Source organism: Molothrus aeneus, chromosome 1 (assembly GCF_037042795.1).
Source record: "Molothrus aeneus isolate 106 chromosome 1, BPBGC_Maene_1.0, whole genome shotgun sequence".
Lineage (NCBI taxonomy): Eukaryota > Metazoa > Chordata > Aves > Passeriformes > Icteridae > Molothrus > Molothrus aeneus.
Genome location: NC_089646.1, coordinates 129,513,011 through 129,584,830, shown reverse-complemented (window position 1 = coordinate 129,584,830; position 71,820 = coordinate 129,513,011). Strand labels below are relative to the sequence as shown.

At 44.7% G+C, this 71,820-nt stretch overlaps 2 protein-coding genes across 2 annotated transcripts in view; both read right to left on the bottom strand.

Moving 5' to 3' along the window:
* The window catches only part of PABPC1 (poly(A) binding protein cytoplasmic 1), a 15,873-nt gene extending 14,244 nt beyond the window's left edge, over positions 1 to 1,629 (bottom strand). Inside the window, exon 1 of the mRNA XM_066564933.1 lies at positions 948 to 1,629. Within this exon, the coding sequence (XP_066421030.1) occupies positions 948 to 1,140 (193 nt within the window). The 5' untranslated portion in view covers positions 1,141 to 1,629. The remainder of the gene's footprint in view (positions 1 to 947) is intronic.
* A 34,366-nt stretch (positions 1,630 to 35,995) lies between these two features.
* YWHAZ (tyrosine 3-monooxygenase/tryptophan 5-monooxygenase activation protein zeta) lies at positions 35,996 to 61,797 on the bottom strand. Its single transcript, XM_066564919.1, has 6 exons — positions 61,695 to 61,797; positions 59,172 to 59,475; positions 44,139 to 44,262; positions 40,622 to 40,785; positions 40,437 to 40,532; positions 35,996 to 37,045 (listed from the first exon to the last, which is right to left on the bottom strand). The coding sequence occupies exons 2-6, from the start codon at positions 59,463 to 59,465 to the stop codon at positions 36,986 to 36,988; spliced, it is 738 nt and encodes a 245-aa protein (XP_066421016.1). The 5' UTR covers positions 59,466 to 59,475; positions 61,695 to 61,797; the 3' UTR covers positions 35,996 to 36,985.
* Between the last annotated feature and the right edge of the window lie 10,023 nt (positions 61,798 to 71,820).

Sequence of the window (71,820 nt, the reverse complement as noted above, 5' to 3'; positions counted from 1 at the left end):
AATGTTTGCGATTTAAGTATCTCTCTTTCATATGCTTGAAAATAAAGCCATTATAGTGGAAAACTGTTTGCTTAACTGTGCTTGAAATCACGTATCTTCTAGTTGGCCAATTGCTTTTTATTTTTAATTGGGCTCCACAAAACCTAGAACCAGTTACAAGTGAAACACCTTCCAAATGGATCACACTGTGTTTCCCAACATGCCCAGAACCGCAGAGGAAGTTTCTTTACCGATATAACTTTGGAGAAGCAGCGTGAAAACACTTCATGAAAAAAACAAGTTTCATAAAAACGCGGCTTAGGAGAAACAATGTCAGAGAATTTACTGCGAAGAGACACGAATGAGAGCAGAGCTCGGGCTCCTGCTACACGAGGAAGAAGCGCAAGGAGGCCCGAGTAGTTCCATGTCCTGCCCGCACGTGACAGACCTGCCATGGTGTTTGAACAAACGCTTCGGCCTGGCCGCCTGTGAAACTGCCCAGCCACGCCGGTGCGCCCTACTTCCTTCTGCCGGCCTCCTGCCCGCGCACTCACACACACCCAGCGCTGCGCGGTCATTAAAAGGTGCCAATGACCGCGATGCTTTCCTCAAGCTACCCTTCATCTCGGACGGACGTGAAGAGCTGCCCGCACACTCATCCACAATCCCCGCCCCGCCAGCGGGGGCAGCCCCGCCGGGCCACCGGGGCTGCCCGGGCGCTCCCCCGCCCATCGCCGGGGCCCCGCGGCCGCTCTCGATGCGCGGAAGCGCCTCCCCCCCCGCTTCACCGGCCGCCACGAGGCGCGGGCGGCCCGGGCCGCGTGTAAGCGGCGGCCCCGCCGCCAACTTCCCCCCGCGCCCCGCCGGGTCCGCCCCGTCCCGGGCGGCAAAATGGATGCGGGGCGGCGGCCGGGGAGGGGGGCAGGGGACAAACATGGCTCCGCCGGCGCCCGCGGCCCGGCACTCACCGTCGGCGGGCTGCTGGAAGTTGACATAGGCGTATCCGAGCGAGCGGCGGGTGATCATGTCCCTGCAGACGCGGATGGAGAGGATGGGCCCGGCCGGGCTGAACTTCTCGTAGAGCATGGCCTCGGTCACGTCGGGGTGCAGGTCCCCCACGTAGAGCGAGGCCATGGGGTAGCTGGGGGCGCTGGGGTTCATCCTGCCGCCGTCTCCCGGCGCGGGGGGGGCGCTGACGAGGCGGAGGCCGCGGCGGTCGGTGCGAGCGGGGCCGGCGAAGGCGGCGCGGGGCCGCTCGGACTCAACGGCTGCGGCGGGTGCGGCGGATGGGCAGGCAGGGGTCGGGTCGCGCCGTGCGGGCCGGGTGGAGCTGGCGGCGGCGGGTGCTGCGCTCGGCAGGGTCGGGCTCGCTGTGTGTCTCCTCTCGGCTGCGCCGGGTCCGGGGACTTCGCTTCACCGGGTTATTTTATATCAAACCGGCCGTTTGCAGGAAGGTTGTCGGGAAGGTTGGATGAGGAAAGAGGGTTATTTTTTTAAAAGGTTTTTTAAGATTTTTGGATTTTTTTTGGCTTTTTTAAATATTTTTTTAGTAATAAATGGTGCTGCGGGGCCGGGCCGGCGTGTCCGGTTGGTCCGGAGCACACGCACTGCGCACACAGCTCCGACGGCGGCCGGGGGACAAGGGGGCGGCCGCCGCCCCGGCCGCGCTCTATATATACCCGCCCCGCCCCCGCCGCGCGGCGCGCCACGCACCGCGCCGCGCGCACCGCGCACGCGCACCTGCGAGCGGGGGTGGGGACACGCGCGGCAGCCGGCGCGGAGCGGCGGCTTCGGCGCATGCGCGAGGGCGGGGCGGGCCGGAGGGTTGGCCGCGCGGGGAGTGCGCCTGCGCCCGCCCGGCGTCACGGGGGGCGGTGCGAGTGTGGGGGCAGCTCGGCGGCAGGGCGCACGCGCGGGAGGGAGCGCACATGTGCGCGGTTGGGGGAGGGCGGGTGGATGGAAAGGCGCGTGCGCGCCGAGCGGACCAACGGCCGGCACGGGGCGGGGCGTTACCGGCTCGCTCGCTCGCTCCGCGCGCCCCACCCGCCGCTGGCCGGGCCGCGCGGGGGAGCGCGCGGGTGGGGGGGAGGTCGCGCGCTCGGGGCCGGAAGGGGGCGGGGCTCGCGGTGCTGCTCGGCGCGTGCGCGGTGACGGAGTGCGGGGGAGGGGAGTTGGGAGGTGCTGTGGCTGCAGGAGGAATGAATGTTGGAATGTTGTCACTAGGCCGGGAATAAAGCGGGATTAGCGTTTAAACTCTGCTCTGGTCGTTCCTTAAGTTAGGCGTGTTTTATCGCTGTGTTCTGTGCTAAAGAAGTTTGGGCTCTAGGTTGGAGGGCCTGGGGAGTTGGCTGGGCCTCTCTGCCGCTCTGTGGGTGCGTGAGGTGACCGCCGCCATCCCGGGCGGCCTGCGGAGGTGGTGCCAGCCCGCATTCCAGACGTGCCTTTCGAAACTTGCCATGCGAACGTCGTGACTTGTGCCATACACTGAACTTCTCAGGGAGTATCGCATGCAGAATCACAGAACGAATTAGGTTGGAGAAGGCCTGTGGGATCATCGAGTCCGACCTTTCACTGAGTATTACCATGTCAATTACACCATGGCACAAAGCGCTGCCACTCGTACTTCCTTAAATACCAAAGCAATCCTGTGGGGTTTGGAAAACCTTGCGCTATTTTTAGTTGGCTTCTCTAATCTGAAGAAAACATTAATCCTTTTGTGAGAAAGGAAAATATTTTCCTATCAATTAGAATTCTAGGGGGCTTTTTAATTAATTGTGTTTCAGATTTTTGCAAAATAATAGAATCAAATAAAATGTGCTTCATTCCTGCTAAACAATCATAAAAGTACTTGCACTAAACACTAAACAATGCCATTGTAAGGCAGGAAGCCAGATCATGGATTTGCAGAAGTCCTGGATGTAACTGCTCTTTTACCTTTAATGTAGTTTTTCTTAGTGTTTTCTTACTGTTCTTTACACAGTTTCAACATAAAGAAAAAAAATGGTCTGCGGTTTTGCATCCTGTTTTCTTGTTTTATATTTCGTATGATGATTTATTTTTCTTTGACTAGCATTTGCCATTATGGGTTTAAGTAGAGCCGTAGGGGGGAGTACTTGTGGAATTTTGCTGTCAAGTGTGAAGATTCCACTTGCACTCAGCAGCTGCTGCAGTTTCACTGCCTCTTGTTGGCGGTGACCAAAGCCACGGCAGAGCTGGCATCTCCCTGTGTGCTCCATGGCAAAGTGTGACTGCTTTGTTCAGCCCCCACCCTGCCCTGGCCTTAAACTGAGGTACCCTCTGGAATCTGAAGCAGCTGACAAATGAACACATCCTGAGGTGGCAGTGGTGGCTTCTGTCAGCTGGGTACAGCAGATGGCCAGCACCAGCAGTGTCTTAGTGAGGTTTGATGTGTTTGTTAAAATTTAGACAATGATCTTTAGAGAAAAATAGAATTTCTCTCGTTTAAATACTGGTTTATAATGCCCTCCCTAGGATGTACTATGTACTGTTTCTGTCTCCTTTCCTTACATGGTCCTGTTCTTCACCTTGTCTCCTTTCCCCAAACTGTCCTTTTTCATACTTGCTTCTTCTATCACACTTTTCTGTCATTGGCATTTGGTCATATTATTACATGTTTTTTCTTCCCTTGGGAAGGCATGTTCCTACTCTTTCTTGTGAGTTAGGTTGCTCTGTTTCCACCCTTGGCACTCTGGGACAATGTCAAGATAGAGCCCAGAGCATGGCAAGGCATTTTTCTTTTACCCAATTTAAGGAATCATATTTGAAAGTTTTGTTCAGCACAGAGAGGGACTTTTTGGAGATCTTGTCTCTTAACATGGTATGATTTCAGAGTTTTCTAACACTAAATGTGATTAAGGCAGTAAAAATGCATTCTCAGCCTTATATGGATATCCAAAAGAGTTCAAATTATTGTTTAAAAGCACTGTAGCTTTCTAAGTAAACTTGTCTAGTGTTTGTTTTCAGCAAAATAATATATTATTGGGTCTTGTCCTCACAGATTGCACTCCTTTGGCTTTGACCTGAAGTAAGGATCTGACTTAGAAGTTTTACTGTCTATTCCCTCCCCACTGGCCTCCTCAAAGCAGCAAATGGGACTTTAGATAAAAGCCTGGTCACAGTAGGAGGTAGGTCTAGCCCCTCTGATGGTGCCCAAAACAAGTGTCTTGTCCTCCTCCTGTAACAAACTGACTTTTCAAGATGTGGCCTAAGTGTTTTAAGGCAACAGAAAAGAATGCTTTCATGCTTGAGGCACAGAATTTGCATTAAACTTTAGATTCTGGTGCTGCAAAACACTCTTAGTGATTTAGGATTGAACCTTGCAAAGGACCAGGACATTTGTGTGCTTGCTTCTGCTGATTGCCCACCAGAACTGCAGTCCAGAGCCCTGAGTGAGATGTGGGGTCTGGGAGGGCTCCTGGCAGGAGAGCCCTTGTTGAGTATTACCTGATATTCTCACCTGGGTCTCTCCCAGATCCATTTTAGCTCTGCTGCTCTCAAGTTCTACATGGTGTCTGATAAAAGTTTCCACAGAGGGCCTGTGTTGTCAGCTGGGCTTATTGTCCAGAGCTGGTGTGTGTCCTGTCCTCACAGGTGTTACGTGTGGGTGGCTGGGCCTGGAAGTTGGCCTTCTTAGCAGAAACCACTTCTTTGAAACCCCAGGTTTGAGATTTAGCTAGAATAAATAACTCAGTGTTTCCTTGTCAGCTTCAGGGAATTGCAGTCAAACAGGAATTGAATGAGGGGCAATAATTCTTTAATTATAAATCTTTTAAGTATTTTTGCAATCTAGATAAGTTACCTGGATGTGTTGCCTCCTTTCAGCTCAATGTTCATAGAACTAACAAATAGGAAAAAATGTAAAGTGTTCACAATGTTTTTCACTGACAGCAACTAGGAAATATTTCAGACTTCCCTGATACATTATTTCTAAGCATAAGCTCTACCAAAGTTAAATAAAGATCCTTTGCAACTTAAAGCTCTAAGCAGATACAAGATTTTTCTTTTGTTCCAGTGGTATTATGATTTGTGAATGCAATTGGTTTTATTCTAGGCTATCATGGAAATAGGGAAGTTATTGAATTTCATTCAGACTTCAATAAATTTCCTCTCTTGCCTAGGAATTATGACTTTTTGATACATGATGGATTGCACAAAACTGTTGGACATTATGCAAAACCAGCAGTATATTTAGCCACAGGAAGCATTTTTAAATAGTATCTGTAAAGTGCCAGTATTGAAGATTTTCTTTTAATTAACACAGGCTGAATGTAAAAAAGGTTTTATTGTTTACCCAAGTTTATAGTTAGCCACAGGAAGCATTTTTAAATAGTATCTGTAAAGTGCTAATATTGAAGATTTTTTTTTTTTAATTAACACAGCTGATACTTAAGGTCTTATTATTTAGAATACACACACTGTTTCTGAGTTCAGGAACTGCTTGATCATTTTCACATCTCAGCATTTTCCTTTTCTGTTCAGCTACAGGGCACTGCCATGTGCTAAAATGGCACTGTGAAAGCTAAAGTATTGATGGTCTGTGTTAAAGAGATAGGGAAGAACACGTACCTTTTGAAGGGGAGTGCCAGTTTCTTTAAACTAAGTGCCTGACTGATAACACTGTTTGCTTTTGGTAGCCTGCTTAGTCCAGATAGTCTTTTCAGTACTAGATAATCTTTTGAGCTCAGCCAAACCCAAGTTCTGAGTAATTTGTTTAATAAAAAATGGGGGAAAAAAGATATGTCAAGACCTCTGAGCTCTGTATTTTGAGCCTTCTTGAATGGGGGCAGAAGCAATTTTGCTCTCTTGTTTTTGGGACTGTTCTTCATTTGTACAAAGAACTGTGCATTTGTTTACTGAACTGGTGAAGGAGAAATAATTTTGGCAACAGAACAGGGAAAAAAATGTCATTCTCAGGCAGTCATGACATGGGAAAGGTAATAGTTAATTACTTTGTAATGTGCCTGAAGCAACCAAAGCAACAGGTTTGTGCAGTGGGATTGTTTTCCCCAATGCCAAGTGCAGCTGAGGAAATAGGAATGTACTGAACCAAGTTTGGTCAGGAATATTGCCTCGAGTATACTTTGTCTCCCCCTCCTCACTCTACTGGTTAATTATTGAGCCTTGGGAGGTACTGTCAGGGTTGGAAAGATGGATGGGCAGAGGAAGAGGTGCTAGAGCTGGGGCTGGGCAAGGAGCTGCTCTGGGAAGGCTCTGTCTGGAGCAGAGGGACAGTGCAGGAGCAGGGCAAGTCCATGCTCAGCTGTCACTGGCTGCACTGAGGGCAGGCTCAGCTGCTCTGGGTCTTCTGACAGTTCTCTCTCAGCCCTTCTTCCTTCCCAAGGGTGAGCTTTGTGCTGCTCCATCCCTGTCCCTAACACAGCCACCTCCTCTCAGCCACATCCTCTGCTCCCTTTCACTCTGCCTGATGCAATCACTCCCTCACTAAGAAACCACCAAGGTACTGTGAAAAACAGATTGGTGTTTCCCTCTGCCCTTTATTAGCTACAATCAGAGTTTGTTATCTCTGAGGCTCGCTCCCTTCACCAGTAGCTGCAGTATTTCTTCCTGAAAAGCTAAGTACTCTAATCAAAAATATTTGAGTATCATGCTGCTGTTCCTGAGTGTCCTCAAAGTCGTCTGTTAGACAGTCACTTAACAGTGACTGTTAAATGTTGTGTACTGGGGGAAACAAAGTCATTGCCATATTTCTGTGCAAGCACCAGACTGTAGACTGTTAAATCTGCAGAATTTTGATGGGGGTGGGGAATGGTGTAGAGAAGAGACAGGAAGAAAGCATGGTAAGTATCCAACTCCATTCTCTCCCCAAGTGAGAACACAGTATCATCCGAATTGAGATCTTTCAATATTTTTTTTCATATAAATCCTCTGAGGGTGGCAGTTCAGTCTCTCTAAGGCAGCCTATTCTGGGGTATTACTCTCCTTAACTTGTAAATTATTTTTCTAATGTCTGACCCAAGTTTCCATTTTTGCAGTTCCTTCTCATTCTATCCCCAGTGGAAGTACAAAATATTTTTTCTTTTCTTTGGTTGGTTTTTCTTTTTTTTCTTTTATTTTTAAAGTACTTTTTTTCTAGCAGAGCCATGCTGCTCTTCCAGGGTATGGACTAGAAAGTGTTCTGGTGTGTGTGCTGGCTCAGGGAGTGGGTTAGACTGGAGTGACCTCTGGCATGAACAGATAATCTGCTTCAGATGGGCATTGCTGAATTAATGTGTATGGGACAGTGATTCCTGTGCCAATCTGTGATTCTCTATTCCAAAGGAAGCTGCTATTGCTGTGCTATGTGTACACCTTGTGCATGATGAAATGCCAGACCTTTCGTGTTGTGGATATTCCCTTTGCAAGAGGCTGATGGTAGAACCATAAGAGTGTGTTGCTTGAGAAAAAAAAAAGGATTTTCACTGGACCAGCTGCAGTCATTCAATTTCCAGGAGAACCAGAAGGACCAAGTAGCAAAGGATGCTTTGGTCAGTTTCAAGAGAAAAGTCCTTTAGCTGTTCACTGTGACTTGAGGTTACCCATACACAGGACAAATTTCTGTGATCCATAGATAAAGCTTTGCCCTGGAATTTTCTCACAGGTCTAAGTCCAGGCTCTTTGACCATTTTATTATGGTCCTGCCACCTTTGAATCAGTAGCCTGTAATCTCCTAAGCCAGTGCTGCAATCTTGCTGGTCTGAGATGCCAACCTGCAGCTCCTCTAGTGCAGCCCTGCAAGCCCTGCCAGCCTGTGATTAATTATCTCAGTTCACACAGTGAGCCAAAGAAAACTGCAGGGACCATCTGAAAACTAAGCACAGAGAGGAAAAGTCAAAATGCAACTGAAGTAGAAGGTGACCCACAGGCCTGTGTGAAACTGAGGGAGGGCAGAGAGGCAGAGTGGGTGGCAGGGCTGGCCTGTGTGTCTCCTGCAGCCTGATGCTGAGCCCTGGGGTGCCATGGGAGGGATGACAGCTGAGGAAGGAGGGTGCAGGGCATGGAGACACATACTTGAATGAGATTTTATTGGCACTCTGCTGGCTTGATTGAGCTCTCACACCTCCTGTTGGTCAGTATGTATCAGCTCCACAATGCTGCACCCACCCAAGGACTTTGTTGATCTCTTTGCCAGGCTCCCTTCTCCCACTGCCAGTGCAATATCTATGCACAGTATCTCCCATTTCCAGTGTGACTTTGCATCAGTGGCAGGAGGGTCTGGGCAAGCCTATTATGGACCTGCACACAAGACCTGAGATCTGAGGCAGAAAGAGACCTGCAAATAGCAGAGAGAAGGTGTAAACAGGATTGAAAGGATCTGTGATTGGAGGGAGCTGGTGACGTGGAGGATAAAGAGTCAGATGGAGAACAAAATGGAACAGGCAATAAAACCCTCAAGGTCCTGCGCAGGGCCAGGGGTTGTACTCGTTGATTCTTGTGGGTCCCTTCCAATTCAGGATATTCTGAGATTCTGTATAGGAAGTGCCATGAAACTCTGACCCAGACACAGATGACAGAACCTGCATAAATCCCCTGCTCATGCAAGTTAAACACAATTGTTTGGACAAATGTGTTCCACCATGAGGAGTTTTTTTCAGTAAATGCTTCTGCCTTTATCCCAATTTTAGGATATTGCAGCTCAATTTATGGTGTTGCCAAACTGTGGGCCTTGCTTGTGAAAGGAGCCGGACTGCTTGCCCATAGCCTGACATGGGCTTTGTGGCTAAAGCTGACTCTGTTCCCCTCTCCACTTCTGACACCACAGCAAAGTTGTTCTCTCAGCTCAAAGGGATGGGACTGGCCATCAGGCACTGCCCTGCAGCACGGCTCTTACCTGTGTGAGGTGGGAGCAGGGTGCTGCCATTGTCACAGACTGTGACATCTCTTCTATTGAGGTGTGTTTTGTGCTGTCTCTGGCTTCTGAAGCACTTTGGGTACAGTTGGAACCCATTGTGGCCAAACCTGGTGTTCTCTCAGAAGAGGAGTGTGGCCCTGCCTGGCCATCCTTTAGAGGGCACTGACTGACTGTGGTTCCATCATCTGCTGAATGTACCCAGGGACTTGCTGCCACTGAGGGAAGGACTGTTCCCCTTTCCTGCTCCTTTCTTCTGTTGTACTCTGGGCTTTCTCCCATTCTCCAGCCCATGCTGTCCTGACCACTTCCCTTTTAAGGGCTGGTTTGTTGTAGGGTTGTTTTTTTATTTTTTGCACTGAGTTAATTTGGGATGTTTTAGTGATTTAGATCTGCTCCCAGAGTCAGAATTGACACAAGATAGCAGCAGGGTGTGTAGCCCAGAGACAAAGGGAAACTGTTCCAGTGCTGATAAAATGCTAAATGGCCTTATGGCCTCCTGTGGAATTGTGTAATTTGCAGCAAAGTTCTAGAGAAATAATTAGCACTAATTCTGGTCACTCTGTTTTGCCTAAAAAAGGAGGAGAGCAGAAGGGAAGGAGACAGATTTAAGGGATGAGGATTGGTGAAAGGACTGAAGAGAGAGATGATACATCATGAGGGGCTTCAGGTCCTGGGCTGGGCATGGGAAGAGGATTTCACTGACTGTCCAGAGGAAGGGGGATTTCACTAAGAGCTGTAAGAGGTGCCTAGGGCAGGATTAAATGTCCAACATGTTTGGCTCATGTCCCCTTTGTCCTCATAGAAGGGCAGGGCCCAACTGGTGTGGAAAATAGATGATGTGTCTCTAGCTAAGCACCTGGCTCTCTCTGAGGACCTGAATTCCTCTCCCACTGCTGCCACGTTATTGGTGTTAGATAAAACACATTTCGGGGTTTTTTTTGTCATGTAAAGTCATCAATTCAGACTCCTAGAACTGCTTCCATTCCCTCTTGCCAGGTTTGCACCAATGCCCTTGGGTTTTATATAAGTCTGCAAAAAAAAGAAAGTCAGTGAGCAGAGGAAGAGGAGCACTGGGCTGGAAATGGAGCAGGAGCTCTCCTGCCAACCAAGACAACCACAAAGCCAAATGACCCATCTGGAGATGGTCCTTGGCCCCTCAGCAGCTGGGGCTGTTCTCCCAGCTGAGAGTGATTCTGCTTCCCCTGCTGCAAGGGAGTCAAACCTGTCCAGTTACCTGCAGACCCAAGGGGCAGGTAACAAAATACCAGGTAAAGCAAAAATTAGCAAAAGATGTAACAGTATACAAATTCCCCACCCTTCCTAGAAAGATGACAGTTCACTGCCTTTGACTGGGGAGCTGGAGCAATTGGAAGCAATTGTTATTTTGAGGCATGTGTTGAACTGGGACTGCTTGAGTCTCAGCCATCCCTGCAGAGGAGCAGAGCAAAAGCACTGGCTGCTGGAGCCTGTGGCACATGCTGCCTGCTTGTGAGAGGCATCTGAACATTTTGGTGCTTTTCTGCTTCTAGAAATGTTCAACATGCTCTAAGCATCAGTGTCCATCCATAGGTTGCATGCACCTGCCCAGCTTGTGGGTGTTCTAGTGAGAAATCCCAAATCCTTAGTTATGATGGTGTGTTGTTCCCATGGAAGCTCACTGGAGAGCATCAGGATGAATGCCTGGTGAGGGCTTCCTCCCCCAGGTGCTGCATTTGGTGGATGCAGTAGGAGAGCCAGGCACTGGTCACTGGGCCCAGAGAAGGGAATTCCCAGTGGTTCATGGCAACATCAGCCTTGCTCCACCTTGGCCAGGACTGGGTGCCAAGGGTGCTGTACAGTGCAGCACAGGCTCTGCTCCACAGTGAGATGATGACTGGGAGGAGAAGGGGAGGGCAAGGCACAGCACCAGGGTGTGTATAACCCATCCAAAAAGGGGCTGGAAGAAAAGGAGCATGGAGGGAATTACATCTAGCCCAGCATTACAGACTTCACTCAAAACAAGAGCTTCAGAAACATCTCTGATACTCTCTTTGCTTGGCCTGCATAGTCTGGGGGCATCCTGAGTTGTTCTGAGGGAAACCCTTCCATCCTGGTTCCTACTACACTCACAGGCAGCCTTCCCCCAGATCTGCACTTGCTCTGTCTGTACAAGTGACAGCAGCCTCTGAATAAGCAGAGGATGTTAGCTGTCATCCACTGAGGATGTGGCAAAGGCCTATGGACAAGCAATACTTGAAACATTGCTGAATGTTTCATCTTAATACTGCTTAAGATGAAAGATGAACGATTAAAAGGCCAGGAATTTTTAACTACAGTAGAATGAGCACAGTGAAACCCAAAAGGAAAATGAAATAGAAACAGCTATTAAAAATGCCATTGCAAAGGCAATCCAAAGAAATATATAAATGTAGGAAAAAGAATGGTCTTTTCATATACTGCAAGCTGCCACTTTTTGAAAGCATCACGAAACAAGCTGTTGAGCAGTGGAATGGATAAAACCAGACTCCCAAAACACAGCTCTGCTGAGCTGCCTGGCCCATAAAATCTCACTGCCAGTGATGCTGCTGCTGGGCCAGAGGCAGGCTGGGGCATGGGCACGCCAGCTGTGCCCCCGTGCTGAGGGGTGGCTGTGCTGAGTGGCACAGCACATCATCTGCCACCTGCCAGACCAAGCTCCTGCCAGGTGAGCTCAGCCTCCCTTCCCTGGGCAGGGCTGCTGCTATCTCTTGCTGCTATCTCTTTCTTCTATGCCCAGCTACAATATGCAGTAAATTTATCAGAACACCTCTGTATTTGAGGCACCTTGGCCAAATTTCATCAAGGTTACCTAGGGATACTGAGGAAGAAAACAGGCAGTCAGGCATTGGGATTATACAAGTCTCTTGCCTTTATGAAATGCAGACTGAAAATAAATGCAGAGCTCAGAGGAGTAGCAAATGCCTCTGGCTGTTAGAGAGTGCCAGGGACTGAGACAAGTGCTGTGCTTTGTGCACAGAGGCACCCAGAGTACTTTTGCCAAACATGGCACTGAACTGGGCATGCAGCACCAGAGGGGTTGTCCAGCCAGCACAGGGATGGACATCCCAGTGCAGATCTTCTGATGAGAATCTGCTGCTGCCCTCTTGTGCTGCTCTCAGCCTGGACTGTGCCTATTGCATGTGAGGTGTGAGGGCCTCCCACAGGTCAGATGCCCCAGTGCTGAGAGCAGGGATGTTCAGGTACTTCAGTGATCTTGAGTGTGAAAGTCGTGATGAACGTGGACTTGGATTTGGAGAGGCAAAAATGCAAAGCCAAATAACAGATCTTTGATCACCACGAGGACCTGACTTACTCATGGATATAGACTGCTTTCTTCTAACTGACTAGGGGTTTTTTCCAGGTGTTTTTCTCTGTAAGAACAAGTCTGTTTCATCCAGCTGCTCCTTTCAGCTCTGCTGCTGATGTTTTTGTGCTCTCTGCCTGTGCTACATGCTGCATGGGCATGAATAAGCAGGTACAGCACATTGGCAGACTCTCAAGGGATCTGCAGCAAGCAGGGAGCGTGGTGATCCAAAATCATCTTCCATCTCATGCTGGCAAAGAACAAAGCCCAAGGGCACTGATGCCAGCTAGCATAGCTGGGCAGGGAGGGATGGGGAGTTCCAACTCCTCCATGTCTTTTCTGACATCACTGCCCCGTGGGGTTCATGCTGGGTGTTGTTCAGCAGTTCCTGTGCTCCCTAGTGTTGCAGCCAGCTTCACCTGGCAGCAGCACAGCTTCCATGGAGTGAAAAGAAGGTTAACAACAGCCTCTGCTTCCTGCAATAGTGCCACTGCAGCCAGGTTACTGGTCTTCAAAAACAAGTTGTCACTTGTTCAGCTGATTTGCATAAAAGCAATTCCCTGTCCATCTTCATAAGAGCTGGCTGGGCAGCTCAGACTTAACAGCTTCAATTTCTTTCCTGGGGCACAGACAAGATGTTGCCAGATTATTATCCAAAAATTTCCCAAATCCAGAAGGAAGTCTTTGCACTAGGAGTCCTGGTGGACAGCAAGCTGTCCCTGAGCCAGCAGTGCCCTTGAAGCCAAGAAGACCAAACTTATCCTGGAGTGCATTAGGCTAGGGCACCAGGATGTCAAGGGAGGTGATCCTGTCCCTCTGCTCAGCACTGGTGAGTCCTCACCTGGAGTTCTGGGTCCAGCTCTGAGATTTCCAGTTCAAGAAAGACAAGGAAATACTGGAGAGGGTCCAGCAGAGGGTAATGGAGGTGATTCACAGAATCACAGGGTTGGTTAGGGTTGGAAGTTGCCTCTGGAGATCATCTAGTCCAATTGATTAGGGGTTTGGAGCACCTCAGTTCTGAGGAAGGGCTGAAGGAGCTGGGCCTGTTTAGCTTGGAAAAGGAAAGGCTGAGGGGGACCTCACCAATGTCTGTAAGTATCTGAAGGGAGGGTGTCAAGAGGATGGAGCCAGGCTCTTCCTGGTGGTGCCAAGCAATAGGACAAGAGGCAGCAGGAAGAAACTGGTGCACAGCAAGCTCTGTCTGAACATGAGGAGGAATTCCTTGCTGTGAGAGTGACAAAGCACCGGAACAGGCTGCCCAGAGGGGCTGTGGAATCTCCTTCTGGAATGATTCAAAAGCTTCCTGCACACAATCCTGAGTCATGTGCTCTGGAGACCCAGCTCATGCACAAGGTGGAACTAGATGATCTCCAGTGGTCCCTTCCAACCTTGCCCATTCTGTGATTCTGGGAAGAATCCACAGCTACCCTTGGGCTACAGGAATGTGGAACAGAAAAACAGGGCTGGCTTCCCATGGCTCTTCAATCTCACTTTCTGAGTAATTCTGTCATTTTGAGAGTGGAAACAATCCTGTATTCTGCTCCAGAAGGATCAACCCCAGGAAGGCAGGAGTGTCCCAAAACAGACCACTCCACAGGAAATTCTGCTGCTAATTAGCTTTGGCTTTCCTGATTTTCTGTTTAATTTTACATTTGCCTCACTTTTATAGATGAAGCCTTCTACCACTGTAGCCAAATGGTGGCTGGAGCACCAAAATGAAAGGCTTTCTTTTCTGCATTTTGTTCCACTGGAAAGGGATTTGCATCCATGCTTTACTCAACGTCCAGTTACTTGTACCTGGTACTCATCTCTGCTCTTCAGTTTTCCTGCCTATCCCTTTTCCATCTTTGTTCTTATTGCTGGGTCCATGTGAAAGCCAGTATTTTTTATAGCCAGAATGTACCACTAATTCCCATTGCCAGGGAGCAAACAGGACATGTACTGCTTGGCTTATCAGAAAGCAGGGCTCTATGGTGAGAAGCTGTAGCAGGCAGGAACACACAACTGGTTGTGCAATTCCCTTCCCTGAAGGGGAGAGTTTGCTGTTACCCAAACAGAGCAAGTCCCAGCAGCCAGCAGCACCCTGTGCTCCTTCCACACTGCTGTGCCCTGGCCGTGCCCTGGGGGAAGAAAACAGGGGCAAGGAGATGGCCTGGAAATGCTGAGTCCTGGCCAAGACAGGAGGCTGCCAGCCCACTGTGCAGGCAGGGCACAGACCTGGGCCATGTCCAAGCCCCTCTGAGCAACCTGCAGGAAGTACTTGGTGCCAGCTGAAGAGCCATGGGGAGGAGTGAGCCCAGCTGAGCCCAGCTGCCTGTGGGGGTGAGCCCCCCACTGCCAGGCTGCTGCTGGGGTGTGCACTCTGCAGCTCCCCTCTCCCCTGCTGCACCTGCTCGCTTCTCTTCATCCCCCTTTTCCCCCTTTGCAAGATGGTCAGAACTAGAGTCCCATCCAGGAGTTTTATGTTCTCTAAGTCACTTTTTAAAAATAAATTATTGTATCATTTCTCACTCAGCCTCCTGACAGATCCCTAGCTGTTTGCTTGGACCATTTGGAGCCCCTTGGTTGCTGCCCCAGTCTCTGCTGCCACAGACGTTTGTGGCCAGGTTGTGGTTGCTGAACATGAATCACCAGCTCTCAAGAGCCTGGCACAGTTTTCCTGTCCCAATCCTTCTCCTGCAAGCAGCTACCATACAGGTTGTTTGAAGCCACAGAATGGTTTTTAAGCCTTTCCTATTGTTATTGTGGAGATTCTGAAGATTTTTTTCTCAGTCACTGAGGAAATCAGCCTGAAAGACAAACTGGGAGCAGAGGGGTCCCAGCCTGGTATTATTTGGTGCAGAATGCCCCATGCCTCATCAAGGTGCTGAAGCACATGCTGCCTCCATGAGCCGCTCATGAACTGGATTGTGCTTTGAATCTCCATCTGGGGATGATTCCCAGACTGAAAACCAGTAGGTGTCACACCTACCTCCTTATGACCTTCACATAGGGGGTGGGAGTGAAGTTTGGCTTGGTTGTGGAGCCAGGAGGGAGTATCTTGACTAAATACAGATCTTAGGCTAGGGACACAGGGTTTGAAGCAGTCAAGTTAGCAAGTCAGAGTCGTAGAATAGAATCAGAGAATAGGTTGTGTTAGAAGGAACCTCTTATAATCATCTTGTCCAGCCCTGCTGCCACAGACAGGGACATCTTCAAGTATATGAGGTTTCTCAGAACTCCAAGCTGACCTTGAATCTTTCCAAGGATGGGGCATCCATTACTTCTCTGCACAACTGTTCTAGTGTTTTGCCACCCTCGTGATAAAAAAAAAAAAAATCTTCATTATATCCTAAGTCCCATCCCATATGTTGAGCAGGGCTTGACCCTACACAAGGTAACACATTTCAGATTACCAAAGCTCCCAAACTGCTGTCCATCAGCTGAGCCATCAATTGTGAGTATTGTGCTCTTCATGCTGCCACTGAAGTGTGCTAGTCTGAAACCCAAGATAAAGTGGGACTCACTCAAGAGCACTGGGCTAGGTCTGGATCTGTGTTTGTCCCTTATTATGAGGGTCTTGCAATCAAGTGCTCAAGTACATCCATGTCTCCCAACATCTCTGAAAAAATGTGCAAGCAATAGAATGGTGCTCAGGCTGTTTCCTTCACTATTCTTCATGAACACAGTTGCACCCTTAATAAAGCTGTTCCAAAATAAATGAATAGTTGGTGCCCTCTGTTCCCAGCTTTGGTGTGAGAGCCAGCCCACAGAGGCTGCCCTGGCTCTGCTGGCTCCCTTCCTACCATTCTTTAGCCCACTATCATAGTAGTGGCACAAAGGCTTTCTCTCTGCTGTGGACAGGGATGATCACACCCAAGGCTACATTTATACACCATTATTTCAAGTGTCAGTTAAAACCAGTTACCTTCTCCATCTCTTCCTCTGTGCTTTCCAGCTATTGCACCAGGAAGATCTGTGTTTCTCAGAAGAGCCTTGTTCTCCACTGCTGTTTTGACTGGGAACAGGTTGGTGGTGGCCTGCCTGCTGCATCCCCATGAGTGCCCAGCCTGGCCTGCCCTGCCTGAGCTGGGGGCAGCAGAGGGCTGACAGGGATTTTCTTGCTGTGCCCTGCCCTCTATGTCACTGTCACCCACTGGGAGCCTGAAGGAGGTGGCCGGAGACACTGGTGCCAAGATGCAACTCCCAGGCACTACTGCACTACTGCTGCTGCTATTTATAATTTCCCTGGCTGTGCCATGTGCATGAGATAATAGGATAGCTGTTCTGCTAGGCAAGCTGTATTTGTTTGTACCACTAATATATCTTGCTTTGTCATGGTTTCCTTACTTTAATAAGGAGCTTTTTTGTTTTGTTTTGTTTTTAATTAAATGCCTCACGAATTTCTGTAAACAAGGAGGGTGAGGCCCATGTTGGAGCAACTTAAAATGTTTTCAGTGAAATCCAGTGTCACAGAGCAGAGATGTAGAGACTGGAACGTGACCATGACTCACCACTCCATCCCTCTGAAGAACCCCATCCAGAGATGCAGTATTTGCCACTTGATGGCTCCTCCTTCACGCATTGTTGGTGGCCTGATCCAGAGGTTGCTGGCTCCTTACAGTGAATTCTGTGGGAGTGTTTTTGTGCTTTTTTGTCCCTTTGCTGGACCAAGGTTGGAGTGCTTCATGTGCCACATGACAGAGCCTGCCAGGTAGACCTGTCTAGTCATTAGTTTCTCTGACAGCAACAAGGTTTGAAACATTTCTCTGAAATCCAGTAACAATCCAGAAGGGAATGAGATCCTATCTGCAAGAGCTTGCCTGGAGAGCTGAATGGAAAATTATAGCCCTATAACACCATTTACAAAAGACTGGTGCAAGACCTTTTTGGCTAATTAACACTCCCTACCTTGTCTTTTGAAAAGCAGAACTATAATTTACAGGGAAGCTTGATCCGGAAGCTGGGATCTCAAAAATTGCATGTGTTTCTGTAAACACTTGATTCATGTCCAAAACTTGCTGCTTCTCTGTATCTCAGGACTGAATGTGGGAGGATGGGCTCTGCTTCCCCTGAGGTCCAAGCTGTGTGGGTCTGGACACCTCTCTTATTTCACCTGTACAACCATTAGTCCAGCTTGAGTCCAGCCTATGTTTATAAGACAGGCTGAATTCAAGCTGATGGTTACAAGTCTGTATCCTGAGAGGATCTTTCTCCCAGTGGTGGCAGAATTCTTCCTGCAGACCTGGGCAGCTTGTCACCCCAAAACAACATGGGGTGGAAAGCCACATTTAGGGTGTGTAACAAAAAAGGGAATTTAAGAAAGCTGTCTCTCCTAACTGGTTGCCCTGTGATGTCTTGCATGCAGGTGACCATAGCAATCCAGAGGAGCTTTTTTTTTTTTTAAAAAAAAAAGCTGATTACTGCTTTCTTGAGCTCTCCTTCAGCCTCCACTTTTTTCACAGCTGATTGTTGTCTCTGTTCTGTGAGTAATGAATCAATTACTTACAGATCTCACTGCCCTTGCTGCTCCTCTGGCTTCCTTCCTGTTGCTTCACACCCTTTAGAGGTTTTAGAAAGAAGGTAAAAGCAGTAAAAGCAGAACAGAAAAGGTTGCCCTTAAATGCTGATCTCCTTTTACTGATGTCTAAGTAGCCATGTTCTGCAACCTTCAGGGAGAAAGGAAGATGACACCAGGCTTTTAAACTCACTTCATTTTCCTGGCAGCACTGTCCCTCTGCCCAGGGGAAGCTTACATCTCTTGGGTCTCCTGCCATCCACTTTCTTGTGGCACAGGGTGAGGGGCTGCTCTTCTTTCTGTGTTAAAATGTGCAAAGTGATGACTCTTGAGGACAGCTTCTCCTCTAAACCGTGTGGTGCCCTGAAGGAATGTCCAAGATTGCTCCCAGTTGCATAGGAATAACTGAACCAAAAAGCCTCAGCCTGCTCCCACCAGGCCATGGTCCATCCCCTCAGACATGTTTCCCAGGCATGTCCCCAGGGCATGTCCCCAGAGCACTGCCCCTCTCTCTGCAGGCTGCCAGGCTTGCAGGGCTCCCCTGGGCCAGAGGTGAGCTGGGTGCAGGTGAAGGGGAGGCTGACATTACCCCTCCTGTGGTGAGAGAAGCTCAGCACAGGGCTCCTGCCTGGCTGGAGCTGCCCTTCAGAGGCCACCAACTGCATGTCCCCTGCACCACCACACTGCTGGGGATGAGAAGGAATGAGGTGTGTGGGAGCAAAGACAGCCCTGAGTGCTGGGAAATCACTGTGGTCATGCTCATAACTCCGCCACCAGCTTGTGGCCAGTGAATGTATAACCCCAGAGCCAATATTTTACTATGCCAGCATGTGAGCTCCTTTTTCAGCAAGATGATGTGGCCCCTGGGAAGCTCCAGCACTGGTGAAGCAGCTGTCTTGCTGGATTTCCCCTCCTGCTGCTGATGAAAACCACAGCTGATGAAAACCACAGCTTCCTTCCACACCCCTCCAGCCCCGCCCTGTCCTGCTCCCTGGGGTGGCTGGATGCCTGCTCATCTGCCCAGGGCTACCTCCAGCCCCTGGCAGAAATACCAAGTCCCCACACCATTTCTGTGCTCCCAATCTCTTGCATCCCCAGGTGAAGGACAATGGAAAAAGCTGGTGCAGATGGTAAGTGCTAAATGCACTGGGAGAAATCTCGGTGTGGCACGAGGGGAAGAGGGTTCAGGGCTCCTGACAGCACCTGGGCACCTTGCTGCTGGTCCTGCTCCAAGCAGAGGTGCTGGAGTGATGGGCAGGCACGTGGCAGCTCTCCATCTCTTACATGATGATTTCTTTATGCTGGGTAACCTGGTACCTGGCTATGTTCAAAAGGATGCTGGTGGCTTTCTGAAAGCAAACATGTGCGCTCCACCAAGAGTGATGCTGCCTCTCTTCTTCCCAGTGAGGGGGAGTGAGGCCAAATCAGTCAATTAGCTGATTAACGAGGAAGGAAAGGAAAGCTGGCTCAGGAAACATATCCATGCACTCTGAGTATCAGAGCAGAGTGTGCAGGTCAGGGTGCCCCTCAGACACATGGAGTAAGCTGTTCCTGGCTGCTTCTAAGCAAGCACAAAATCATCAGGGTTGGGCAGGGTTGGCCTTGGGCAGGAAGGGATAGGGCCCAGGTGCAGAGGGCTGGGGTCAGTGAAGCACAGTCACCCCACAGGGTGCTGGCTTACAGGGCTGCCTTGGGAACATGCCTTAGTTCTCCCTGCTTCTCAGACATTGACACTTCATCACTTTGATTCCTCTTTTTCAGCATTCCAGCCAGCACAGTGGCAAAGGCAGTGCTGCAGCAGCTTCAGATGTGCTTGGCTGTTTTCAGTGCCATGTGGCTGCTTGGTTGCAGTGCCAAACCATGGGGCTGCTCTAACCTCAGGTGCTCAGCCCAGATCCCAGAGAGCAGAGCTGCCTCAGCAGGCCTGGCCCTGTCTGTTGAGTGGTGTCAGATTCACTTTGTTATAGACCCAGGGCTGGCACACTTCTCTTCAGCAGGGAGCTCTGGTGTGCTTTGTCCAGTTGAAATTGGAGGCATTGCTGCTGGGAAATGCTGCCTGCTTGGGTGAATGGGACCTGTATGCACACCTGAGGAGGCTCATTAAGGAATATGGGAAAATCCACTGTCTGCCCAGACTGAGAGGCCTCTGAGAGCTGAATGTTTGTCCTTCACACCCCAAGCTCTGAGTGCAGCAGCTCACAGCTCCCTCAGCTCACAGCTTACATCTGAAGCCTTCAAGTCTTTGGCTAAAGTCATATCTTGCAAGGGAAGAGCAGAGACAGACCTTGTGAAAGTGTCTATCCTGGAATGGGGGCATCTTAATGTGAGCTCAGCATTGCTGAATGGGAACAACCTGGTATCTCTTCTGTGCTGCCTTACAAACAGTGCCAAAGTGCTAACTTCTTCATAACACAATATTTTGTCACTTCATTATTAGGGAGCAAGACTTACAACTGCTAGCCTTGCAAGCCCTCCTGCCTCCAGAGAAGCTGCCTGTACCTGGCACTTAGGCAGAGGCAGCCTGAGACAGCCCCACACAGCTCTTCCTTTCCCAGCACGCCGGGGGTAAGGCTTGGAAAAGCTGGAAAGAACAAGCCAGTGGATTTGCTGCAGTATTTTAAGCACAAAGACACACCATGCTGTGATTATTTTCCACGTGGCTGTGAAGACATGAAACATGGTGTAATTTATGGTTATGTTAAAACTGCAATGCATGAGCTGCTAAGGTAGCCCACGAGCAGCACTGAAGTTTGAGGAATGCTCGAGGGCAGATTCCTCTTGATCCTCCAATCTATGTGGCATTTGGTGAGGTCTGCATGGAGATGCATTACTCACCCTCTGCTTTCAGTGGGAGAAATTGCTCTGGGCTTCCCCAGGAGTGTCATGGGCAGGGGTGGGTGGGGACTGAGCAGGTCACAAGAACAGTCCTTGCAGTGCCATATATCCCTCTGTCAGCCTAATGAAAGCCTAATAATTAGGATTGCCATTCTCTTTATTTTTAATTATGAGGTAGCACTTTATTGTAGTGGGCAAAAGTAACTCTGTAATTAGCTTGTATGATTACTCAGTTATTAGCCAGTCTCTGACGCTGCAGACACCCAGGAGAACCCTTGGCAGGCTGTCACAGGGCTGTGTGGGTTGGATGGGACCCCTGGCAAAACTTCCCCATCCTGCTACTGAGACCATGCACAGACCTGGCAGGGATGAGGACAGCATGAGGCTTCAAGCACGAGGGGGTGACCTCCAGCATTGAGGAATTGCCATCCAAAAGACTTTAGCTCAGCTTCTCTGGGCTGCTGAGACTTCACCATCCTGCATCCCCAGTGCCCCCAGGGTGGTTTCTTTCACCTGCACAGGTACAGGCTGGATTTCCCAGCTCCCAGGCCCCACCACACTGACACCCCATGCTCACTGGGAGAGGCTCCTGCCAGAGGGCATTGCTTAGCACTGCAGTGCACAGCAATATCAAACTGTTGAGGGCATGGGCTGAGAAGCTAATGCGTTTATAAAACAAATTACTTAAGACAGAAGACTGCTGTGAGCAGCCCTGTGCTTCTCAGCCATCTGAATCCTAGTCTGTGCAGCTTGCACTGGTGCCTGGGTTGCTCCTCCCCAGGGGCAGGAGGTGGCATCACCTCTGCCCAGGTAGGTTGCAGCCTGCCTGCCTTGCTTGGATCTGAAGGACCGAGCTGTTTATGTACTCACTGCAGTGAGAACCTGAGAATCTTTCCTGGGCATGGGGGAGGAGAGTGCAGGGAGCAGCTGGGCGTGGGCCCGGCTGCCCGCTGCATGCAGGCTCACAGCTGTGCTGGAAACACCCTGGCTGGGCCAAGTGTTCCTTCTGCTGGGCAGATGCAAACCCTGCTCTCAGCTTAGCTGCCACTGCTGCCTGCATCCCACGCTCTGCTGGGCTTGTGGGGCGTTTCTTGTCCTCTCCTCTCACCCCCGCCAGGTTTGCTTCTTTAGCTGAGCCACTCGGGGGCCGGCTGGTATTTCAGTCACTGAAGAAATTAGTAACTGATTTATGTAACATCTCGTGGGACTGACTGCAGGGTCTTCGCAGAGAGACAACTGAGAACAAGCATGCTATCAGCAGAATGAGAAAGAGGGGCCCAGAACGCACCCCACAGTGAACTGTGGAATCCCACTGCAAAGCCAGATGCCACCCTGCTGTTGTGGCACCTGTACTTGTGTGCCATGGCCATGTCCTGTTTCACTGCAGCTCAGCTCTGCAGGCCGGGCCCAGCAGCCACATTGCCATGTCCTTCCTTGGGCTCACCTGAGCCGGTTCTCACCTTGAAAAGGAGTTCCTGGTCTCCTCTGTTTCTCCAGCTGTCAGGCCAGGCCCTGTGCCAGCAGTACAGCACTCAGCACCGGGTGCTGTGTCTCCCAGGGCCTGCTCAGGCTGGCATCACCTGCAGCAGCACCTCCCCTGCTGCCCCTGCCCAGCTGCCTCTGTGCCCAGCAGACACAGGAACTGTGGTTCAGCAGGACCTGGGTGCTGTAGGCTCTTGCTCCTCCTCCTGGCTCCCTGCTGAGACTTTGTTGTCTGTCTCTCACCTCTGGTCATCAATGCTCATGGTGGGCAGGAGGGATGGTCACCCCACACGTGCATGGGAAAGCCTGGGCAGAGCAATTCTGGGACGTCGGACCCTGCAGCTCTCCTTGACTCTCCTGGGGCTGAAGCCTTCAGCTTGGACGGTGCAGGGGTTATTCTGAGCATGCACATGTCCCTGGGCCACTGTCCCTGGTGGCAGACCTGACATCCCTATGCAGGAATGGAAACCCCACTGGTTCGGCAGCGGTGGGCGGGAAGGCTGAGCAACATGCCAGCATCCCTCTCAGCAGCTGTGATTCAGTAGCAAAGGAAATAACAAAGAAAGGCTTGCAAAATAAAAATGCTTTTGATGTGAATAGAAATGTTTATAATAATCTGGATTTTTTTTCATGTAAATAAGGCTCAGAAAGTGTGTTTTGTCAAAGTGACACACAGCGAGCTCTAGTAGGTGTACCCATCTCAGCATAAAAGGAACAGAAGCCACTCACTTGATGAACCTGAAAGCTTTCTTAGAATTACAAAAGGAATAAATGATCTTAATCATATTAACTCCTGGGTGGTCGCCTGAGTCTTTGTGAGCAGTATTCATCACATCCCAGACAGTGTAGTTTTAAACTCTCACAAAAGGCAACTTCAGATGATCTCATGGTCTCCTTTTCAGCAGTGTAAATTATTGCTAACACCCCAAAGGCTGGGCTTGAACTCCAACATAAGCGTGTCCATTTCAGCAAACCTCAGCATGGGAAGACAGCTGCTGCTCTCTCCTGGCAGCCTCCCAGGGCCACTGCCACAGCCTCAGCATCCACTGGGGTCTCACAGGGGCTCTGGTGCTTGACAGCTGGGGAGGGGAGCAGAGGGGCTGCAGGAGCTGGGACATTCACTTGTGCCATGCAAACAGCTGGACAGGAGAGAGGCCCCTCCCCGTGCCCCCCACAGGTACCACCCTTCAGGACAGCAGTCCTGGCCCAAGGTCACAGCACAGCATCGGCCAAGCAGCTGCAATCCTAACATCAACTGCTGAAGCTGCTATATCATCATGTTTATAAAGCATGAAAAACAATGTCTGGATTGTACCTTTCCCTTCAGCTGTGTGCTTTCAAAGGCAGTTTCCCAGACTGTCTTGGTCTCAGGTGAGAGGTGCCACTAAATTCTTGCCATACTGACATTGATTCAGCAGCTGTTGCCAGTCTTCTTGATCGTGAAATGAAAGTTCTTCACCAAAAGACTAATTCAAATGCAAAATTAATTAGGCTTTTTTTATCTTACTGCTCATGTACTTCAGGAATTTAGGAATATTAAGAACCCCTAGAGACTACCTTCTTTTCAGTTACCATGGCTCATCTTGACAAGCAGCAACCCCCTCACTTGCAGGCAATGCCAGAGTTTTGGTTTTTGATGAAGGCAGGTGGGAACAATCCTGTGTTGTTTCTGGAAGAGGTGCTGGAGTCTGGGCACCTCAGTGTGGTGGGTGAAGTGTTGTGAAGGGCAATGGAAATCAAATTAATCCCCCACTCTCCCTTTCCCATCCCCTTTCCTGCAACTGAGCTGGTAGGAGATGGCAAACACTGTAAAATTCAGTTTATTCACCCAGGATCCTGGCTATGTGTTGTGGAGAGATTATCAAGTGAAAATGCACCAAGAGATGCTGTACCCAGTGTTAATGATCTAAACTTGGTCTGATACAGTGTATGGATTGTTTCCCTACAAACCTTTCATGGCTTCTGTCTCCAGCTCATGCTGGTTACTGCAGCATGCCCCCAAAATCATAATCCTGCAGCAAATGTTAAGAGATCTCACCAGCATGTTGTTTTCATTAAGTAACAACACAACATGAGGATGAGATAAACTCTTACGAAAACCCTTTAATATGTATTGTTTATAAACAAAAAGTTCACCTTCCTCTTTCCTTTTGGGAAAAAAATGGTGAAACAAAGTGCTTTTTTATTGCCTAACCTAGTTTCTTTTCAGGAATAGAAAAAAACTGTAAACATTTTTAGCCTTGATTTATATCTTACACAGGAGTAGAGTGTGTGCAGGACAGGATCCAGCAGTGAGTGACCTCTGCTTCACACAGGAGTGGCTCATGGATGAATCAGTCAGGCTTAGATCATAAATGCTCCCACAAAATACAGCTTTGCTCCACGGGATGGAGCAGCCGAGTCCTGCATGTGGCTGATGCAAGTTGGTAGGATCAGGCTCTGCATGCAGGGCTGTGATTACAAAGGGTGGTCCCCCAGTCCAGGTGCCAATGCTGTGCCTCATGCCCTCACAGTCAGGGATCTCACTACAGAAAATACAGCTTGGGTTTCAGCTCATCAGTTTTCTGAATGTGAAACCACACAAAGAGATGCGGAGGATAGTGCAGGGAAAGAGACAGCAGGACTGCAAATCTTACCCTGCAGTGTCAGCTACACCTTTTGCCATGATGCTTTTGCTCTCAATTTGCAGCATGTACTTTCTGCCTTGTTGAGCTTCCAATACAGTTTCTCTGAAGGACAACAGCAAGGCCTGTGCTGATCTCAGGAACAGCCAGTTCCCTGCCCAGGACTGGGTGCAGCACAGCACAAGGACCAGCCTCCGTACCTGGCCTGTTACTGCTCCCCCTCCCTCAGCTGTGTGGGGGCTGCAGGGGCCACCTGGGCTCCTTTCCTTCATTTTGCAGGGCAGAGGAGGTCGGTGTCCTGGCAAGCACCACTCCATGCAGGTAGCACCCACATGCTGCAGACAGCTTGGAATTAATGAAAAAATGTGTCGAGGTCCCAATTTGCAGGTTTCCTGAATGCTTTTTCTGCTTGAATACTTACTCTCGGCAGCATTTGGATTTGCACGTATGACAGGTTGAATCAAAGGCTTATTGTCTGCACAGCCCCTCTGTTTATCTAGAGATTGTGATTTTGGCAAGAAACAGCTTCTTGAGGCCCTGGGGTGTCTGTAGGCACAAGGGTCACTGCAGGCACCAACCCTGTCAAGGGGTGGCTCTGCTGCCCTCCTGCTTCAGCCACGTAAGCACAGAATTGAAAGGAAACCTGGAGGATTTTGCAGGAGTTGCTTTCCCCACTGCTTGGAAGCGAGGGAATTTGTTATAGAACAGCAGCGTTAAGAATCTCCCTGCTCCCCGGATTGTCGTCTCCAGCCCTGCAGAGGGTGCCCTTCTGGAGCACTGTCGCAGCTGCTGCCAGGACAGGGACCTTGAAACGCAGCGAGCCTGGCACTGAGGGGGCCAAAGGGCAGCGGGCAAGGCTGCACAGGCACAACGCAGCAGGCACGAGCAGGATGCAGAGGGGCAGCTCCTCGGGCTCCAGCCATCAAACACAGGCCTCGCCTGCCCACCACGGGAGGGAAGGGCATCTCCAGGAGATGCCTGTGCCTGTTACACACAGCATTAGTCACCCATGTAGAGTGTTCTGTTCTGTTCTGTTGGCTTTAGAGGGGGCCACAGGGATTACCACCACCCTGCACGTTGAAGCTTGCTCCTGGAGACAGGTGGAGGGGACACTCCTGCTCTGCCTTCTCCATCTACAGTACCAAGTCCAAAGGTTAGATGCTTTACAGCTCAGCACCATGGCCTCTTCTGTGGTTTGATGCTGAGGAATACTGTCCAGGGGTCTTTGGGCTCAAAACTGCTCCATTAGTCTGGATGTGTGTTGAAATGTGGAGCCTGACATCGTTCTAGTCCATGACCTACCACACCAGCCACTTGCTGCCATGAGACAGATAATGATGCTGTCCTATAAGTGAGGCAAAAAGTAAGATTTTGGGTGTTCTGGACAGAAAACATGTTGCTGCTCTACCAGAAGAGCTAGAATTCTTTACTGAATACAAAAAATGAACTTTCAGTTTGAATTGCCAACAGTGCTCATTTACAGGCACCAAGGCTTTAATACTTAGGTCTCTGGACATTTCTGCACTGAGGTTACACATAGCAGATGGAGCTGCCAGACAGTAATGGACAGAGAAATGAACTCAGCCTCTGGAGGAATTCTACAGACGCACTGAACAACAGCTGAGTGCACAAGTCCCCAGGGCATGTGTTAGCTATGCCCTGTAGAGCCCAGCACACCATTTGCTACCATTATCAACAGCAGAAGCATTTCTTGAGAGGTTTTCCTCTTCTCACAGGTAATTCTGCATCTTCTGAGAATTCTGAGAAACAACACACCCTTTTCTCAGTGCTTCTTCCTCAGCCACAGAATAGTCAGACCTCAGGCCTCCTCAGAGATGCAGCTGAAGGTGCGTGTCAAATACTTTCAACAGTAGCTCTTAAGTAACTACAAAAATACTTGGTTTTTCATCAACAACATAAACAACATTTTCATTTTTTTTAAATGTGGATTTTATTTCTTGCTGTAATACACCATAAATTGCATTACGGAGTCTGATAACGTCTTGATTTGTTATTTTGGTGGGTTTTGTGTTTATCAGATGCATATGGTCTTATGTTGCAGTGTGATGCCATTTCCTGTTTCACCTATCCCAGTCCCCCAGGTGTGCCAAGCTCTCCTTTCCCCTCCCCCTTGCCCCCTTGCTAAGTGCTGTCCATCAATCTTAACATTCCAGCAAGGGCTTTGTGTGATTGGCAAAAGTTCCAAAGATGCCCCTCAGCCCTGGGGTCATTGGCCAGTCTAGGTGTCATTGTCCCCTTCCCCCCCTCCCACCTGGTTGGTGGCTCACCTGTCCCTTCCCTCCCCCTGCCCCCGAGCTTAACAGACACGGGACCATGCAGTTGGGATTTTGTTGGGAGCTGTTACAAGATTCAGACATATGTGACCCTGGAATAAAACTCTGGATTAAATCCTCTGCAGAATCCGTCTCCTTTTCCTCTTCACCTAGCCTGGAGCCTTTCCATCAGAGGTAAACTGAGTTCCTACCATGCCTGGACTTGTTCCAAGGGCCAGCTGCAGCATCCAGCCAGCCAGGGGTGTCTCTGAGGTGAAACACCACAGCTGCCGCCTTTGGTCCAGCAGCAAGGGCCGGACGAGCCCAGGCACGTTCCACCTGGTAGTATTGGGATCATATTCCATAGTCTTACAAGAAGGGGTTTCAGTCTACGACACAACTGGAAGCCTTAGCACATGCCACATGATAGAAAAGACATAATTAAAGAGGATCTTGTCAAAAAAAACCCCAGTATCAGAGTCAATTCTGCAGGACTTGCAAGTAAAAGAAAAATGTATCATCAGAGTGTAACAGACATTTCTTGAATCAAGAGAAGGTCATCTGGCTCATCTCCTGGACATTTCATTTCATTATGAAGGATTAACTGATTCTTTAATTTGTTCCAGGAACCTTGCTAGGGAGAGTGTGATGTAGCTTTTGCTCCATATGTGACATGGAGTCTCTTCCAAATTCAGCTTACACACCCTCAGAAATATCCGTGATTTTGTATAAGGTTTTAATTACATCTTGAAGTTCCTTGTTTGAATAGTAAATGCTGTAATTGAACATTTCAATAAAAAAGATCTCTTACATGAGCTTAAGTCAAACCTTGCAGCCCTGCAGACAGAATTCCATTCTTCAGCCAGGGAATAGGAGCAGGAGCAAGGCAGTCAGCCACATTGAATTTCTCTGCCAATGTCTCAGGTGTGACCTTTAAGGACAGCTTTTAAGGGCAGAGAGGCTTCCTCATTATCATTCCAAGAAAATATAATTTCCTATTATCATCCCAGAACACAGAGAGCAGCAGTGAGGCTCGGTGTGACTGCAGCACAGAGAGCTCATCCCTCTCTCTGGCTGGCCTTTGTGGGTGAGCTGTGTCCCCTGCAGCCAGCTCTGGAGGCCTGCAGGAAATCCATCCAGCTCCTTGGGGTTCATCCCTCAGTGCCTTCCCCAGTGAGGAGGGGCTGACGGGCAGGGGAAGGAGATTGGCCACATTCAACTTCCAGGTTCAAAGGAACTGAATTCCTGAGGACCAGGATGGAATTCTGCATCAGTGCAGACAGGGATGGCCATGTCCTTATGCTTTCCTCCCAGCTCAGGACTGGCTCTCCCCTCCCTGGCTGACTTGTCCTTCACACTGTCAGCCTTGGACAGGATGTCCATGTCCCAGACATTAATGACCATAATGCATGAACTGGTTAAGCTGCACAACTGCCTCAGGCATCCACTGTGCTGGCCTGCTGGGAGGGGAACTTCATGGCTCTGCTGGAATTTGCTCTGTTTCAGGGAAGTGAGGCACAGCTGGGGTGCAGCCCTGGGGGCTCTCCTGTGGTCAGCAGCAGGTGCTCAGCACACACATTGCCCACTCCAGGTGCTCATGGAGACAGAGAAGCAGCACAACCTCAGAAGAACCAAGAGAATAAGCTCTTGAACTTCTTTGGGGAAGAAGATTCTTCATCCTTTTGCAACAAAATACCATATATACAGAATTACCAATGAACAGGCAATTGAGTAATTTGCCACCTTGTTTCATCCATTTGATGAAAGAAAAATATTGAAATCCAGAGATAGAAAATCCAGATATTTTTTAGTCTATAGTTTTTACAGTAAAGTTTCTTTTTAAGTCAACTACTAGGCTAAAACCAGCCCAGCAACTTCTGTTTCTCACCCCTTTGTTATCAATCCCAAGGTATAATAGGATAAAGGAGAAGGTGACTCATGAATCAGTGTGACTCTTTAGAGGTATGAGGCACAGTCTCATACACAGGAGGCTGTGAACTCATCACAGACTTCATCCAGGTGATCACTGGAAGCCAACCTTCCCCATATAAATTTTCTGTCACCACCAAATGGCCACCTAGGCATCAATTTTAGCTTTTCATCTGACTTCCAGGGGTTTCCTTAATTAAGTGCAGTTTGACTAGAAAGCATCCTGGATCTTTCCTTTACATTTCCATGGGTTTAGAATGTGAAGTACTACAAAAATATTTAATAAGGGACTTTGGAGGCTTTTTCCCTGCTATTATTATGTTTATCCCACTGTAGGAGCACTGTCCACTGCACCCCAACCATTAGAACTATTTCCTTCCCCCTCCTGAAAATCCATCACCTTCTGCTTTCCTAACCCCACGCCTCTCTCCCAATCTGCTGAATGCTGCTGAGCAGCCCCAGGGCTCCCTTAGGCAGTTTGTCTGCCAGGGCAGCTGCTCCTGACAGCAGGAACCAGGGAAGGCAGCTGGGTGGGCAGCAGGCAGGTAGCTCCCACATGATGGCTGCAAGCTGTCCTTGGCTTGGGCAGGCTGCAATTGGCAATGTCAAGTTCAATCTTCATTTTACTTTGCAAGCTTATTCAAAACCTTGGGCCTTGTATACACAGCAGCTTCCAGAGTAGGGAAGAACTGTTCCTGGTATGTATTGTACCACTGAAAGAGGTGCTGAAGCAGAACTCCCCTAGCTGACCAACCCTTCAGGATAATCATGTTGAGCTCCTGCAGTAATGGAAGAGGAGAAACCACTGAGGCTGTGATGACATACCCCAGCTCTCATCAGGCACTGGCAGGTTTTTTAGCGAAGAAAACTCCAAATCAATTAGGCACTCCTATAAAACTCTTACGTGTGCAGCATTTGGTATCTTCACTCCAATGATGATGTCATTTTTACTGGTTCCTCTAGGACCTTAATTGTGACTTAAATTTCTACTGTGGATAGCAGTACAACCAAAACCAGATTTTCATCAACATCTCATCAGTTTTGTCAGTAACACAGGCCTGATATATGATTAACAGACAAATTTTTAATTTAGAAAAAGGTGTGAAAAAAGAAAAAAAGGTAGAAATCTAACTGTGCTTTTGAAGGTCACATCTAATGAACCTGATCCCATTTTGTATTAAGTCCAGATCATTTTTCTAGGTTGCTTTCTGTCTAAAAATTCTCATGTGTGTCCATGTGTGAGCAGCTTGTGAAACACCTCCTAGTCCTACAACATGAAGGTCACTGCATGTGCTACTCGAATGGTCCCAGCTCTGAGGGCTGACCTGGAAGTTGGGTTGTGTAATCTCTTGTGTGCTTTGAGGGTAAATTTTTGCTGCCTCACTTCCCTATCTCTCTCAGCACGTCTTCTTCCTTCCTTTTGTTGTAGTCTTGCCATCAGCATTTTCTTTGCTCACCTCACCAGAGTGCCTGTTTGCATTCTTTGGAAAATAACTGTTTATCTTTCAGAATACTTAACACCACAGACTTATCCTCCCTACGACTGAAACATAAACTGTTTCTATAGCCCAGCTGTGCAACCTGCTGTTTTGCTGGGGCTGTAACACACAATGAATTTCAAGCATGACAAAAACAGACTGGAAAAAGATGGATAGTTACAAAATTTGCTATGCAAATGTCAGACTTATTTATACTACTGATAGGCAGCAGGAAGTAAAGTCCATCCTCTTTCCTTGGAAAGTCAAGCTATGCTGGACCTGTTTCATTTTGGAGAAGGAACTTGCTCACTGCTGATGTTTGCTGCCTTAGAAAATAGACCTGCACTTCTGTTTCCCTGTTACAGGGTAGGCACCTTGCTTCAGTGATTTTCTGCTCTAGTGCAAGAGCCTGTCACCCCTCCATGGTCACTGCTCCTCCACACATGGCATGGTGAGCACGTGGAGATGAATGGTCTGGAGTCACACTGCAATGCCTGACAGCATTTGGGTGAGAGCTCAGCTGTAAGCACTGAGGAGTTAACCTTCCTCTACCTTGAATAAAACTGTGAAGCTGCATAAAGAAAAACAGGCAGGTCTCAAACCACACCAAGATGCTTTGCTGAAGTTCAGTGTTTTCTTTACAAAGCTTACTGGAATCCCCTTTGGCCACTCCAGGAACATCCTTGGGCCAGAAAAATTCTCATTCATGAAATGCCACTTGCTGGCAATCCAGAGACAACCTCACTGACCTAGAAGGGTTCTCCAGTTTGTTTGGCAGTAGGAGTGGAATTAGATGTGCTGATGCTAAATGGCTTAGCATTAGCAGCAAAACAGCTTAAATACCCTGTCCCAGAAGGTTAAACTGTAATGAGCCTCTTAAAAAACTCTCAGTGCAATGGGCAAGCACTTGGCTCTGTAGCACAAGGCTGGGGATCAGTCTTCCTCTCCCCTCCTTGTGTGGCTATACAGCAGCAGAAAGCACCAGAGGAAAACATTTCCAAGTGTTACTTTTGAAACATAAAGAAATAAAATGATCACACTTAGATGTAAAAAAAATTCTTTCCTCTTTAAGGAACCTGAAAGATTCAGCAGTAGGGACTTGGCTTTGCAAATTTACACATTGACAAGCTGATGTGTCTGTCCTACAGGTCACCTGGGGTCCACACCAGTCTGTTGGGATGGCAGCTCAGGTGTATGATATTCAGATTTTATTTGGGTGGCACGCTCATCTACAGCTAATGCACCACCACTTTACTCACCAAAATATGTTGATTCCTGATGAAATGCTCCAACTTTAAAGCACTACAGTACAGTTTATAAAGGGACCAGGATTAAAAGCAAGAAAAAAGACCATAAAGCAAACAAACAGTAAAGGAGTAATTTCTCCCACTAAAACTGATGTTTCCTGCCATGCAAGGAGAAATGTCTGGTCAACAAAAATAATTTGCTAAGTTGATTCAGAGGAGCACATCTAGAGTAAGAAAGAAACCACCATAAAACACACTCAACCCTAAGAAAGAACAAAACAAAAAGAAGGTAGTCTATGATTGAAAATACTGTTTTCCAATCCCTTTTCAAGACAAGCCTCAGACATGTAATCCAGGGCATGACATATCTGAAGTTCTGTCCTTGAAACCTTTTCTTTTTGCCCTCTTCCTCCCAGTCAGGAGTCACACAAAGTAATGGGTCAGCAATGAATTACAGCATTCCAGATCTGCATCAAGCAGCTGAGTTAGGGGGAACCTGTTTCAGCCTCCTTCAAGGCTACTTTTAGCCACCACAGTCTGGTAACATCTGGAGGCCTGGCCAGGAGGGCAAAACCACCATCTGAGAAGTGACCTTGAAAGGTTTCTGGAAAAAAAAATATTCTAAAAAAAAAATAATTCTGCAGAACAGCTCTACCAGAAAGTTCTTCAAAGATATCTAAAACTGCCTTGTTTGTTGTTTGCTACAGGAACCTTGGGTGTTCCAGAAATGTGGGTTCCTGAGGGACCAAGCAAACCTGTGTGATTGCAGAGTGACCCTCCAAAGCCCTTAGCAACTCCTACTTTCAAGCCATAATTGGTGCTGTATTTTGCCTGGGACCAGAATCTGAAGTTGTCATTTTCTTCCTAGTTCTAAAAAAGCAATTTGGCATGTGGCATGATTGACTTGGCTCTACCCTGTATTTCACTGCTAATAACTGTTAGCCCACTGGAAAACCTGAGGTGCATCCCTCACCCAAACAGTGGAAATAAGGGATGGCCAGTTAGAGCCTCACTCCAGGATCCAGGAGTCCTCCCACTCCAGCCAGGGATGGCTCCTGCCTTTTGTGTCCCTGCTCATCTGTGAAGCAAATCCATACCTCTAGAATATTTAATATTCTAGATTTATATAAGAATATAAAGTTGTATTTTCAAGCATATGGTTAAAGATAGAAGTGCTTTGCATCTACTGAAGCCACACCTCAGCCTTGCTGAGGAGAGAAGGTAATTTGACTCTCAGCTCCCAAAAACTGGTGATAATGTGAAGTGCTGACTCCAGGAAAATCACACCAAACTTGAGAGCTGCTTCAGCTTTCCTGCTTTCAGCTGGAAACTGAATTACACAGGACAGAAAGTCTTCAGAACACTTTTTTGTCACTCATCTCTCAAAAGGAGAGTTTGGAGACAGCAGAGCACAATGTAAAGAACATTGAATTGAGCTTAATTATCTGTATTCATATTGAAGTTGCATCTTATCACGAATATTTCTGTATTTTTCAAAGATCAAGTAGTTGTTATGGCTTAGCACTTGGTAGGTTTAAAGAAGGGTTTTTGTTGTTATTTCAAATCCAGCTACAAGAGGACAAAAAATAAGAGAGCAATCCTTAGGTCAAAATGCTTGGGTCTCACTTATCCCAACTAGCAGCTCCTACTGCTACATCTAACCGGCAATGCCAGTTTTTCAAAGGTTTGGGTAGGCAAACATTGTTTTCAGTGAAATCCATGGGATTAATGCAAGGTCTCTGAATACAGCTCAAAGGTAACAGTGATGGTTTAGAACAGCTCTCCTCACGTGAGTTTTGAGGCACCTTAAAACCATACCAGTAGCAAACAATTCCCCTGTTTAAAGGGTATTTTGAGTAATCATTTTCAGAAAAGCTGAAATTCCCTATCTTTCAACAAATTTTAACTGTACTTTGGAAGAAAATAAAAACTACTTACCATTAAAAAAAAAAATCCCAAGAGTTGGGAAAAGTGGCTACATCTTGACTTCCAGTAAATTTTCTTGTTCCAAGGGCTGTCTGTCCTTCCTTCCATCCTCTGTCCAGAGTCAGGACGTAGCAGCCTGCCAGGAGCTGGCTGAGCTGTGATTTAGTGGCAGTAAGGAATCCTACACCCCACACAGTGCCTGCTGCACAGCTGCCTCAGCAGAGAGGGCAGCCAGCTGAGTGCTACCTGGGCTGTCAGGGCTGCTTCTGCAGAGCCCTGCACTTGCACCTTTAAAGCTTCTGCATGGCCACACCACCATCCTGGCAGGTTTCCCCATCAGAGGGGCACAGGCTGCAGAGAGGCTTGGCTGCCCCACGTACAATGGGGGCTTCCATGCAGACACCCCCAATCCCTCCTGGGTTTGCCTGTTCAAGCTGTGCTGCCCAGCCCCTGTCTGTCCCTGTGCTGACAGGCCCCACAGGAGGGTGTGCAGTGTGTGGTGTCAGTTCTGCACTCAACACTCACAGCATCTCAGGCCCACAGAATCATTTTCTGCTCAGCAAAGCAGGAGGCAGCACTGCCACACTTTAGGGGCTTCACAGTCAGAACAAAGACTGTAAGCACATGAAAACACGTTTGTAGTAAGAGAAGGCTGATCACTCAATACAGGACATTTTTCATCATCACATATTGTAGATCACTTGAGTGGAAGAACGGGGGAAATGAAGAACCTTCTGTGGTATTTAAAAGATCAGCGTAACTGCTGAGATCAGAGAAGGCTTTCTGAAACAAAACCCACTGCACCATTCAGTGACCTATGTAAAGATACCTTCATATTTTGTGTTCAAAGGCACAAGAGTAAAATATTTCTTATGCTGTGTTCCACTCGCATGATTATATGTGCTTCTTAATTTTCGGGAATACCTTGATTTCTCCAGACACATGGAATTACCTCACAGAACCCTACTACTCAGAACTTTCTTACAGTTGGATAAAGGCTTAAAAAAAATTTAAAAAGGGCATTTTTCAAGGCACATTGTTGCATCCAGTCTAAGTATTTACCATGCTAGCTGAAAGCCACATCCTTTCAGTAAGGGAAGCAGGTAACGTCTTCATTAAAGTGTGTCTAAGACAGAACTCACATATGCTGCAGAGCTGTGCTCCTTTCTAAAAGTGGATCAGATATCCCCACTGGAATTTTTTTAGTCATGGTCTGTCAACTTCCCTTGATTCCATACTGGAATGTAGCCCTTTGTTTCGTAAATGTGATGACTGCTTTTTCGACAAGTGCTTTCATGTATTAAAGAAGTCATTGTTACTTTTTCCCTGGTGACTGAGAGATGCACCAAGCTCTCCTCAGAAAGCCTTGTTAACCTCTGCCCTCCATACACTTCCCTTTCTCCTGTTCTTAATTGGATTCTAATTTTTATTATGTACTGTAACAGATTATCACCTTCCAATTCTAGGAATGGTGATTATGTCCCTAACTACTTTTATAAAGGTGTAAAATTATCCTAACCATCTTTTCTACTGATCTTGATCCTTAAATACCAGAATAAAGGCTCAGATGCTTCTGGAAATGGAACATCATGGTCCAAGTGCAGTGATGTAATTTAAAAAAATACAGGAATACCTAATTTGTAAAAGTAAGATCTGTAACTTGCTAAAGTCAATTCCATGTGCAAATGGGTAAGGCCACTGAGTTCATGTTCAGTGAGGTGGTTCAACTGTTTCCTCCAGGTATCAAGATTAACCTGCTAACTTTTAAATCCAGTGAAGTGTATGTAAACCCAGAAAATACTTACACTGTGCTTACAGGTGCAGTTCTGTCAAAAAAAGCCATATAAGCGTCCCTCCTCTTGACTACGTAAGTGTAACATTAATATTTGAATACAATTCCATTACTTTCCAAGATCCTCAGTACTTGACAGGGATATGACACTTTGAAAATCAGTGTCAATTTCTCCCTGTAACTATTTCAGTTTCACACCAAGTATCCACAAATGCTGTAGTTAGTCTGAATACCATGGATGCACACGTCCCTGGGGATGGGGAATGCAAGAGCATCATTGCTTCATCACTCTGGACTATTCCACCAACTGAGCTGTAATGTCTGAAACCTCTGGACAATACAGAGGCTCCTGCTCAGTTCTCCTATAAAGACTCAACAGCAGCAAGCAAGAGTTTTCCAAATAAATAAAACCATTCCAAAAGGTCAGCTTTTACAAAAGTTTTTAACGCCTTTTGCTCTAAGTCTGGGGATCATCTATGTTAAGGTATCTCCAGAGTTCCAGTCAGGAACAGTCAGAAAGCTCAACCTAAAAGTTCTAAACTAGTTAATTAGAGCAATCTTCAATCAGGTATGGGGTATTCAATCTCAACTTCCCTAAAATGAAATAAATGCCTGAATTTGTATTAAAAATTTCCATAACAGAAATACACTTTGATATTGAATTTCTGTCTAGTACTGCCATTCCTCTCAAAGGTGTAGGAAGACAGATGACATGAAATCTACACCAAAGGTAGTTGAAAAGTCCATTCATAAAACTTTTATTCCACTTACATCAACTTAATACACATGTTCTGAACAGTTATGCTTGGATTGTTCATGAAAATTTCATAAGACATTAAACAAAGCTAGCCATCATCTCAAGTTATTTCCCTGTTAACTATTTTTACAGCACATGCATGTTAGGCAAGTATCAAAAAAAAAAATCACAAAAGCAAAAAACCTAAAAAAGTTAAATACATGGGTTTTTGTTTTACTGCTGTGCTCGATATACAGTGTCATTATGAATATCAAGCAATTCATTTTTTACTGCATCTTTACTTGTACATTTGTTCTTAGGTTGCTTAAACCATTTAAATACAAATAAAATGTGTAGCAAAAATAATGAAAGCAACAGCAGGTAACTTTACAAATAATGGAATGTGAACCGTTTCTCCGTCCTTCCCTAGAGAAAGCTGACTGGGTTATCAAACTGTCTTAAGGAACACTTCAGCTGCAATCAAAGATGTACACTTGATTGGAATATTCCACAGATGTCACATGTTCCCCTGACATGCAATATCTATGGGACATCAGTTTATTCACAGCCATGTGTGCTCCAGCTTGGATATTCAGACTAACTACACCTGTGGCTGCAACATTGATTATCCCTTTTTTCCATCGTGACAGACCAATATGCAAGCAGTCATCTTTGCCTGACATAGAAAGCTGTTTTAACACTGGCCTTGTGGGAAGCCACAATGTACCAAAAGTACTATGCCAAACATGTAAAACTTGTATAAAAATTTCACAACCCTATATTGGCCACCTCAGATGAAAACAGATAAATTCCCCAAATGTTAACTGGCTCTATTCCCCTAATATTAAACAAAACCACATGGGAAATATAGAAATCCAAATAGAAGTAACATAAACCTGTCAAATCGTAAACAAAAACTATTTGTGGGACAGCATGGATGACAAATGGTCTACTGTTTAAATTTCAGAATGAGGCAGATGGAAATTGGAAGGCTGGTTAATTCTCCCCTCCTTCTCCTGCTTCAGCTTCATCTCCCTGGGTATCCGATGTCCACAACTGTTTAGGAAAGAAAGCAGAGTAACAGGTACATTATTATACATTTATTACTAATAATTTGTAAGTAATTTTTAGAAAGAAGGTCTATGTCTTAATAATAGCAACTTCTAACAGGTCCTACTAAGCACTGTGGAGAAAGAAAAGGCACACAGTAACATCAATCTATTTCTTGGCTATGGCAAGATGGAAATTCAGTTCTAGGTGACCCAACCCTACACTGCATTTAATGAGCAAGTTTATGAACAGTGAAAACCCAAGTATCTTACTCACAGGGCTCACTAAAATACAACTAACAAGCAGGCAAGAGTGGGACCTACTGAGCAGGTAAGTGAGAACCAGGAACTAACAGCAATTTCTTTCTCCTCAAGCAAGTTTTACATGCCTTTCTTGAGGAAAAGCTTCAGCAAAATTATCTCTCCACATCCAATGCTACAGCAAATGTTACTTTTTCTTCAGAACAGGCATCTAAAGGTTTTCTCTGTTTTTTTAAACCCCAAAATATTTCATAAAAATCTCTACCCCCTGGCTCTGTTCAGTTAGTTGTGTTCCCCTTTAGCAACTTTCAGAACACTGAGCTGCCAACTTGGCAGGCAGGGCAAGGATGGAAGAAAATCAGGCTAAGCATGCACTATGCACAAAATGTTATTTTCAGCTCCATAAAATCATACTAAGGAACCATATATCAAGATTAAGTACCAGCTAAGGAAACTGAGCATCAGTTCCAGAGGAACAGTCAGTGCCAAGAAATTATTTCGTAAACCAAATTATCTCCATGCTGGCTGCCTCCAAACTATTCCCAGCCCAATATGATTTGTCATCTCTCACTTTATGGAGTTAGAGAAGCATTAACCAAATGATTCATGCTCTATAGTATAAGGTGGTAAAACATAAAACCAACCATTCTCTCCACTGACAGTGCTGTACCAATGAAGTCTTACAGAATGCCTTTATTTTTAAAATCCATCATCAGAAACATTTCATGCTTTCAGGAGCAGAAGGCAACAATGAAACCTGTACAAGATCAGTAGCTTTGTCCTTGCTCTGAACATAATGCATGGCATCTGCACCTACTCTTCCTTGCTGAAGGCATTAAGCAACAAGTTATTTTACTGAAGATAACAGCACACCAATAGTCTGTTTCTAGATCTGCACTGCAATCTTTAGTACATTATTATATTACTACATTAGTCCCAAATTCAGTGCTATTCTTGTAAGGAGAATTAGTAAGAACAATTCTATCATATTTTATCAGAATTCAGAAATCAGAGGTTTCTATCCTAAATCATCACCCCTAGAATACAGTCACAAGAGTAATTTAGGATGGAAAAGACCTTCGATATCATCAAGTCCAACCATTAACACTGTCAAGTCCACCATGTCCCCAAATCTTGACAACCCTTTTAGTGATGAAAATTTTCCTCATCTCCAATCTAAAATACACATTAAGACAAAAGGGCCTGAGTGCTAAGAAAGGGGCATTACCAATTTTACCACTTGAGACACTGAGATCAGTTTAACCAATCTGCTCAGGGTGGGAGGGAAGCGCCTAGGAAGAAGGACTGGCTTTTATTTAATAAAAGAAAACAAAATTTCATAACAGAGCAAAGAAATTATCAAGCAATTCCAGTAAAACAGATTTTGAGGATATGTTAAACAGCCCTCTGAACAGTTCTCTGCCTTCAGTCCCCACAGAGAATGAACAGACTTCTTCAGCCATACAAGACCTGAGGTAAGACAACCAACAACTGAGGGAAGTGCAACTGCACAGAACTGATCAACATGCTAAATCTCTGTCTAAAGCCCACCTACCTCAGACTTCACCACTTGCATAACCAGCAAAACAGACCGTTTTTACATTTATGAAATTCACTGTAGTCTGTCAGTCACACACATATGAGAAGTTATTTTCTACCTCAAGAAGTTGTGGATAAACATGGAATCAATGCACTCGTACAGATCACACCAAGCATTTAAGGCAAGACACATCACTCATTCAAGAATATGGAATCTTGCATCTGTTTACAGCTTTCTCCTTGCAATGGAAAGCTCACATCAATTTTCAGGCCTACTACCCTAATTCACACACTATAGTAGCTCAGTCTGACTTCTGTTCTTGTGTGAAACAATTTGCTTTCCAATTGCTATGACAAGCTTTGCATTATTTTTACTGGGAAGTTAGCAATTAAAGTCAGCTTCTCTCCTGTTTCAAAACCACTCATTCAGAGGGCAGCTCTTGAGCAATCCCACTCAAGGGGACAGTACACAGACACTGAGAGCAATGCCAACCCTCTATCTGTCTGCAATACAGAGGTTGAGAAATCACTTCCATTTGTTTTGTAAGCAACAAATGAAACAATAACAAGTAGTTTTTGCAGCAGTGTTAAGTTGCCATTCCCATGGAAAAGACTCCAAAACACAAGAGAAATGTTAGATGCAAAAGCAGAAAGTATGGCAACTCCAGTTTTTTACAACTGCACAATTTTACCTGTAGCTATTTTTAAAGCAGTGCAGCTATTTTGCAAAGGTCTCTGATATCAGAAGCACAAAGTGTTAACAAGGGGCTACATGTGGCAGCAATAAATGTTTCTTATTTTTTCATTTCTAGCTTGCAGCTTGTCTCCCCACAGACCAAGGAGTGAATTAAGCCATCTAATTACACTCTTGCATGTTGCTCACATATAAGTTTCATTTGCTTTAGATGCTTATCTTTGTCAGTTTTAAAGTTCAAAGTACCATAAAAAAATCCCACACACAAGATGAAGATTTTGATTATTCTGACAATTTACACCACAGCTTTGAGTCCAAGGAGGAAAAAAAATTAATTAAGACAGTTACTTTACAACTGCCATGGAAATAGCATGGCTCTGAACTTCAATTTCCATTTCAGCTTTACCAAAATTAAAGCCAAACAAAAAACCTCTAAACCACAAGTCCTTAAATGGACTTGCTAGCTTTGTTTCCAGTTTTCATGTAGAATCTCTTCCTTGCAGATACTTTAATGCAGAATAAACTATATGAAATTAGACAGAAGCTTTAAGAGGCAAATGCCAATGTATTCTCAAATGCTGCTTAACACTGGGTAGTAGGTTTGATAGTTACAGTTCAGACTCATCATTTAAACATGCTAGATTCCTTGAATAAAATAATCTGAAAAATGTGGTTAATTTGTCAGAAAATCATGTTATTTTAGTATGGAAAAAAAATCCCAAAACAAAACAAGGAAAAAAAACCCAACAAACTAGGCAGGAAAAATATTTAGCTTAGAAGGATGATGTACTATAGACTTGTTTCTGAGTGACAGACACAGCTCCATGGCCAGGAACAAAAAGGACACCTTGAAGTACCAGAAGACCAATTCTGTAATCTATTTGCAAACTTTGATGATACTCACTGTCAAATTGTCTCTCAGTAACTGCATTATTAGCGTGCTGTCTTTGTATGACTCTTCACTTAATGTATCAAGTTCAGCAATTGCTTCATCAAAAGCCTAGTGTTATAAAAACAAACAACTCCATTAGCCATGTGACAAAAGGTTATGCAAATAATTTAAATGGAATTTCCCCCTCTTTGACTTACCGTTTTTGCAAGGGAACAGGCCTTCTCCGGGGAATTGAGAATCTCATAATAGAACACAGAGAAGTTCAGAGCCAGACCTAATCTGATGGGATGTGTTGGTTGCATCTCCTTTTTACTGATTTCAAAAGCTTCTTGATATGCCTGTTGTGATTGCTCCACTATCCCTTTGGGGAAAAAACAAACACAAACAAAACCCACAACAAGTAAGTAATTCACACACTGTATGCAGGATACAATCAGGACTGTGTTCACACTTGCATGAAGAAACCATGTCAGGAGTGAACGCCTGTGAATGAGCACTTTACTAACAAGTCGCTATTTAATAAAGATTTTATTAAAATACATTTTCAAATTATTAAAAAGGAGGGAAGTTGTTACTGACCAAATTACAGGTTTGAGTCTCTTCCCAATGCCCTGTGACTACTTGCATTTTCAAATGATTGCAGCAGTTTTGTAGCACTGAAGATAAAACCCACCGTATACTTGATACAGTACCACAATTTCAATGTCTTTAAACACGGTAGTGCATCAGAGAGACACATTTTAGTCACAGGAAACACTGATGACCTTTGCCTGTCATGCTGAACCCTTTCAGAAACAGACATCTATGAGTCTCCATTCAAACTGCTTGGAAAAGATAGTGTGGCATACGTCAAATCAAATTAAATATGTATTTTCAAAAGCTTCCAACATAGTTCTATTTCCAGTGCAGATATGGAAAGCATTTTTACCTAACTTAGAAGTTCCAGTACCTATAAACTTTGAAGGGAGAAAAATTAATAATCTGGCTCCTTTATTTTAGAGACGAATCTCTCGTCACTCTTAACTGGTTCAGTTGTACAAGTTATTAAGACTTGGCAAAAACCAGCAACCACAATGTGTATATGAAGATTGAAGAGCTCAACAGTTTCCTTTCTCACTGAAGGCACATGACCTTAGAGCAGGTTCTGCCTGCACAAGTCAGAGATCATGGCCCAACACAGCCCACAAGCTGCAGGGGCCAGGGAGTCGCTGGATGCTGAGCACAAAGGGGCACTTGTTCCTCAGCTCTCCACCAGCATCTGAGAAAAAGGTGGGCAGAAAGTCATCCAATTCAGATGCAAAAAGGATTCCAACCCTAACATTTCTGGATCAAACCAGAAATCCATCCAGCCTGATGTCTGCAAGAGTGCAGTCACACATATTCAAAAACAAAGAAGGGAATTTTAAGGGTAAAGACTCAAAAATACAGCAGGATTTAAGTAAGGAGTTTTCAGACTCCAAGTCTGAAAACAACTGAATACTAATACTCAGGATGTCTATGCAATCACCATTTGTTCACCTTTAGACAGTCACAAAAATTAAAGCATCATATTGTTCTCTTCCACATGGAAGAGTGAGGACATGCACTGCACAGTTCATCAACAGCGCTCTCTCTGCACTCACCACTAATAATGGAATGCTTCAGATCAAAGAGCTGCCCTAATGTCTTGAAAAGGACCAGAAGTTAGTACATTGCAGTTGAGAAGAACTAGGTTTACTGCAAGTTAAATTTAGAAATTTTGAGAAATGTTTAACTCCTCTCATAATGGAAAAGCCTTAGAAAATGGTGCTGTTTAAGAAAAGCAAAATAAGAAGAATGAAAAACAAGTAACTTCAGGAAATGAAGCTGAGAGTTTTATTTTCTAGTAATTTTTCTTTAACATAATTTCAAAGCAAAAATTGTATTTTTTCTCCCTAATTGAGAAAACAGTTACCTTTTGAGCAACAATTTTGAGCACTTAGTGCATAATTCAATGTATTCTGTTAATTTTTAAATCAGTCACACAGTGTTAAAAAGTTTTTAACTTTGAATTCTTTAGGAAGTGCAGCTCCAAAGTTAAAGGATAAAATGGAGTGAGGTACCTGCTTGACATTCCTGTCTCCTAGACTGCCGTAAGGAAGCCCCATCCGATAAAACAAACAATGTGTTTTATGAAGATAAAAATCCCATTCCTACTATTGGGAGCTTTATATTGTTGCTGTATTTAGTGCTCCCACTCAAAAGCCATTCTTTCCTATATAATAATTATCAACTGCTCTTCTTCAAGGTCACAGACAACATACAGGAAAAACATGTGACATGAAACACTGGAGGAGGGGGATGAATTGAAAAATTGGAAACCTACTACAAACTGCTCAGCCAGGAGACTGGGTTAAATAAAAATAAACTTTAAAAGCACTTTAAACAAAGATTTTCACAGTCTAATTTTAGAGCCTGTTACTTAATCCTCAATAGAAAAAGAAACTTTGGGACTCAAAATATTGTACCTCCTATGCATTTGAACAGAGATCACTAAAATCACCGAAGGAAAACACAGTAACTCTCTATAACAGACCTGAAGTACTGGTAACACATACAATTCTGCAGTCACCAGGACTGGCTCAGTTTGCATACAGTAAACATCAGAAATCAAATCCAGCCTTACATACTAAGTATGAGGATCTCTGTTTAACTCCCTATTATCCAGCACGCTGGGAAAACCGGGCTTCACTGTGTAATGTGGATATAACACATGCCAGTAAAGCAGACACATCTATCCCCTTGAAATTATTCCATGTCTGTTTCACATCTCTGCCAGGCTCAATCTAGTCTGAGGTCCCACAGCCGCTGTTCTGTGCCACACTGGGGGGTTTAGCCACAGGCTGCAGGTGCTGCTGAGGGCAGAGTGGGGCTGCACAGCTCAGCACTCCTCGCCCCTGTGGGTTCCTGCATCCCCAGGGCAGCCCAAGGCAGTCTGACACAGCAGGCTGGCTCTGTGCTGCTGTGCTGCTCCTCAAGGCACACTGCCAGCAGCCCTGAAGTGGCTCCAGGAAACAGCCAGGCACTGTTTGCAGCGAGCTGCATCCTGCTAATGCATTGCTCTGAACTGAAGAGGACTCTGCACAGAGGCAGCAATGCTGTTAGGGTGGTTCCCATCACAGCAGGAAAGGAACTCAAAATGATGAATACCTAATATTAACTTTTTAAACTAAAATTAGGTGAAGGCAACTTACCTACAATTGTGACAAGCTGCTTACATAAAAATATAAGAAATTTGAGAAAATAGAAGACATTTGGACATTAAACTATCATGTTTACAGAAGAAACTTTCCTAACAGTAAGATTAATTTTATTAAACCTTTTCTCCTCCAGGTTGTTTCTAGTCTCTTTGCTCATTGAACCTATGCAGACTTCCTATATTCTGCAGAAATGCAGGAGGAGTGGCAAGAGTAAGTCTAAGAGGTAAAACCCCCAGATAGATGCATGTGGAAGTTGGAGACAATTTCAAGATTTTGTGACTCAGTGTCTGTTTTGTGCCTCCATCGGCATGTACGTGAACATTTCTGTAACTCATTTGAAACCCAACAATCTATGATTTTCCTTCAGAAAACAGAAAGCTTATTGCTAAAGAAATTTATATGCAAATCAGAATTACTCTAAAATTAGGGTTGTGTCATTACCCCACCAAAAGCATTTTAACTGGACAATGTTTATCTACAAGGTGACATACAATACCTTTCTTGTCATCTCCAGCAGCAACTTCAGCCAAGTAACGGTAGTAGTCTCCTTTCATTTTCAAATAGAAAACTTTGCTTTCTGCTTGAGAAGCATTGGGGATCAAGAACTTTTCCAACAGAGACTAAAAGGGAAACAAAGAACACAGTGTTTTGAACATATGCTGAACCAACAACTCAATTATATTTCCATTTATTTCAAAGTCAAGACAGCTTCACTTCTTGCTTATTTTCTTCACATCCTACATAACACAGTCAGCTAGAGAACGTGTTCTGGATTCCAATTCTAGATTTAAAAAGAATGCTGCATTGTGTGCCTTGATGGGGAGAAGGAGGCTGTGTCAATTTAGCAGATAAGTTTTACATGAGCAAAGGATGGCTTTCTATAAATCACTATACAGAACTCTGGCAGAAATAAGGTAGTCCAAAGACTCTGGGCAGAGGGTATACCATGGAAGAAAGCTTGCATCTAAAAAATACAATAAAAGGATTTGATATCATCAGCTGCCAAATCAGAGACCTAATTATTTTACATACACAGGCAATAAATAAGCTTCCTTAGCCCAGCTCCCATTAACTTTAATGCTCCACTGGCATTCCCAGCAGGAAACCACAAGGTGAACCTGTATTCTTGCATTTCCAGACAGCTAACAATCTGACATTCAGCTCTGTAGCACTTCTATCTGACTTTATGTGCTGCCCTAACAGGTATTTCCATTATCTTCCAAAGCAAAGTAGCTCTCTAGAGTCACTCCACCAAATCCTCCCCATGGGCTGACATTTAACACCAGGTTTTTCTAGATTATTCTAACTGCTTGTTAACATAGCAAGTTAACATAGCTGAGGCAGTCATGTAATTTAGCAAGAATTCTATTATGATGAAAAAAAAAAGGAAAAAAAATCACTAGCTTCAACGCATTCAAATTAAGGTACAAGCTTGTCGAACTTTGTGATATTGAGTGCTTGAAGTCAGACTCTAAAAGAAAAGCCAGTTATTTAAAAGTCAAAAAGGTACAGCATGCCTGAATAGTCAGAATTCAATCAGAAGCTGTTACATATACTTGGTGAAGGCTATGCAGAAAATAATTTTTTAAAAGAGGTTTTAGTACAGATTTTTGGCCATTTTTTCCAGTATAAATTAGATGACTGACATTGCAGTTTTGCTTCACTTTTTTAGCTTTTACTTCCAAGGATACCACAGAAACAGACAAACTAATTTAGTTCCAACTTACAGAAATGATGGCTGCTTAACAGCACTTTCCTCTCAAGGCCATCCAGCAGGTTAAATGAAATTCTCACAGGACACTGCTGGGACAGGCTGCAACTACTGCACTGTGACATGGACACCTGTGGTACCTGCTCTGCCTAGCAGGCCAAGTATTAAGCTATGGAAAACTGTAATTCACAGAAAGAGCAAGAAGAGCAAGTCTGGTCTTGGTTTTTGTTTTGGTTGCTTTTTTCTTTAATCAAAGTACTGCTAATTCATTTATATGAATAAGGATATTTATTGGTAGACTCAAACTTGCATGAAACTCCTCAAAATGAAGCTATCCATCACAGCATCTCTCTCATTTCTATTGCAGCAGGCAGATAATAAAGAAATCAGGCTGACAGACATGAAAGTCAGACAAGGTTCAGCCATGCCTGTGCTACAATGAGACAAAACCTGTAAGTGGACTTTCTTTAGTGGCTTCAACATAGTGGATTTATTTGTTTATCTTTAATATTAGGCCTTTTCAGTACTGTGGGACTTGGTATATAGCTTCATTTTATAACCACACAGGGAGACACTGAAAAATCCTGCATGTCCTCACTTCCCATCCAAATGACAGCAGAGACAATTCCTTGGCAACAGAAGGAACTCAACACAAGCCAGTCAGCAGCAGAAGTATTTTTCTGGAGACAGTCAAAAGGGCTGCTGAGCTGCCTCATGCCAAAGGCACCCTTCTGAGGGCATGCCACCATGCCAGGAGAAGAGTTCAGAGGCAGCTCTGTCCCAGTGAGGCTGGGATGTAGCAGGAGGCCAGCAGGTTTATGGGTCACACACCTCAACTCTCTGTGACTCCTTACACACTCTGCCCTCACCACTAGAGAGCTTCAGGGTTTGCAGCTATGACATTTTCGTGAGTGCCAAGGACCTCCAGTGACAACTGAAGGTTGCCAGCTAACTGAGAACAAGGCTCCTTATCAGTTTTTCTCTGTGAGACTTCAATTAAACCAGGTGTGTCAGTTTGCACCTACACTTCTGGCACTGTGGGGAGCTGCCCTTCTTCTGCATCCACCATTAATCGGCCAGACCAAAATATTTTTAGTGATTCCAGACACAGAAATTATTCCTCATCCCTACAGAAGGTCATTTGATTAAAATGTACAGCTCTACTCATTCACACAGCAGGAACCAAGCTCGAAGATTTAAACTTCACTTAGATCACAAATGAGGTGACTTTGTTTGCAAACTGCATGGGTGAATTGCACCAGTAGACAGATAGGAGGAAAGACTACTAATTATCTTTTTAAACAGACCAACACCAGCAGGGCAAAATGAGCTTGAAGACTGTAAATCTTGTACTGCAAGAACTTCTAAAGCCATACTGAATTTCAAAGACTGATGAACTGAGAAAATCCCTTTGAACAGCTATTCACAGAATATAGCCAATGCAGAGACTCCAACTCAAACTGCACTGGGAGCTTACTCATATTTGGATGAAAGAGTCTATTCTATACAAACAACATGTAGGACTGGTGTGCCACGTATCTCTGGAAGAATTTTATTTATGCCAAATACTTCAAAAACAGCAACAATAAACCCTGCAAGCAGATGAATATTTAAAAGCTAGCATGTGAAATGATTGAAAGGAGATCCCTACCCTATTATTTATTTGGTCATATAAATTCAGTTTCTTCTGTTTGTATTAGTCCATTTATTTAAGGATCTATTTTCTTTTACTGGCAGAGGTAGACACAGATCACTCCTTTAAAGTTAGCCTGAAGATTCAGGGTACAGATTTATCCAAAAGAGTGGCTGTGAAAGCATAACCTGCATGGACATGGTATGGCTACAGAAAGCCAGACAGGTAAGACCAATGACACTACTAACCTTTTATCTGCCAACACATCAGCTTATGGGGAATACTGTTTATCTTGTGGATTTTTCTAAAAGGTTTAACTGCAAAGCATCTCTGGAGGATACATTTTTTTTTCCACAAGGAGGAATATCTAGGTATTTAAGTTCTGTTGACAGGCTGTTTTTGCATAGCTGATGTAGTACCAGCAATACATGGCCACCTTCTCTCTCCCTTATGAGCTGATAGAGCAGTGTTTATCAGTATAGAGCTGATCACCATGCAGGCCACTGAAGCTGGAGCAGCTAGTCCAAGACTGGCTCAGTTAGGTGATCTGTATTTACTAAGCTGATGTGATCTGCATCACTGCAATGCATACAGCACCCTGACCACTGCAGTCCATGCAGCCCATGTCTACTATTATATTATGTGTAGTTAAGGTCTCATGCTTGTTCATGATGTTCCTTGCTACCATGTGAAACTCCCATCCAGGCTGGATATATACTAACACATGGGCAGTTAATTACAGCATCTCCTTCAGCATCTGCTAGGAAGAGTTTTCTGAACAAAACTAAACAGTCCCTGCCTTTGAAACCCCCCAAGGAGACAGCAATAATTGTCAGAGCTTTTAATTTGACAGCAAGAATCTAACTGCTGTGAAACAAACCATACCATTGTAGTCAACTAGGCAGATGCAGCAGCATTTTAGAGCACTTTTCAGCCCAAACCTGTAACACCTCGTCCAAGTGCTTCTAGCACTTTTTGTAAGTCTTTTCAGAAAGATTTAATGGGAATTACTTTTTTTTTAAAAAGGATGTACTAAATCTGACTATCAACTCTTACTAATATGCTGGCTGTTCAAAGATCAGGCTTCAACACTTCAGACCTGCAACTCTGGCTATGACAAAGCCAACAGCTTTCTGCCTCTCTGCACTGGCCAACAAACACACTCAAACTAGGAGATGTCAGCTGTGCCCACACACCATTGGTAGGATTTGGTATGTTCCCTCACCCTCAGCAAGTACTAATGGGAAGTCTTTGTCTCCAAAGTCATACCAGACACTGTCAGCATACAACTTGAATTATCCTGATGGTGAATTTCAATCCTGGCTTATTTTAAACACTAAACTGGAAAGAGATTGACTTGCTTCATTCTTACACATATTCTACTGCCTGAACAGGATACAGTCAACAGGTGGCAACATGAAGTACATCACATTTTGAGCCACTTTGATGAAAGGATTTTCATCAAGGCTCCTGGGTTTTGCAAGATCAAGTCTGAAAGGTTAAGAGTTATCAGACTTAGGAATGTGAAAGAAGCCTAACAAGTAGTTACCAATAAACCCCAACAGCCAACCTTCTCCTGAAATTCTGCCTTCTTCTTACTGCAAGTGGACATGCTTCAGCTGTCCAACTGTGGTGAGCCCTGCAGTTGAAGACTGGAAGCCAACACAAAAACTTGAAGAGTCCTTTCCTGACACTTGAAGCCTAAAACCACTCTTGTTTTAAAAGCATTTGCATCTTTGGCAAATGACGTCTGTGGGCCAGAAATATATTCCCAAATCCACCATAAGAACATAAAATTAATTTTATTTTAATGCTCAGTTTTGCCTTGTTGCTTCTAGTTCAGTGCTTATTTCCCTTTATTAAAGGCTTGGTCTCAGTACATGTTATTGCCTAGAAACTTTAGATAATTACTAATACCCTAGAGATGATTGCATCAACAGCTCAATTTTCTATTTATAGATTTCCCTCTGGACAAGCAGGAAAATAAGAACAGTCATCAGATTCTAGGAAAATGTAGGAGCAATTAGTGGATAATACACAGTTAAAGTACTGGGAATGAGAAGCCTTACTTTTAAATATGAAAAAATTAATTATTGAGATATTTAAATGAATAAAAACACTACAACTATAGGAGAAATAAAAAAAGATATTCTTGCACAAAAGAACCAAGGTGCAGAATGGGAAAACTCAAAAGAGAATACACTGATAAACTTTAGGTACTTTAAATACTATCAGTTCTTCTCTGAAATAACCTGGCTTTTTGTTTACTAAACAAGCAGCCTTTTTGTTTTCATGCAGTATCAAAAGACACCTAACAATAGTTATGTTTTTTCTAATTTTGAGAATGAATTACACAAGAGTACTAGCTGAACTTCAACTCACTTGTCAGCCCACCCATGGTATATGACATAGGGACAAAGATGACATGGAAGAACTCTTGTTTTTTAAATTCATGAAAGACATGAAACAAACCGTATCTTTTTTTAAACTCAGCTTGACACTAAATTAATATTTAATGACAACAGCCTGGTATTTTCAGGATGTAAGTAGCATTCTTCTCCAAGATGTTGTAAGAACACAAGAGGGATCATAGTGGCTGACAGGAGTTCTCTCTCTGCTAACCTCACTGCAACACTGCCCAAAAGGGGATGCCACTAGAAAATCCACATGAACAAAGCAAGAAAGCCTCATGCTTCTCTTAGCCTCCATCAATGCCCAGGGATTTTCTGAGCCAGATGTGGTTTCTCTGGAGGTAGTAACATTTAAAAGGCTTCTTGTCCACATTCCACACATTGTTCAAACTCCCATTACATCAAAACAACCTAAATACCCACAATGCACCAGAGAAGCTGCAGATACCTGTACATGTAGTGTTACTTTTATCTTTAAACTCCTTCTCAGTTTCATTTAAAAAAATACTCTTATCAATTCCCATTAGAAGCTAGCAAGTGATTTTCCATGACTGTTTTCCACACAAGGATTAAGAAAGTTACAAGCTATAAAACAAATACAATTAGCTGCACTGCACAGACTGGCACACACACTACAGAGGGTTTAATTAACCCATTTGTGGCCATTTTATTTACACACATTCATCTGAATTGTTGGAGAAAGAGACAAGTATTTGCATTTTTAAGAGGAAATATTTTTAGACAATCCCTTCCCAAACCCTGTTTTGACCCAGGCTTACTATGCTGCTCCTGATTACAGCTCTGCCCAGAGTTTGGGATTAAGGGCTCTGTAACTGCTGCCTCATGGGTGACCTCCATCCCTCTTGTGAAAACTAAAAGGACTGTTCTCAGCCTTCTACTCCAGCCAAAAGTGACACTACAGTTTAAAGTCACCTACAGAATTCTCTCTACTAGTTTGCTCACTAGAAGAGGAATATAAGAAAAGCTGTCAATATTAGTGGCTACTGAGGCACTGGAGATCTCTGCTGAAACATCTGCTGAAGAAGGAAAGCAGTCTGCTGCCTGTTCTCAGTACCAGTTATTCTTTCTTCCCATCAAATTGGCTGCCCACAGAAAAAGCAGTAGAAGTTTGAGAAAGGTGATAAGGCTGGCTGGAAGAGATGAAGCGAGAAGCATGACCCTCAGCAGGAGAGGAATTCAGAATTTGGGACAATGGATCTTAAAGGGGAAGGGAAGAATTTGACTCTGAGTAATTTGCAGTATTTATGCAACAGGGGGAGATGTGGAATTGCTAAGAGCAAGAGAAAGGTACACTTGATTAGCAGTTTCGCTGTAGTCAATCTGGTGAAGATCTAGAAAGGAAATGAGCAGAGGAAATGAAGTCTGAGTAGCAAGACGGTAACTGAAAAAAAGATCTAAAAGGACTAATGGACAGAAGAAAATCCCATATGACAGAAACAATGGCAAGAAATTTCAGTTTATACATAAAAGTACTAGTAAACCAGTCTAAATGTGCTCCCTTAGAAAAGAGAACAAAAGCAGCATCGCTATGGGCAGGTGAAGGAAACATGGAAGAAGTAGAACACCCTGAAAAATCATCTTCATGCTGAGACATATGCTGGGAGAGAGATACAAGTCACTTAGAAGCAGATGTAGGCACAAAAATGCATACAGGGTGCTTGGCATGGACATACCACTGGTCAGCAAAACAAGAAACACACAGCACCTGAGGCAATGAGGAGCAGCATCTCAGTTCACACTTTTACAGCCACACATGTAGCTCCCTTTGCAGATCTGCCTTCCCCAGCTCAGACCACCATGCCCTTTACCAGCTAGTTTCTTCCACTGTTTTGCTTTCCAATTTGTGTTTATGGCAAGGGAGGCAAGTGTGCCTTATATCAGGATACACTCTTGAGATAATTCAAAAGACTCCTCAGGTGTTTCCAGCCAATCATTATTGTTTTCTACCAAAGCACGCGTGACAAACATGACAGTGAGGGAACCAAATTCTGAAGCACAGGTAAAAATACCTCCCCAATTTAGTAACCCACTCTGAGGAAACTCATATGAAAGGCAGCAGCTGTAAAGACTCTTAATATAAAAACAGTAGGATTAAAGTCTTAATATTTTTGATGCATCGCTATAGATCTAAATAGTTTCCATTGAGGATCAAAGTCAATATGTAATTTTTACCTGTGCCTTTTTTTCTCAGCATCACCTCATTAAACTGCTTCTTGAATATTGGGGACTTGCATCAAAATAAAATGGTACCAGATGCATCAATCATTATTCTTTTCACAACATCCTCTGTAAAACTTGAGATAATAAAAAACTGAAACCAACTGAGTTGGGTAAGAATTTCTGCCCAGGATGTAGGTCTCAGCTACAGCTATTGCAGCTGTACTCCAAACCAGAACACGTCTTAAGACTCCACAGTTTTGGTCTCTAAACAAATACTAATAAAACTCCCCATAAATATGATGCAACACTTTTTATCCTTGCTCAGAAATAGAAGCAGGAGCCATTTATCTTTTAGCAGCTTGCACTCTGAGCAGATTTCAAACCTCCTGAAGCAGAATATGGATTGACTAGGGGTTCACTATACATACAGTGTTAATAAAAACATTTTATTAGGAAAAATGCCATTTTAGCAATGTAAATCTGCACTAGGAGAAAATGACCAGTTGAAAGATCAGATTACCTTTGTTGACTCTTTTGTAACATAATCACAAAGGGTAATATCCAGGAAAAAAAACCCCACCACCACCAACTGACAACTCTTCTCAGCCTCATGTGAGCTGCCTTACAGAATCACAGAATCAAGTAGGTTGGAAAAGACCTCTGAGATCATTGAGTCCAACATATTATATCTGATAAAAAAATTTAAGAATTTACTGTTGGTCTCAGCAGAACATGACTTTTTTATTACTTCCCTTTGAAGAGGCATTGCCAATCTTCTGTCAGTTTTCAAGAAAAATAATCCACTGCACAAAAGTTAACATTCAGTTAAAAAAAAAAAAAAGTTTAAGAAATAATCACAATCTTAATTCTGTTCAATCAACTTTAATAGCACAAGCTTTCCCAAGCTATTTAAAAATGGTAGTCAACTACTGCCTGAATGGACAACCAGCTTCAGAGGCAGGAGCTGATGTGTGCCCACAGCAGAGCACAAGTAAAGCGTTTGAGAACCTGTTTCACAAACGCACTTCTGGCACGTGCATGGTAACGAGACAGTAATTTCCAGATAAAACCAGAGATAGTGCAGTATTTGTCTGTACAGATGTGCAGAGATAATGCACTAACTCTGCTCATATTCTAAATTTTATGTTTCTATCACTTACAGCTTCCACATGCACAAGAAGCTGATACATTAACAATGCAGTATTTCTGCTTCTTAGATTTCTAAGCAACCAACTATTGAAACAAATACAATTATCAGCTTCACAAAATTGCAAGTACATGCAATGAAGTTCTTCCTTCAGCAGCACAAAGAAGATGAAGAGTTATCTGTCACAGGTGACTAAACTATCAACTTACTTTATTTTGCTGTTTAGAACTAAGTATCAGCAGTAGGTACATAAAGTATTTGAACAATGAAGGCTGCTGTCAAATAAAGCAAGTTGTTACTTCGATGCTTTTGAACAGTATAAGCACTCTGTACCTTTTTACTGTAAATCAAAGCAAATTATGAAACATTAATGCCAAATGAGATTAGTACAGCAGGTTATAATAAAGGTTTCTGCTACTTGCAATAAATGCAAGAAGATGCAGATAGATGCACATATGTGTTTACCCATGTGCAAGCAGAGTTAATGTAAGAAGTAGCTGCATTTATGCAGAGCACCTTAGCTGATTTTATGATAAAAGGGAGCATTAAATATATGTGTTAACATTATGGATGCCCTTCTTGCTAAGATTAGAATAAATTAAAAACAACACAAGTAATCTCATATTTAAACTGATCCATGAATGATGATTTAATTATCAAAGATTCAACAGTTTTGCAACAGTCTAATCACTTACCAAAGTAAAGGAAATTAGTCTAGCTTAGGCACTGCTTTCACTACAGGCAAACAACAACAACAAAAAAAAAACCCAACAAAAACCAAACCAACAACCCAAACCAAAATAAAAAAACAACAGCCAAAACAAACCCCAAACCTGAAAGGGTGTAGCTACAATGAGGGAAGTGTGTGAAATAATGAGGTTGATACAAATTGCCTCTGCTTCCTACCTTCAATTCATATGAGCAATGATACCAACCAAACCCTTACTGAAAAAGCCAGACTTGTAGAGTTCAACAAAAGCTTAAATTATAACTACTCTTCTAAGTCAGCAAATCCTGGCTACATTTTGCTCTGCAATATATAAAAGTTCATTCACAGAAGCATTTGTGAACCAGAGTACTCACATATTTTTACATATGTCACTAACACATTACCAATTACTATCTTTTAGTGCAAATTTTAACAACTTGAGATGACATCTTGAGTTTTATGTCCAGGTTAGAGCTCCACAGCACAAGAAAAACAAAAGATATACTGAAGGGACTATGGGGCTGGAGCACATGAGGGACAAGGCAAGGCTGAGAGAGATGGGTTTCTGCAGCCCAGAGAATTCCAGCAGATCTTACTGCTGGGTACAGCTGCCTAGAGACCATGGAACCAGACTCTTCCTTGAGATCTACAGTGACATCACGGGAGGCAGCAGACAAGTTGGAACTTGAGAAGCTCTGCTTACATGCAAGTATTCTTTCCTTAACAACATGAACAAATAATAAAACAGGCTGCCCAGAGAGGCTGTGGAATCTCCATGCTTAAAGATTATAAAAATGTGACTGACAAGGCCTTGAGCAAAGTGATCAAACTAGATCTGTTCTGAGCAGAGTTGAACACAATGACCTCCCTTCTAACCTCAATTCTTCTGGGCACCTAACTCCCAGATTTCAACACATTAATCACCCCTTTCTGCAACTGACATTTCTGCAAATAGAAGGTTCTACAAATGTCTCCCCTTTTTTTCTGAAAAAAAATGACACAGAACTCAAAGACAAAGTGCAATAAAAAATTAAGCAAGCCTGAAGGAATCACAGAACTGAAGGTAGCCATTTTCAGTCAGAACACAATTTTCTGTTAGTAGCAGATATCATCATAGCAAGAAGGTTGTATGGTAACCTCAGTCTACAGGTTAGCTGTGCACTTTAACTATCAGGAGGACACACTGAGCATGCAGTGGCTGAGTTTTAAAAAGACAATTTTCACATGTGCATGTCAAAAAACATACGGCTTCCTGTAGGAGAGAAGACCAAATTTCCTAACCCTATCATTAAGAATTATTAAACATTTTATAGAACTTAACATAGTAACTTATTAGATGTTTGCAGGCAACTAGAAAATAATTCCACAGTAATTTGAGAATGATGGCAATAGGCATTAATTCTGTGGTATGCTCTTTAAAAAGCCATTTAGATGCGTTCGGAATGGAATTACACCGCCTTCCCCCAGTGAACTGCAGCCCCATGACAGGTTACTAAACATTCTACTCCCCCTCTCAAGCAATATACATAAAAAAGATATGGAAACCTAAAGTCACTAATCTGAGATATAACTGAACCTTCTGCTCTCACGATTACCACTTCTAAAAAGTGAAGCATCCATAACAAGTGCAAAGAAATCTCAAGTATGAGCGCACAAGGAGTACATTTTTAGGCTTCTGAGGGTGAAATTTGGAAGAAATAATGTAGTGAAGAAAGCAAACAATTCATCTTACTGGACGGTCCTAAACAACACCATTAACATGCTGCTTTTCTGACAGGAAAGGAGTGGGGGGAAAGTGCTGAGTAGCACCAATGTGTAACAGTAACTCCAGAAGGCTGAAGGGCAGCCAAGGTTTGCACAAGTTCTCCAGACCTTAACAACTAAAAGGGAAAAGAAATGGTGAAAGGGTGCTTGGGTACTGCCAGAGGAGATTTACTTAGGGCATTTCTGCAGTGGAACTTGGAGGGGGAAGACTGGGCATCGGGCAAGGACATGGGAACTGTCACATAATGAGCACTTGGAGCACATGCAGGGACTGCTGCAGGATGTGCCAGCCTGGAAGAGTGCAACTGTCTGCAATTATATCCATACTAATGCAAAGATAGCCAGTCATGTTTTCAATTATTAGTTTACATTTAGCTGATGTAAGAGACTTCCTGAAAGCTACCAGAGCTCTTGAGAACTTCTAACATACATGCAGTACAGGGTGTTAGCTATTCAAAGACCTCTCCATTCTTCTCTGTACTTCAGAACCCTTGTTAGCTGAAAAACTCAGCTTACTGCAGATTTAATTTGAATCGCTTCAGTTACAACTCACTTCTCTGCTAATGGCAGTTTAAAGAAAATCCACACCTGTTATATTAATAAAGATTTTTATTATGGAAATGACACATGGAAGTTGACTATAGATCATTATACTGGTACTTTAGACAGACCCTCCTTTCTACTATAAAAACCGAAACAGAACTTAAAGCACGCACTTAGCTAACATGAGGAAAAGTATTTAACTAAAAGCCTAATTTCCTGTATCAATTGGAAATTTTCTATAATACTCAAAGCACTTTTCAGATGTTCAAGTATGGCAATGTACTTCCTTACACAGAGCACCACACACACTGTATTACTAGTGAAGAATTTGGAAATACAGTCTCCACGGCCACAGTGCAAGGAACTTGTACTACACTCAATGTGCCACAATTATTTGACATTTACCAGCACTACCAGACCAACTCCAAACCAGAGCTGGTTATATTATGCTTTAATATATTTAAATGCATATGGTGCTGGAACAAGATATTTAAGATGTCTCTTCTTTGTACAGCAGCACTCTGAGGCTGCAGGAAAAAAAGAGGATGAGTTAAACTCTACAAAAGAGTTGTAGATGTACTCCATGGCAGGCTGAAGAAAATATTCAGGAAGTGGCAAGGATGCAGATGCTGTCTTTTCCTGTTGCAAGGTCAGTGTAAAGGAGAAAAATAAACATTTGGAACTGACCACATAACTATTAAAACTTTTATGATTGGGCTCAAGAGGGATGAAGCAAGAAAGAAGTTCGTCATTAATTGCCCCTACTCTCTCTGTAAATTAGAAGAGATGGAAACAAAGCCCAGGTGGAGTTTGGTATATTTGGTATCTACAGGATTAGAGGAGCTATTTCTTCCAGTACACTAGATTTCTTTCCAATAAATGAGGGAAGAGCAGGAAGCTGCAGAGGAGCCAGCTTTGGCCACACTCTTCTAGTCACAAACACATTCTCTAAATTGCTTTCCTCCCTTCAACACTGAAGTTAGGACGGCAGTCATTCTCAGCTGTGATGTAACACCCCTGGGCATTAAACATTACTTAAGACACTAGCAGACAACTGAAGACACAACAACAGCTCAAACAGAGCCACAGCTTCAATAAAAGATACAGAAGTTGCAGAGCTGCTTTTGTACTCTAATTCATAAGGCTCATGATTAAAAGCTTTGAATGTTTAGTATTTCAGGTCTTATTAATTAATGGTATATGTCGCACCAATTAAGATTGGGTAAGCTCCAGTTTTCACTTCTGTAAACAGTTGTAGATTAGATTATGCTGCATAAAAATGACAGAGATCTTCTGAAAAAAACCCCAAAAACTAAACCAAACCCGAGTTCTACATTTGCATATAACATTGTACAGACTCCTGTGTTCATGTTAAACAACTGAATCTTACCACAGTTCTTTTTTTCTCTGTGTCAGCCACATTTCTAGGTAAGAATGAACATGCATAGGATACTTCAAGAAAGAAAACAAGAGTATAGTTTTAAATAGAAATCTAAATCTTCAAAGTAATTGGCAACATCAAAGGTAGCACATGTCATTTAAAAGTATTTTTATATCCTATCATTTGAATACAAAAGTTGTAATTTTTTTCTTTTTAAATGCAAGTCTAAAAAAGTAGTTTTATTACTGCTAATCGCTGCTTAAGGCATTGTTTCTTCTGGACAGTAATTTTTCTTTAATGTATTAAGAAAACTTGGACTGGCGATGTTAAAGATTAGTCAGTCATTAGCTTCTTAAAAATAGTAGCATGTCAAAGAACAGTAACTTCTTTGAATTATATATGTCTCATTAACACAAAAAGAAATTCAAGTCCATTTTGAGATTCACAAGATTTAACAAGATTCCCCACCCATATTCCTCCCCTCCCAGGCACTCTAGTTGCAGCAAACTCAAAAGCTGGGTTTTAGTTTTTGTATTTAGCATGCACAATAAAAGCTAGTTTCACCTTAAACTAGTTCCTATTATCAGACCAAAAAAAATTAATTGCAAACACTAAATTCTTCTAAGGTTTAGAAGCCCAGATTTAATTAAAATAATTTCTTAAACCAGAACGTAGTTTACAAAAGAATTTCAGACCCTGAACTGTAAGCTTCCACCCCCACCCCAACTTTCCCATTAGTAAAAAAAATTAAAGAAAGAAATAACAACTAATTAGGATGCCAGATTCGGATCCTCATTTTCTTGGCTTGAATAGATGAGCCACCACTTTACAACACAAGTACTAGTCAATCAGTTCTTTCCTATGAGTAAGTTCTGCATTTCATTTTCAGAGTAGAAGTTAAAAGAGCTATCCTTAGACGAGATAACAAAACATACAAAATTGGGTGTGTTACAGTAACCATAGCAGCCAGCCTGAACTGGAAGCCAAGACTCAGTTACCCATGCTGACTCCTACAAACCCTTGGAGAACCAGCCTTCTAGAAGCTATCACCACCTGTATAATTTAGTTATCTCACACATCAAACAAAATTTATGCTACTAATTGATCTTAACATTCATATGGTATCAGACCTTCAGGCAGTTAGCTATTTAACGTTCCCTCATGCTGCATGTCATGCTGTCACCTGCAGGTGATCCCTTGTCACATATGAGATGACAGCCAGCAGCATCCACAGTGCAGTGGACAACTCTATTGCTGACATAACCTCTACCTCACCAGAGGCTGTAGGACTGAACAGCTGCTCCTTGCGTGCTCACTGAAGCACCACAGGAGTGTGCAGCTGAAAAAAACTGACAATCTGGAATAAGCATTCGGAAGAGGTTTGGATTCCATAAACCAACCTCCCAGAGAAAATAGAGTGTTGCTTGCTGTACACATGCACATATTAACATAACTACAAGTCTCAAGAAATGCCTAACTTGAACACCCTTTGAGTTTGCTACAAAAAAAAATTAAGTTTAAGCAGGTATCACAGCATTTCTACTGCCTCTTCCTGCAAGCAATTTTCTGCACGGCTGAGTCATAACTAACATTACATCATCTTACCCAGGGAGGGGCACAATTTCCGTAGAGTAAGAACTACCTCTTACAACCACAGCAGCATATTAAAATTGCAGAAATCGAAGACATCTTAGGATACAAATGCTGCATTAAAGGGGAAGGGGCACTGGGGGAGGAGAAACCCCCAAACTAAACCTGTACACAGCTCAGTCTCAGGGAAATATGTTAACCTTTCATAACTACTACTTTACATACAATAACGTTTCTACATGCCTCCAAGTTTATTAGCATTCATAACCATAATTTGTATATAAATAAGCAGCACATTAGAGGGAAAGAAAAACTCAAGACATTTTTTTAAACCTTATTGTCAGAAATAGCATAGGAGACCACAGCTTTACTGACAGACTAGAAATAGTCCCAGAGGCCCAGCACCATTTACTCCGCAACTCTAAGTAAAAATGGATCAACAGTTTCATTATTTCTCACCAGCACATCATTGCAGATGTCTCTTAGCTCGGTCTCAATTTTCTCTCTGTATTCTCGAGCCATCTGCTGTTTTTTCTCAGCGCCTTCCGTCTTTTGTTCAATACTTGAGACGACTCTCCAGGATGACCTACGGGCTCCTACAACATTTTTATAGGCAACAGAGAGAAGATTCCTCTCTTCATTGGACAACTCAGCTCCTTGCTCAGTCACAGATTTCATGCAACTTGCCATGTCATCATATCTTTCAGCCTGCTCAGCCAGTTTGGCCTTCTGCACCAGCTCATTTTTATCCATGCTGATATTTCTAAAGAGGAAAAATAGTGAGGCATTATTCAGACATTGGTCAAGGACAAAGGCATTTTAACTTCATAAACAGAGCAACGTGTATTCTCTAGTTTGGAACTGTAAGAGGTACAACTGAAATCCAGCACAGAGGGCACACTAGCAGCACTGGTTGCTCAAACACATGGACACATGGAGTAGAGAGTTAAAGTCACTGATTCCTCATGAAAAACTGTAAACTTTTAGAAGTATGTTATTTTAATAAACACAAACAAAAACATCCAAAGGTGAACTGAAACCAAATAATTTCTATCTTATGCACAAAAATGATCCTAATTCTTGCCACCACTCTTTCATAAGACTACATTATCAGTGCAGCAAAATTGACAAAGAAAATATCCAATAAGATGCTTTCCACAGGAGACAACCCAATAAAGGCTGGACAAAGAATACCAAGGAGCATTCTGAGCCTTAACAGAATTGGTTACATGCAGAGGTACTTCACATAAACATCTGCAAATTAAATTCCACACTGGATGTTAAAAAGTCACAGTGCAACAAATACCTAAATTGTGAGTTGTACACGTTCCCACAATGCTAACTCCCTTTCCCAAAATGGGAATCCCCATAATGGGATATTCTGTGTCAGGTATTGCTGCTCGGCCTGGGAGGCTGTGCTTTCACAAACAAAAGAAAATTTTACTACTTAAAAATAAGACCTCAACATCAGTATTTCAGATAGCACAACCGGGCAGAAATGCTTCATAATCTGTCCTATTGGCACTTAAAAAAAAAATTAAATCAAACTCTACTAAACAGAGGTATTAAGAAATTTCTTTTGACAGAGGAAGAAAAAATACTTCTCCCTGACTCCCCACCCTTCTGTGTATCCTAACTTGATCATTTGGAGGAATTGGTAATGTGCTTTGGGGATACATTATCCTTTAAAGTTTAACAAGATTATTAAAGCATGAACCAGTTTTGGTAATGAGTGCTTTATCTATTTCTCTATGTTCCACACACCCCAATCAAATATTTTCATTTTAAACCACTTTTGCCATTATAGGTGACGTTAGGAGAAACAATGGCAGGGCTACGTTCCGTCTTTGGGAATAAATTAAGCACATTTTAACATTTCAGGTGACTGCAAGTTTTAACGGCTCCTGTCCCCAGCAGGGAGGCAGGCACAAACCGAGCGTTTGCTGCCGAACGCCCGTTGAAGAGCTCGCCCACACCGCGCGCGGCGGGGTTAAGGAGCCATTTTAAAGAAACCGTATGGCGGTGGGGATTTACCGCTCGCCGTGACCGGGCCAAACGTGCTCGCAACGCCGGCCCCGCCGCCAGCCCCCGGGGCACCGCAGGCTGCCGCGGCAGCATCCCCGGGCGGGCGGGCCGCCCGCCGCCCCCGCGGGCTGGGCGCTGCCGCGGCTCCGGCACGGCGAGCGCGGTGACAGCAGAAAATGGAGCGGCCCGGGGGCGGGCGGAGCGGAGGGCGGGGCGGGCGGGCGGCCCCGGGGCGCTGCGGCCGCCCCTCCCTCCCTGCGCCGCGCCCGCCGCGGGGACACCGAGCGCCGCGCCCGCCGCCTTTGTCACGGCGGGTGGGCGCCGGAGCCCGGCCCGCCCCGATCCCGCTCCCCTCCGCCCAGCGCCCCCGGGGGAGGATGCCGCGTCCCCGCCCCGGAATAGGGAAAGCCCGCGGGTCCATCCCCGGGGGATTCGGAGCGGGGGAGGGGAGCGGCGGAGCAGGAGCCCCCTCCAGTCCCGGGGGAGCCGCCGCTCTCGCCCGGACCCCTCGGCCGGGGCGGGGAGGATGAACGGGGGGTTGGGGGGGGGGAAGGCCTGGGCGTTGAGAGGGGGGTTGGGGGGGCCTGGGCGGAGGGAGGGAAGCGAGAGCGGCCGAGGGGCGGCCGCCCCGACTCTTCCGCGCCCGGGCAGGGTTCCGGGCCGGAGACCACACCCGGCAGCGCCCGCCGCCCGCACCCCGGCCCCCACCCGGCGGGGGCGGCGCTGCCCTCCCTGCGGGCACGGGGTCGCCCTCACCTGCCGCCCCCTCCGCCGGCGCTTCCCTCTTTTTTCCCGGCGGAGAAAGGCCCTCGTCGCCCCGCGCAGCGGCCCCCGCGACCCGTTCCCTCCCCGCTGAGCCGCGCCGGGGGGAGCAGGGCGATGTCCCCCGGCCGCTCCGCTCAGTGCTCCCGACTGCCGCGTGCCAGAGGAGCCGGTTCTGGGCGGCGGCCCCGTTACCTGTGCGCGGCGGGCGGGCGGGCGGGCACGGGTGCGTCGGTGCGGGCAGGCGGCCGGCGCGGACTGTGCGGCTCTGGCGCTCGCGGCGCTGCAGCCTCGCTCCCTCCCTCCCTCTCCCGGCGCCGCGCACGGGGCGTCTCCGCCAATCACCGCGGCGCTCCGCGCGGGCCGCGCGCCGTCCGTGACGTCAAGCGGCGCCATGGCAACGGAGCGCGAGGGCGCGCGCGAACCTTCCCTCTCCCCCCCCCCCCCCGCGGTCACGCCCAGAGCTGGTGGCGGCCCCGCCCGCGGGCGCGCGCCTGCACCCCCACCCCCGAGCCGAGCGGGGCGTCCCGGGGGCGCCGCGGGCTCGGGGCCGTTTCCCGCCCCTCCCCTCCCGCAGCACCGGCCCCGGCCCCGGCCCCACGGGGAGATCCCCGCACCCGCCCGTGGGCGGTGGAGCGGTGCCCGCGCCTGCGGCACGGAGCGGGGGCGGCAGCACCGCCTCCTCGTGCGGCCGCGGGGTGTGCGCGGATGTCACCGCCGCCCCCCGCGCAGCCCGGGCGGGCTCTCCAGGCTTTGTGCCGTCCTGAGCGCCCGGTCTCCCCAGTAAGCCCCGGCGAGCCCCGTGCGTGGCTGGGTGGCTGAGCCCCCAGGGCGGTGGAGGGACCGGGAGTGTCCCGGCACACGCGCGGCTGCGGGACGGCTCCGCATCGAGCCGCACCCCAGCCTCATCCTGCACCGGGAGCGCGACACATGCTGGGGGTAAAAACGAGAGGTCCGGAAGAGCACGGGGGACCGGGGATGGCGGCAGGGCCCTGGGAGACCCCCGGGGCTGGCGGATGGGCGCTTTCAGCGGCTCCGCAGGCGCAGGACGGTCCCTCTGGAAGCCTCTCCCTTGGAAAGGGAAGCGGGCATTTCGGACAGCACCACCCAAACGTTGAGAACATGCTGACAGGAGTAGGAAGAGTATTAATAAACATTGCTGTCGCTGGAAATGCTTTTTCAGTTTCTGAAAAAACCCACCCTGTTTCCTAAAGGTCTTGGGAGTCGGCATTCACTTGTCCCCACACTGAACAGCATGCCCCAGCCTGAATCCTTGCTCAAGTATGCAGTGTCCTGACCTCTCCTGCTTTCTCCTGGGCTCTGGGATCAGCACTGTCTCACAGGATTAGAAATAAAATGGAGAATAATAAGATGGAGAAAGCACCTCGATATATTTTTTGAAAAGGGCCAGGTAGGCTAAAGATTCTCTTCTAGATCCATGTTGTATCTGGCACTGCCATGGGCCAGGAGCATCTCGGGACCGGGAGGGGCATTCCCTGCCGGGGCTGGCTGCAGGCTGCCGTGCCTGCCGGAGACCCCGCAGCTCCCGCTCGGTGCAAACCCCACGGAAAACCTCGGCTCCGGTCACGTGCCCGGGGCTGTGTCCCGGCTGTGCGGCCGGAGCGGGCGGCAGCGGCTCCCGGAGCGGCTCCCGCCGGATCACCGGCACTCGCCCGGCTCATTGCTCGGAACAACTCCCGCAGGACGGGCCTGTGCTTATGGCTACAGCCATAACAATCTGTTGGTGGGGCAGAGTGAGGGAAGAGTGAGGGAAGAGTGAGGTGCTCGCTTCTGGCAAGCAGGACCAAGTTCCGGAGGTGTTTGTGTTCTAGGGTGGCCGGGAGCGGGTTGGTTCGGTACCAGAGAGAGCAGCATCTGCAAGTTCTCCCGCAGATGCTCTGCCTCCTGCTCTTGCCTGCACGCTTCTCTCTGTCTTTTCCAGGCAGCTCCAGGACAGCTTCCCAGAGTGGCCTTGCACCCTGCAGGGACAATGTGACTGTGGACCTGAGAGTGAGATAAAGTGATCAGAACGGGGTCACTTCCATCTTCAAAACAGTGATCCTGTATTTTGACTGAATATCAGAAAGGTGGTATCCTCATGTCAAAGTTGACTTTTTAAAAACCAGGCTTTTTTTCATTATATCATATAAAGAACAGTTAGTTCCTCCGTGGTGGCATTTTACCTGCAGAGTTTGTTTCTGGATTTCTTACTATCCTTCCTTGTGGCCTAAGATGTATGTTGGCGTTTGTCATAATGTACTCCACGTAAGTTTTGCCCATCAGCCTCTGTTATCTTAGACATTAACAGTGGGATATTTTAAAAATTATTTCTCATCAGTTCTAGTTCCTTCAATTAACTCCAAGGTTTAATGAATTCCACTCATGTTCCTATGGAATATTGTTGGAAACCTTGTGAAAAAAGCTAAAAAAAGCAAAATAGGCAATATTGTGCAGAGTGAAGCTTACCAGAATTTATTAGCTGTGTCAGGTGAGAACATCACTGTTGCTTAATTTAAATGTGAAGGATATAACCTTCCTCTGTGTTTTCCAAATGATGCTTCATTGGAGTATACAGGTACAGAGGGGGGGTTTTGAAACAAACATTGTAAGGCTCAGGTTCATAATGTATTCCAATACACGATGCTTCATCTTATATGTTTTTATTTTTTACCATTATTTTCCACTTTAGGAAGCAATAGGAGGAGAGCTTTAGAGCTGTACTTGAACACAGATGGTATGATGGCACAGCATTTGCTGCATCTTGTTTCAAGTTACGTTACAGAGTTCATTTTTAACATAAGCTAAAAACCCTTATTTTGTAGAAAAGTCTCATTGAAATGGCAACCACCCAAATATAGAGCATACGTTTTCTGAGGTACTTGAATATTTTCTGGTAACATGATGAAAAATTAATTGATGCAAGAAAAATTACAATCCTTAAAAGTGCATAAAGAACCCAGACTGGAGCCTGCATTAGAATGAAGCACAAGTGTGTATTGCATTTTGATATTTCCAGGAAATATAGGGGAATCCCGTGTGAAGTAGGCTCTAGTACTGTAGGCAGCATTAATAGTTTTGTGGAAGGAAAACCTCAGCCTTTCCATTCTGTCCTTTCCATTATTTTTGGGTTTGGAGTGAATGGAACATCTCCTGCAACACCCCTAATTGCCACTCACTGTGGTTTTGTTTGCTAACAGCCCCGTGCGTCAATAGCTGCTGCACTCTTTCCCCTTGCAGTGGGCTATTTTTGCCAAACACCGTTTCCACTGCTCTGGATTTCATGAACTGCCATTTGGAACAGATCCGAGGAATTAGCTGTTACTCACCTTTGCATATGCTGTCTCTTAAACAGATACTCGCCTGCTGTCTTTTATTCTTACATTTCCTGCACTTTTCCCCCACTGTGGAATGTTTTATTTTGTCTTGCTTATTGCAGTTTTGACCAGGGAACTCGGTCTCTTAAAAACCTGGGCTTTTAGCAGCTTTCCTGTTCTTCAGATGCATTTTCTCTGTTGCTCTCCTCACAGCTTTTTGTTCGATGACTTGCACTTTCACTATCTCAGACTGTCAGGCGGCAGCCAGCAGCAAAAACTCATTTGTAGAGTTAGAAACATTTGCATATGAAAGTACATATATGCATGTTTATTTACACTCATTCTTACTTTACTTTCTTACATGAGAAGAAGAAATCCAGGGATGGGGAGGGGAAAAAATTATTCCAGATATATTTTATTTCCCCTTTAAATCAGCTTTTAGTTCTTCTTCCTTCCCATCCTTTCTCCACAAGTGCTTAGTTATTCTTTCTTGTTATTCTTGTTATTCTTCTGCTTAAGCAGAATTAATTAAAACTAGTTGAGTACAAGGTTGGGTTATCCCCGTACTAGAAGAGGGTGGCAGGATTTTTGGGGGTCACCCTCACATAGACCAGGAACAACAACCCAGGAAATCCATGAGAATATCTCTTAGAAGTTGGTGAATGCTTTCAGGACTGGAAGGCTCCGTGGTGGTGACCCTTGGTGCTAACCAGGCTGCTGCTAGAATATGGAGATGTTCTGAGTTACTGTTGGTTGGTGTTTGTGTTGTTTTTGGGTTTTTTTTTTCCTGGGAACAGGAAAATGAGCAAAAGCAGCCTAGCAAAGGGCATTTCCCCAGAGACCAGGAGATGATTCTGCAAATTTACGGCCTGTAGAGGGAAGAAAAGGAGAGCTGGCAGCTCTGTTGTGTGCTCTCCTACTGTTAAGAGCTACATTTCCAAAAGCTGCTTGCTTAAAATCCTGACTGTTGTGATTTTGTTACATACCTTTCTGGGCTGATTCTCAGGCTGCATGATCATGTGCATATGGGTGTATTTTTATGCAGCCTTTGTGTGCTTCTGTAGAGTTTTGAATTTCTTTCTCTCACTTATCAAAAGTAAGATCCTTCAATTAATACAGCCTTTCTGGAATAAAACATTTATTGACATTTTTGGGTATATATTGTACCTATCTTTATTTTTTTTCCTTGGCCACTGCCTGTGATTTGCAAGCCAAACTTCAAGCTTTGCAGAATAGAATAAGATCTTTTGTTCACCCCTTTTGTAGTCTGTGCTTTTGGATCAATGGATATTCTTCATCCTCAGGACACTCTTGTAGGTGGACCCACCTGAAAGACTTAAGAGAACGATGCATGCATTTAGAGTATTTTCTTTTTTGTTCCCTCCCCCATCCCCAGTGTTGTAAAATGAGTCAGATTCTGACTCTCTGTCTGGTGCCAGTGATAAATCATGAATTGTGGATAAGGCTACTATTTTCCATCACTGAGCAGAAAGTAGTTGGAGCTGCTGGATCTCACAAGGCCTTTCTCTCTGCCTCATGAAACATTCTGTAGTCTCCTCATCTGTTTGTAGTCTAGTTTTTTTCATAAAAATTACAAATCTAGCCAAAGAATCAATGTACCTCCAAGTCCTGCAGAAGTAACACTTTACCTTGGATTGAAATCCTTAAATGATTTTGTATATGGATGCATTTAGATGTATATATATTGGAGAGTTGGTGCATGGTTGGAAGTATCCCTAAGGGTCATTCCTCCAGTTCACCTGTCAGTACAATGTGAAGATAGTTTCCACCAAAATTATTTTTAAATGTTTGCAAACATCTTGTCAACAGCGACAAGTATCCAAGGAGGACAGGATACCCAACAAATAAATGGCATAGAAATGATGAATTGTAGGTTACCACATTCCCTGATTCTGAAAAAAAATGATGTAAAATGGCAACTGCCTTCACAGAACCTGTCACCAAGTGATGAAGATAAATCAGGACTGCTCTTTGCTTCCTACTGACCTTTCTGAGAAAGGAAGCTGGATGCTGGTCTTCCTTGTTTAGAAAAAGCTCCTGAAACTTATGAAAGACTGTGAGTTTGCAGAGAGGTAACTAAGAGCTGAATTTACTCTAAAGAACTTTATTTCTGACCCTCAGTATATGAGATGGAGGAAAACATCAGGAATTGGCTGCACTTACAGGGCTGCAATAACTTCCAATAATCCAGTAGCTGAAAGGAGGTTTGAGAGGTCTGGGTGGTGAGGCTGTCACATACATATATGCATGTTTGTGTCTATGCAGAGGTCCTGAATCTCATTTATTTCCTTTCACTGAAATCTTCAAGTATGGTAGGGGCATTGTGAAACTGTGCAAATTCTTGAGCTGTTGAGAGCTCATTTTGAAAAAGGCTTCATGCCATTGCATCGGGTGTATCTGTTTTCTCAGGGAAAATCCAGTTTGTTTCTGTACTTGCACTGATCTTATAATTATTAAAATTAGATATGAACTCAAAAGTTGCATGTAATAACAAAGTTCATCACTCATGAGTAAGGTTGATTAATCAGACTATTTTGAGATGCAGCTAGGGAGCAAGTGTTTTAGGGATGCTGCTGCAGTCATCAGAATTTTGAAGAATCCAAATGAAATATCCCCACCATCAGCAACAAGAAGGAGATTTAACATGAATGTTTGAAAATACTTGGCTAGATAGAGGCCTGCAAGTAGAATATACATGGTTTAGATATTATGATTTTATTACATCCTCCTTCCTATCTGATTGCCTAATGCTGGGGTATTTGCATGTCTTCCAAAGATACAGAGCCCATGACATCTCTTTTCTTCACCATTTCTCCCTCCAGGAAGCAAGAGGGGTGGTGCCAGGATGGGCATTCTGTGCCCTGGGATGCAGGAAGGTGGTTGGGCACCTGCTCCTTTGGGAGCACTGACTGATCCCGAGTCCTCTGGGGCTGCAAGGATGAGTTTGAGTGAACTTAGCATGGCATTGATGAATTAACTGTGCATCAGTCTTATCCCAGTCCTTCCCACAGGGCTGGATTACTGAATCCGGAGTAACCCTGTTCATTTATAGATTAATACAGTTCTTTACTTTTTGCAAAAATGGCCATTGGGATTTGGGAACTCAGAACTCTTTAGCTTGTATTCATTCCCACTCTGTGTAAGTGCTCTTGAGTGAGCAGGGTAACACTTAAAAAGTGTAGCCAGAAGAGACAGGATGTCTTCAAGCAAACTTGAGACTAACATCATCCTATTATACCTACTTTGATTTATTTTTGGACTTATTTTTTATTTATTTGTTCTTACTAGCTAATGTTATTTTAATGTTGATTGTGAGGAGAAAGGCTCCATAATGTCTTGGTTCAAATCAGTTGTGCCACTTAATTTCAGAGCTTCTCATCTTGCATGCAGAATTTATCCTGAGTTTGTCTGTTATTTTTTAAAGATAAATTATTTATTTTCTTAGCATTCTTTAGAAATAGAACATAGTTGTTGGAGTTGAAGGGATGAGAAAAAAAAAATGCTAAGGTGCAAGTCTCATAGGGTATGTTCTGAGGATTTCTGGAGGACCTAAAAATGAAACAGCATAACTCCTCTAGGATACACACCAACTTCTAAACTCTCACTCTAAACCTTTGCCATTAAAAGGATCAATGGGTAACATATTGATCCTATGTGTCTCTAAGGTAATCCAAGGAATTATTAATACAGCGAATTGTTTATCAGATAATAATTTGAAGTTAAAAATAAAATGAGACAACACTTCAAAGGTCATTTTATAAGGTGGTCCTTTTTAATTTCTAGAGTAAAAAAATCTCATTAATCACTTACTGGTATCTGAACAGTTTGATAGAGCTGTGTATGGAGGTACATTTACTAATATATTTTACTTAGATTTCCGCAAGCCCTTGGCAAAATTATCACAACAGGCTACTAAAGAAATTCAAATGTAGTTTTACAAGGAAAACTTAGGCCCCTAAATACATACTAAAGTGACTTTATTCAAGTTATAGCATTAATAGCACTTCTAATCTTGAAGCTTTGCTTAATGCAGTAGGAATTTACATTTTCTACTGGTAAAATCACTCAGTTCCCTTGTTTTTGCTGCCGAGCACGTGCAAAACCATCTTGACAGCTCCAAGCTGCTAAGCCCCAAAGAAATACATAAAATAAGCATTTTCTTGCAAGTTTCCTCACAACTGCCTGTCAGCTTCAGTTTTGCATCCCAGCAACCAATTTCAACTCACTTTATTTTATACTGACTACATTTCTCAGAATTTATTTTATATTTTTGGTAGGATACTGAAGGAAGATCTCAGGGCCACATATTGCTGCCAGAGTGTTAGACAGCATTTAGCATGAACGGGGTCAGAAATTAAAACCTGGCATTTTTTAGCCTGGTTGCCTTTGCAGTTACCTTTGTGAGATTGTGTTGTTTATCTCTCTGTACATTCAGCAATTCCCCTGAAAAACTTTGGGACTGGGTTTCAAGAAAATTTGAAAGATGAGCTGAAATCTCAAGAGAAATAAGGTCTGTGACAAACTGCAGCTGTAGAGGGGACAAAGCATGTAATGAAATGCATGTGCTGAGGCAGAGGCAGGTGGGTGCAGCCCTTGCACAGCGCTGAGAGCCCCCAGCCCCATGGAGTGGGCTCAGAGATTTTTGATTGAGCACAGCACATGCCCTATAGACAGTGGGCCTTGGAAGAAAACCTGAGGTTGTAATGGCAGAAGAGATTTTAGGAGACAAGGAACGTAAGTCTATGAAAACAATCAATCAAACCCCACCTTTTTTTTTTGAAGTTCTTACAGAACAGCTTGGTTCTCTTGCCCTGCCTCTTCTTCCTCCTTTTGGCCCTGAACGCCTTTTTTCCTCCCAGGATCCCTGGAGTCTGTTACTATCTTTGTATTCCCTTTGCTCTCCTGGCTCAGCATCAATTTCTGTAACTTAACCACTCTAAGAATCCTGTCTGATTTAGAAATGAGGTCTCAAATATACACCCTGGTGTGAGCCACTTAATGGCTGGCTGTTTCTTCATCCAAGAAGTTCAGCCAGGCTGTTAGGATGTGCTCCTGTCAATAGTTGTAACAAAACTAATTGCTACTTACCCTTTTCCATCCTGACTGGAGAATCTCCTGCTTTGATATTTATACTCCTGAAACACTTGTGGATTCTTATCATGCCCCCTTGTCAGCTACCTGACATTTTGAAGACCCAGCTGTTGTGTGTGGGAGCTAATGAATCTAGTTTAAGAGAGGCTAACTAGAATGAAGCAAATTATTACTTTTTAAACCTATACACACATTTTAAATAGTACATTGCAATGGTTTTATAATATTCTTATACGGAGTTTTGCAACTGTCCCACAGGTGTGTGCTGCTCTACAAAACATGTGAGAGTTGTATATTTTACAAATGAGCTAAGCTGGAGAAACCAAGAAAAATGCCCCGCCTCCTTTGTCTTTTCTGTCAGATTCTTCCACAAGATGGATAACTTATCTAGCCTGGAAATGTTTGTAGTTCTTCTCTGGTCAATTATCTAAACAGGACACAATTGAGCTGATGTCAAAACAAAGACTACACACATGTATAGTACTGAGCTGTGATAAAAGCTGCTCTTCCACACAACTTCCAGCTTGTGAAACCTGACTGGTTTTGCATAATAGATAAGGCCCAGGAAGTATAAAATTAGTGGGAGTACTTGCAATGTGGCCAAGTTACATTTTTACAGTCGTTTAGAGGTCAGCAGCAAATTGACATCTACACTCAGTCCTGCAGGGAAAGGCTCTGTAGGGAGAGAGCTCTGAGGCAAATGTCCATATGATTTCCCTGTGGCCATATGGAAAAACCTGAGGCTGGAAAAGGGACTGAGATCATATCAGCAAGCTAGTGCCAGAGTTACCAAGCCAATCTTTCTTGTCATTTATCTGGGGCAGACTTTGAAATCTAAACCCCAAAGAAAGATTTTTGAAGAAAAAAATCCAGGCCTAAGGTCTCACAGGGCAGGCACTCTTATTTTTCTCCCGACTTTTGGGTTCTCTTTTTTGTTTCACTTAACTTGAAAAGGATATTTCAATAAGAAAAAGGTTAAACTCCTGAACAAGACTACCAAGTTTATAGATGATATTATCTCTCAAATAGTTAATGTCTCACTTCTCAGTTAAACTATTTAGTTTTTTTCAAGCTTGGCAGACTTCTGGGTTGGCTAATTACGAGTACAACTAGGCTGTAACCAGATGATCTCTATGATACGATAAGCAATAATAGCAGTAGACTAACTTCAGAATGCTGCAAGTTGCTCTGAGCTTCACCAACAGATTTGTTGATCAGCTCCAGATTTTACAATGTCATTTTTCTTCTTTTACAGAAAAACTGTCACCAGAGCTGGTTACAGCTCACGCCTGCAAATGCAAAAAGTTGTATGGAGACAACAGTGCACAGGGAGACTTGCTAGGCTATGGATTAAGCCAATTATTCAGAGAAGATGGTATGCACAAGGAAAGCTCAGAAACTCAAAAGCAGAGATTAGGTGCCTTTCTAAGGAGAATAGGTGGAGGGACAAGATTTGGGAAAAAAAACTGCTGAAGAAAATGTTCCACTTACTGTGAAAACAAAAGAAGGAGGGTAATAAAAGAATGAAGCCTATCTAGTTTCAAAATTGGGCTGAAGAAAAAGAAGTAGTGAAAAATCACTACTACAGATGACATCCATAGATAATCTCATGGGATGTAGAAAGATCTGTACTGTATCCTGCAACTATCAGAAAGCACATGGGGTAGAGGTTTCTTTAAGAAGCAGTTTACAGGACAAGGTGGAGATTTGGAGGTGTCCAGCTAGAGCTGTGGTTGATGTCCAGGCAGGAAGTTCTCAAAATGTCCTGAATTCCAGGCTTATATCCATCTGTCAATGCAGTCTGTGCTACAGCTGCTCAACACTGATGAAGAAACTCTCTGACTCTGAACTTGTTGTTTTCTCCATCTCCTACTGGTACCTGGTGATGAGGAAAG

Coding starts and splice junctions, on each gene's coding strand:
- YWHAZ (XM_066564919.1), bottom strand. CDS start 59,465: ATGGATAAAAATGAGCTGGTGCAGAAGGCCAAACTGGCTGAGCAGGCT. Junction 40,533..40,621: donor CCTGTTCCCTTGCAAAAACG/GTAAGTCAAAGA, acceptor TTATAACACTAG/GCTTTTGATGAAGCAATTGC. Junction 37,046..40,436: donor TACTGAGAGACAATTTGACA/GTGAGTATCATC, acceptor TTTCCTAAACAG/TTGTGGACATCGGATACCCA.